The sequence below is a fragment of the Ambystoma mexicanum genome, chromosome 7q (genome assembly GCF_040938575.1).
Source record: "Ambystoma mexicanum isolate Mex_15411 chromosome 7q, UKY_AmexF1_1, whole genome shotgun sequence".
NCBI lineage: Eukaryota > Metazoa > Chordata > Amphibia > Caudata > Ambystomatidae > Ambystoma > Ambystoma mexicanum.
In genome coordinates this window covers 373,363,941-373,435,779 of record NC_090941.1, presented here as the reverse complement: position 1 = coordinate 373,435,779, position 71,839 = coordinate 373,363,941, and positions in this window count along the sequence as shown.

Sequence of the window (71,839 nt, the reverse complement as noted above, 5' to 3'; positions counted from 1 at the left end):
AACACAGCAGCTGTAGGCATCAAGTTTAAAACATGCAGGCTGAGTAGATATTCTTGCAGGTCGGCGGATCACTGGTGCAATTAGCAGCAAGAAAAAACGAATCTCGCACGGAATAATGATTCTTACCCGAATTCGAGGGCAATTCAGGATGGATCCAGGAAAGGGAGACCACTGCTCCTGCAGGGTCCGGGGGAGCTCCTGCTCCTCTGGTGAAGGAGGGGGTCTGCTCCACGGCTGGGACAGGTGAAGACAGGTATTGGCCTTGTTATCCTGGGCCTTGCTGGGAGTGGGCCGGCTTCGCCTACCGGCTGGCGACAGGCTGCTTAAGGTGGCTCAATGGCCAATCGGATGCGAGGACAGTCGGATGTGCTCAGTTAGGCACTGGGGTTCCTTGAGACATGGCGGGCGGCCATCTTGGAAGTGTAAAAACCTCGTGGTGGCTAATGGTGGCAGGGGCAAACACAGCAGCTGTAGGCATCAAGTTTAAAACATGCAGGCTGAGTAGATATTCTTGCAGGTCGGCGGATCACTGGTGCAATTAGCAGCAAGAAAAAACGAATCTCGCACGGAATAATGATTCTTACCCGAATTCGAGGGCAATTCAGGATGGATCCAGGAAAGGGAGACCACTGCTCCTGCAGGGTCCGGGGGAGCTTCTGCTCCTCTGGTGAAGGAGGGGGTCTGCTCCACGGCTGGGACAGGTGAAGACAGGTATTGGCCTTGTTATCCTGGGCCTTGCTGGGAGTGGGCCGGCTTCGCCTACCGGCTGGCGATAGGCTGCTTAAGGTGGCTCAATGGCCAATCGGATGCGAGGACAGTCGGATGTGCTCAGTTAGGCACTGGGGTTCCTTGAGACATGGCGGGCGGCCATCTTGGAAGTGTAAAAACCTCGTGGTGGCTAATGGTGGCAGGGGCAAACACAGCAGCTGTAGGCATCAAGTTTAAAACATGCAGGCTGAGTAGATATTCTTGCAGGTCGGCGGATCACTGGTGCAATTAGCAGCAAGAAAAAACGAATCTCGCACGGAATAATGATTCTTACCCGAATTCGAGGGCAATTCAGGATGGATCCAGGAAAGGGAGACCACTGCTCCTGCAGGGTCCGGGGGAGCTCCTGCTCCTCTGGTGAAGGAGGGGGTCTGCTCCACGGCTGGGACAGGTGAAGACAGGTATTGGCCTTGTTATCCTGGGCCTTGCTGGGAGTGGGCCGGCTTCGCCTACCGGCTGGCGATAGGCTGCTTAAGGTGGCTCAATGGCCAATCGGATGCGAGGACAGTCGGATGTGCTCAGTTAGGCACTGGGGTTCCTTGAGACATGGCGGGCGGCCATCTTGGAAGTGTAAAAACCTCGTGGTGGCTAATGGTGGCAGGGGCAAACACAGCAGCTGTAGGCATCAAGTTTAAAACATGCAGGCTGAGTAGATATTCTTGCAGGTCGGCGGATCACTGGTGCAATTAGCAGCAAGAAAAAACGAATCTCGCACGGAATAATGATTCTTACCCGAATTCGAGGGCAATTCAGGATGGATCCAGGAAAGGGAGACCACTGCTCCTGCAGGGTCCGGGGGAGCTCCTGCTCCTCTGGTGAAGGAGGGGGTCTGCTCCACGGCTGGGACAGGTGAAGACAGGTATTGGCCTTGTTATCCTGGGCCTTGCTGGGAGTGGGCCGGCTTCGCCTACCGGCTGGCGATAGGCTGCTTAGGGTGGCTCAATGGCCAATCGGATGCGAGGACAGTCGGATGTGCTCAGTTAGGCACTGGGGTTCCTTGAGACATGGCGGGCGGCCATCTTGGAAGTGTAAAAACCTCGTGGTGGCTAATGGTGGCAGGGGCAAACACAGCAGCTGTAGGCATCAAGTTTAAAACATGCAGGCTGAGTAGATATTCTTGCAGGTCGGCGGATCACTGGTGCAATTAGCAGCAAGAAAAAACGAATCTCGCACGGAATAATGATTCTTACCCGAATTCGAGGGCAATTCAGGATGGATCCAGGAAAGGGAGACCACTGCTCCTGCAGGGTCCGGGGGAGCTCCTGCTCCTCTGGTGAAGGAGGGGGTCTGCTCCACGGCTGGGACAGGTGAAGACAGGTATTGGCCTTGTTATCCTGGGCCTTGCTGGGAGTGGGCCGGCTTCGCCTACCGGCTGGCGATAGGCTGCTTAAGGTGGCTCAATGGCCAATCGGATGCGAGGACAGTCGGATGTGCTCAGTTAGGCACTGGGGTTCCTTGAGACATGGCGGGCGGCCATCTTGGAAGTGTAAAAACCTCGTGGTGGCTAATGGTGGCAGGGGCAAACACAGCAGCTGTAGGCATCAAGTTTAAAACATGCAGGCTGAGTAGATATTCTTGCAGGTCGGCGGATCACTGGTGCAATTAGCAGCAAGAAAAAACGAATCTCGCACGGAATAATGATTCTTACCCGAATTCGAGGGCAATTCAGGATGGATCCAGGAAAGGGAGACCACTGCTCCTGCAGGGTCCGGGGGAGCTCCTGCTCCTCTGGTGAAGGAGGGGGTCTGCTCCACGGCTGGGACAGGTGAAGACAGGTATTGGCCTTGTTATCCTGGGCCTTGCTGGGAGTGGGCCGGCTTCGCCTACCGGCTGGCGATAGGCTGCTTAAGGTGGCTCAATGGCCAATCGGATGCGAGGACAGTCGGATGTGCTCAGTTAGGCACTGGGGTTCCTTGAGACATGGCGGGCGGCCATCTTGGAAGTGTAAAAACCTCGTGGTGGCTAATGGTGGCAGGGGCAAACACAGCAGCTGTAGGCATCAAGTTTAAAACATGCAGGCTGAGTAGATATTCTTGCAGGTCGGCGGATCACTGGTGCAATTAGCAGCAAGAAAAAACGAATCTCGCACGGAATAATGATTCTTACCCGAATTCGAGGGCAATTCAGGATGGATCCAGGAAAGGGAGACCACTGCTCCTGCAGGGTCCGGGGGAGCTCCTGCTCCTCTGGTGAAGGAGGGGGTCTGCTCCACGGCTGGGACAGGTGAAGACAGGTATTGGCCTTGTTATCCTGGGCCTTGCTGGGAGTGGGCCGGCTTCGCCTACCGGCTGGCGATAGGCTGCTTAAGGTGGCTCAATGGCCAATCGGATGCGAGGACAGTCGGATGTGCTCAGTTAGGCACTGGGGTTCCTTGAGACATGGCGGGCGGCCATCTTGGAAGTGTAAAAACCTTGTGGTGGCTAATGGTGGCAGGGGCAAACACAGCAGCTGTAGGCATCAAGTTTAAAACATGCAGGCTGAGTAGATATTCTTGCAGGTCGGCGGATCACTGGTGCAATTAGCAGCAAGAAAAAACGAATCTCGCACGGAATAATGATTCTTACCCAAATTCGAGGGCAATTCAGGATGGATCCAGGAAAGGGAGACCACTGCTCCTGCAGGGTCCGGGGGAGCTCCTGCTCCTCTGGTGAAGGAGGGGGTCTGCTCCACGGCTGGGACAGGTGAAGACAGGTATTGGCCTTGTTATCCTGGGCCTTGCTGGGAGTGGGCCGGCTTCGCCTACCGGCTGGCGATAGGCTGCTTAAGGTGGCTCAATGGCCAATCGGATGCGAGGACAGTCGGATGTGCTCAGTTAGGCACTGGGGTTCCTTGAGACATGGCGGGCGGCCATCTTGGAAGTGTAAAAACCTCGTGGTGGCTAATGGTGGCAGGGGCAAACACAGCAGCTGTAGGCATCAAGTTTAAAACATGCAGGCTGAGTAGATATTCTTGCAGGTCGGCGGATCACTGGTGCAATTAGCAGCAAGAAAAAACGAATCTCGCACGGAATAATGATTCTTACCCGAATTCGAGGGCAATTCAGGATGGATCCAGGAAAGGGAGACCACTGCTCCTGCAGGGTCCGGGGGAGCTCCTGCTCCTCTGGTGAAGGAGGGGGTCTGCTCCACGGCTGGGACAGGTGAAGACAGGTATTGGCCTTGTTATCCTGGGCCTTGCTGGGAGTGGGCCGGCTTCGCCTACCGGCTGGCGATAGGCTGCTTAGGGTGGCTCAATGGCCAATCGGATGCGAGGACAGTCGGATGTGCTCAGTTAGGCACTGGGGTTCCTTGAGACATGGCGGGCGGCCATCTTGGAAGTGTAAAAACCTCGTGGTGGCTAATGGTGGCAGGGGCAAACACAGCAGCTGTAGGCATCAAGTTTAAAACATGCAGGCTGAGTAGATATTCTTGCAGGTCGGCGGATCACTGGTGCAATTAGCAGCAAGAAAAAACGAATCTCGCACGGAATAATGATTCTTACCCGAATTCGAGGGCAATTCAGGATGGATCCAGGAAAGGGAGACCACTGCTCCTGCAGGGTCCGGGGGAGCTCCTGCTCCTCTGGTGAAGGAGGGGGTCTGCTCCACGGCTGGGACAGGTGAAGACAGGTATTGGCCTTGTTATCCTGGGCCTTGCTGGGAGTGGGCCGGCTTCGCCTACCGGCTGGCGATAGGCTGCTTAAGGTGGCTCAATGGCCAATCGGATGCGAGGACAGTCGGATGTGCTCAGTTAGGCACTGGGGTTCCTTGAGACATGGCGGGCGGCCATCTTGGAAGTGTAAAAACCTCGTGGTGGCTAATGGTGGCAGGGGCAAACACAGCAGCTGTAGGCATCAAGTTTAAAACATGCAGGCTGAGTAGATATTCTTGCAGGTCGGCGGATCACTGGTGCAATTAGCAGCAAGAAAAAACGAATCTCGCACGGAATAATGATTCTTACCCGAATTCGAGGGCAATTCAGGATGGATCCAGGAAAGGGAGACCACTGCTCCTGCAGGGTCCGGGGGAGCTCCTGCTCCTCTGGTGAAGGAGGGGGTCTGCTCCACGGCTGGGACAGGTGAAGACAGGTATTGGCCTTGTTATCCTGGGCCTTGCTGGGAGTGGGCCGGCTTCGCCTACCGGCTGGCGATAGGCTGCTTAAGGTGGCTCAATGGCCAATCGGATGCGAGGACAGTCGGATGTGCTCAGTTAGGCACTGGGGTTCCTTGAGACATGGCGGGCGGCCATCTTGGAAGTGTAAAAACCTCGTGGTGGCTAATGGTGGCAGGGGCAAACACAGCAGCTGTAGGCATCAAGTTTAAAACATGCAGGCTGAGTAGATATTCTTGCAGGTCGGCGGATCACTGGTGCAATTAGCAGCAAGAAAAAACGAATCTCGCACGGAATAATGATTCTTACCCGAATTCGAGGGCAATTCAGGATGGATCCAGGAAAGGGAGACCACTGCTCCTGCAGGGTCCGGGGGAGCTCCTGCTCCTCTGGTGAAGGAGGGGGTCTGCTCCACGGCTGGGACAGGTGAAGACAGGTATTGGCCTTGTTATCCTGGGCCTTGCTGGGAGTGGGCCGGCTTCGCCTACCGGCTGGCGATAGGCTGCTTAAGGTGGCTCAATGGCCAATCGGATGCGAGGACAGTCGGATGTGCTCAGTTAGGCACTGGGGTTCCTTGAGACATGGCGGGCGGCCATCTTGGAAGTGTAAAAACCTTGTGGTGGCTAATGGTGGCAGGGGCAAACACAGCAGCTGTAGGCATCAAGTTTAAAACATGCAGGCTGAGTAGATATTCTTGCAGGTCGGCGGATCACTGGTGCAATTAGCAGCAAGAAAAAACGAATCTCGCACGGAATAATGATTCTTACCCAAATTCGAGGGCAATTCAGGATGGATCCAGGAAAGGGAGACCACTGCTCCTGCAGGGTCCGGGGGAGCTCCTGCTCCTCTGGTGAAGGAGGGGGTCTGCTCCACGGCTGGGACAGGTGAAGACAGGTATTGGCCTTGTTATCCTGGGCCTTGCTGGGAGTGGGCCGGCTTCGCCTACCGGCTGGCGATAGGCTGCTTAAGGTGGCTCAATGGCCAATCGGATGCGAGGACAGTCGGATGTGCTCAGTTAGGCACTGGGGTTCCTTGAGACATGGCGGGCGGCCATCTTGGAAGTGTAAAAACCTCGTGGTGGCTAATGGTGGCAGGGGCAAACAGCAGCTGTAGGCATCAAGTTTAAAACATGCAGGCTGAGTAGATATTCTTGCAGGTCGGCGGATCACTGGTGCAATTAGCAGCAAGAAAAAACGAATCTCGCACGGAATAATGATTCTTACCCGAATTCGAGGGCAATTCAGGATGGATCCAGGAAAGGGAGACCACTGCTCCTGCAGGGTCCGGGGGAGCTCCTGCTCCTCTGGTGAAGGAGGGGGTCTGCTCCACGGCTGGGACAGGTGAAGACAGGTATTGGCCTTGTTATCCTGGGCCTTGCTGGGAGTGGGCCGGCTTCGCCTACCGGCTGGCGATAGGCTGCTTAAGGTGGCTCAATGGCCAATCGGATGCGAGGACAGTCGGATGTGCTCAGTTAGGCACTGGGGTTCCTTGAGACATGGCGGGCGGCCATCTTGGAAGTGTAAAAACCTCGTGGTGGCTAATGGTGGCAGGGGCAAACACAGCAGCTGTAGGCATCAAGTTTAAAACATGCAGGCTGAGTAGATATTCTTGCAGGTCGGTGGATCACTGGTGCAATTAGCAGCAAGAAAAAACGAATCTCGCACGGAATAATGATTCTTACCCGAATTCGAGGGCAATTCAGGATGGATCCAGGAAAGGGAGACCACTGCTCCTGCAGGGTCCGGGGGAGCTCCTGCTCCTCTGGTGAAGGAGGGGGTCTGCTCCACGGCTGGGACAGGTGAAGACAGGTATTGGCCTTGTTATCCTGGGCCTTGCTGGGAGTGGGCCGGCTTCGCCTACCGGCTGGCGATAGGCTGCTTAAGGTGGCTCAATGGCCAATCGGATGCGAGGACAGTCGGATGTGCTCAGTTAGGCACTGGGGTTCCTTGAGACATGGCGGGCGGCCATCTTGGAAGTGTAAAAACCTCGTGGTGGCTAATGGTGGCAGGGGCAAACACAGCAGCTGTAGGCATCAAGTTTAAAACATGCAGGCTGAGTAGATATTCTTGCAGGTCGGCGGATCACTGGTGCAATTAGCAGCAAGAAAAAACGAATCTCGCACGGAATAATGATTCTTACCCAAATTCGAGGGCAATTCAGGATGGGTCCAGGAAAGGGAGACCACTGCTCCTGCAGGGTCCGGGGGAGCTCCTGCTCCTCTGGTGAAGGAGGGGGTCTGCTCCACGGCTGGGACAGGTGAAGACAGGTATTGGCCTTGTTATCCTGGGCCTTGCTGGGAGTGGGCCGGCTTCGCCTACCGGCTGGCGATAGGCTGCTTAAGATGGCTCAATGGCCAATCGGATGCGAGGACAGTCGGATGTGCTCAGTTAGGCACTGGGGTTCCTTGAGACATGGCGGGCGGCCATCTTGGAAGTGTAAAAACCTCGTGGTGGCTAATGGTGGCAGGGGCAAACACAGCAGCTGTAGGCATCAAGTTTAAAACATGCAGGCTGAGTAGATATTCTTGCAGGTCGGCGGATCACTGGTGCAATTAGCAGCAAGAAAAAACGAATCTCGCACGGAATAATGATTCTTACCCGAATTCGAGGGCAATTCAGGATGGATCCAGGAAAGGGAGACCACTGCTCCTGCAGGGTCCGGGGGAGCTCCTGCTCCTCTGGTGAAGGAGGGGGTCTGCTCCACGGCTGGGACAGGTGAAGACAGGTATTGGCCTTGTTATCCTGGGCCTTGCTGGGAGTGGGCCGGCTTCGCCTACCGGCTGGCGATAGGCTGCTTAAGGTGGCTCAATGGCCAATCGGATGCGAGGACAGTCGGATGTGCTCAGTTAGGCACTGGGGTTCCTTGAGACATGGCGGGCGGCCATCTTGGAAGTGTAAAAACCTCGTGGTGGCTAATGGTGGCAGGGGCAAACACAGCAGCTGTAGGCATCAAGTTTAAAACATGAAGGCTGAGTAGATATTCTTGCAGGTCGGCGGATCACTGGTGCAATTAGCAGCAAGAAAAAACGAATCTCGCACGGAATAATGATTCTTACCCGAATTCGAGGGCAATTCAGGATGGATCCAGGAAAGGGAGACCACTGCTCCTGCAGGGTCCGGGGGAGCTCCTGCTCCTCTGGTGAAGGAGGGGGTCTGCTCCATGGCTGGGACAGGTGAAGACAGGTATTGGCCTTGTTATCCTGGGCCTTGCTGGGAGTGGGCCGGCTTCGCCTACCGGCTGGCGATAGGCTGCTTAAGGTGGCTCAATGGCCAATCGGATGCGAGGACAGTCGGATGTGCTCAGTTAGGCACTGGGGTTCCTTGAGACATGGCGGGCGGCCATCTTGGAAGTGTAAAAACCTCGTGGTGGCTAATGGTGGCAGGGGCAAACACAGCAGCTGTAGGCATCAAGTTTAAAACATGCAGGCTGAGTAGATATTCTTGCAGGTCGGCGGATCACTGGTGCAATTAGCAGCAAGAAAAAACGAATCTCGCACGGAATAATGATTCTTACCCGAATTCGAGGGCAATTCAGGATGGATCCAGGAAAGGGAGACCACTGCTCCTGCAGGGTCCGGGGGAGCTCCTGCTCCTCTGGTGAAGGAGGGGGTCTGCTCCACGGCTGGGACAGGTGAAGACAGGTATTGGCCTTGTTATCCTGGGCCTTGCTGGGAGTAGGCCGGCTTCGCCTACCGGCTGGCGATAGGCTGCTTAAGGTGGCTCAATGGCCAATCGGATGCGAGGACAGTCGGATGTGCTCAGTTAGGCACTGGGGTTCCTTGAGACATGGCGGGCGGCCATCTTGGAAGTGTAAAAACCTCGTGGTGGCTAATGGTGGCAGGGGCAAACACAGCAGCTGTAGGCATCAAGTTTAAAACATGCAGGCTGAGTAGATATTCTTGCAGGTCGGCGGATCACTGGTGCAATTAGCAGCAAGAAAAAACGAATCTCGCACGGAATAATGATTCTTACCCGAATTCGAGGGCAATTCAGGATGGATCCAGGAAAGGGAGACCACTGCTCCTGCAGGGTCCGGGGGAGCTCCTGCTCCTCTGGTGAAGGAGGGGGTCTGCTCCACGGCTGGGACAGGTGAAGACAGGTATTGGCCTTGTTATCCTGGGCCTTGCTGGGAGTGGGCCGGCTTCGCCTACCGGCTGGCGATAGGCTGCTTAAGGTGGCTCAATGGCCAATCGGATGCGAGGACAGTCGGATGTGCTCAGTTAGGCACTGGGGTTCCTTGAGACATGGCGGGCGGCCATCTTGGAAGTGTAAAAACCTCGTGGTGGCTAATGGTGGCAGGGGCAAACACAGCAGCTGTAGGCATCAAGTTTAAAACATGCAGGCTGAGTAGATATTCTTGCAGGTCGGCGGATCACTGGTGCAATTAGCAGCAAGAAAAAACGAATCTCGCACGGAATAATGATTCTTACCCGAATTCGAGGGCAATTCAGGATGGATCCAGGAAAGGGAGACCACTGCTCCTGCAGGGTCCGGGGGAGCTCCTGCTCCTCTGGTGAAGGAGGGGGTCTGCTCCACGGCTGGGACAGGTGAAGACAGGTATTGGCCTTGTTATCCTGGGCCTTGCTGGGAGTGGGCCGGCTTCGCCTACCGGCTGGCGATAGGCTGCTTAAGGTGGCTCAATGGCCAATCGGATGCGAGGACAGTCGGATGTGCTCAGTTAGGCACTGGGGTTCCTTGAGACATGGCGGGCGGCCATCTTGGAAGTGTAAAAACCTCGTGGTGGCTAATGGTGGCAGGGGCAAACACAGCAGCTGTAGGCATCAAGTTTAAAACATGCAGGCTGAGTAGATATTCTTGCAGGTCGGCGGATCACTGGTGCAATTAGCAGCAAGAAAAAACGAATCTCGCACGGAATAATGATTCTTACCCGAATTCGAGGGCAATTCAGGATGGATCCAGGAAAGGGAGACCACTGCTCCTGCAGGGTCCGGGGGAGCTCCTGCTCCTCTGGTGAAGGAGGGGGTCTGCTCCACGGCTGGGACAGGTGAAGACAGGTATTGGCCTTGTTATCCTGGGCCTTGCTGGGAGTGGGCCGGCTTCGCCTACCGGCTGGCGATAGGCTGCTTAAGGTGGCTCAATGGCCAATCGGATGCGAGGACAGTCGGATGTGCTCAGTTAGGCACTGGGGTTCCTTGAGACATGGCGGGCGGCCATCTTGGAAGTGTAAAAACCTCGTGGTGGCTAATGGTGGCAGGGGCAAACACAGCAGCTGTAGGCATCAAGTTTAAAACATGCAGGCTGAGTAGATATTCTTGCAGGTCGGCGGATCACTGGTGCAATTAGCAGCAAGAAAAAACGAATCTCGCACGGAATAATGATTCTTACCCGAATTCGAGGGCAATTCAGGATGGATCCAGGAAAGGGAGACCACTGCTCCTGCAGGGTCCGGGGGAGCTCCTGCTCCTCTTGTGAAGGAGGGGGTCTGCTCCATGGCTGGGACAGGTGAAGACAGGTATTGGCCTTGTTATCCTGGGCCTTGCTGGGAGTGGGCCGGCTTCGCCTACCGGCTGGCGATAGGCTGCTTAAGGTGGCTCAATGGCCAATCGGATGCGAGGACAGTCGGATGTGCTCAGTTAGGCACTGGGGTTCCTTGAGACATGGCGGGCGGCCATCTTGGAAGTGTAAAAACCTCGTGGTGGCTAATGGTGGCAGGGGCAAACACAGCAGCTGTAGGCATCAAGTTTAAAACATGCAGGCTGAGTAGATATTCTTGCAGGTCGGCGGATCACTGGTGCAATTAGCAGCAAGAAAAAACGAATCTCGCACGGAATAATGATTCTTACCCGAATTCGAGGGCAATTCAGGATGGATCCAGGAAAGGGAGACCACTGCTCCTGCAGGGTCCGGGGGAGCTCCTGCTCCTCTGGTGAAGGAGGGGGTCTGCTCCACGGCTGGGACAGGTGAAGACAGGTATTGGCCTTGTTATCCTGGGCCTTGCTGGGAGTGGGCCGGCTTCGCCTACCGGCTGGCGATAGGCTGCTTAAGGTGGCTCAATGGCCAATCGGATGCGAGGACAGTCGGATGTGCTCAGTTAGGCACTGGGGTTCCTTGAGACATGGAGGGCGGCCATCTTGGAAGTGTAAAAACCTCGTGGTGGCTAATGGTGGCAGGGGCAAACACAGCAGCTGTAGGCATCAAGTTTAAAACATGCAGGCTGAGTAGATATTCTTGCAGGTCGGCGGATCACTGGTGCAATTAGCAGCAAGAAAAAACGAATCTCGCACGGAATAATGATTCTTACCCGAATTCGAGGGCAATTCAGGATGGATCCAGGAAAGGGAGACCACTGCTCCTGCAGGGTCCGGGGGAGCTCCTGCTCCTCTGGTGAAGGAGGGGGTCTGCTCCACGGCTGGGACAGGTGAAGACAGGTATTGGCCTTGTTATCCTGGGCCTTGCTGGGAGTGGGCCGGCTTCGCCTACCGGCTGGCGATAGGCTGCTTAAGGTGGCTCAATGGCCAATCGGATGCGAGGACAGTCGGATGTGCTCAGTTAGGCACTGGGGTTCCTTGAGACATGGCGGGCGGCCATCTTGGAAGTGTAAAAACCTCGTGGTGGCTAATGGTGGCAGGGGCAAACACAGCAGCTGTAGGCATCAAGTTTAAAACATGCAGGCTGAGTAGATATTCTTGCAGGTCGGCGGATCACTGGTGCAATTAGCAGCAAGAAAAAACGAATCTCGCACGGAATAATGATTCTTACCCGAATTCGAGGGCAATTCAGGATGGATCCAGGAAAGGGAGACCACTGCTCCTGCAGGGTCCGGGGGAGCTCCTGCTCCTCTGGTGAAGGAGGGGGTCTGCTCCACGGCTGGGACAGGTGAAGACAGGTATTGGCCTTGTTATCCTGGGCCTTGCTGGGAGTGGGCCGGCTTCGCCTACCGGCTGGCGATAGGCTGCTTAAGGTGGCTCAATGGCCAATCGGATGCGAGGACAGTCGGATGTGCTCAGTTAGGCACTGGGGTTCCTTGAGACATGGCGGGCGGCCATCTTGGAAGTGTAAAAACCTCGTGGTGGCTAATGGTGGCAGGGGCAAACACAGCAGCTGTAGGCATCAAGTTTAAAACATGCAGGCTGAGTAGATATTCTTGCAGGTCGGCGGATCACTGGTGCAATTAGCAGCAAGAAAAAACGAATCTCGCACGGAATAATGATTCTTACCCGAATTCGAGGGCAATTCAGGATGGATCCAGGAAAGGGAGACCACTGCTCCTGCAGGGTCCGGGGGAGCTCCTGCTCCTCTGGTGAAGGAGGGGGTCTGCTCCACGGCTGGGACAGGTGAAGACAGGTATTGGCCTTGTTATCCTGGGCCTTGCTGGGAGTGGGCCGGCTTCGCCTACCGGCTGGCGATAGGCTGCTTAAGGTGGCTCAATGGCCAATCGGATGCGAGGACAGTCGGATGTGCTCAGTTAGGCACTGGGGTTCCTTGAGACATGGTGGGCGGCCATCTTGGAAGTGTAAAAACCTCGTGGTGGCTAATGGTGGCAGGGGCAAACACAGCAGCTGTAGGCATCAAGTTTAAAACATGCAGGCTGAGTAGATATTCTTGCAGGTCGGCGGATCACTGGTGCAATTAGCAGCAAGAAAAAACGAATCTCGCACGGAATAATGATTCTTACCCGAATTCGAGGGCAATTCAGGATGGATCCAGGAAAGGGAGACCACTGCTCCTGCAGGGTCCGGGGGAGCTCCTGCTCCTCTGGTGAAGGAGGGGGTCTGCTCCACGGCTGGGACAGGTGAAGACAGGTATTGGCCTTGTTATCCTGGGCCTTGCTGGGAGTGGGCCGGCTCCGCCTACCGGCTGGCGATAGGCTGCTTAAGGTGGCTCAATGGCCAATCGGATGCGAGGACAGTCGGATGTGCTCAGTTAGGCACTGGGGTTCCTTGAGACATGGTGGGCGGCCATCTTGGAAGTGTAAAAACCTCGTGGTGGCTAATGGTGGCAGGGGCAAACACAGCAGCTGTAGGCATCAAGTTTAAAACATGCAGGCTGAGTAGATATTCTTGCAGGTCGGCGGATCACTGGTGCAATTAGCAGCAAGAAAAAACGAATCTCGCACGGAATAATGATTCTTACCCGAATTCGAGGGCAATTCAGGATGGATCCAGGAAAGGGAGACCACTGCTCCTGCAGGGTCCGGGGGAGCTCCTGCTCCTCTGGTGAAGGAGGGGGTCTGCTCCACGGCTGGGACAGGTGAAGACAGGTATTGGCCTTGTTATCCTGGGCCTTGCTGGGAGTGGGCCGGCTTCGCCTACCGGCTGGCGATAGGCTGCTTAAGGTGGCTCAATGGCCAATCGGATGCGAGGACAGTCGGATGTGCTCAGTTAGGCACTGGGGTTCCTTGAGACATGGCGGGCGGCCATCTTGGAAGTGTAAAAACCTCGTGGTGGCTAATGGTGGCAGGGGCAAACACAGCAGCTGTAGGCATCAAGTTTAAAACATGCAGGCTGAGTAGATATTCTTGCAGGTCGGCGGATCACTGGTGCAATTAGCAGCAAGAAAAAACGAATCTCGCACGGAATAATGATTCTTACCCGAATTCGAGGGCAATTCAGGATGGATCCAGGAAAGGGAGACCACTGCTCCTGCAGGGTCCGGGGGAGCTCCTGCTCCTCTGGTGAAGGAGGGGGTCTGCTCCACGGCTGGGACAGGTGAAGACAGGTATTGGCCTTGTTATCCTGGGCCTTGCTGGGAGTGGGCCGGCTTCGCCTACCGGCTGGCGATAGGCTGCTTAAGGTGGCTCAATGGCCAATCGGATGCGAGGACAGTCGGATGTGCTCAGTTAGGCACTGGGGTTCCTTGAGACATGGCGGGCGGCCATCTTGGAAGTGTAAAAACCTCGTGGTGGCTAATGGTGGCAGGGGCAAACACAGCAGCTGTAGGCATCAAGTTTAAAACATGCAGGCTGAGTAGATATTCTTGCAGGTCGGCGGATCACTGGTGCAATTAGCAGCAAGAAAAAACGAATCTCGCACGGAATAATGATTCTTACCCGAATTCGAGGGCAATTCAGGATGGATCCAGGAAAGGGAGACCACTGCTCCTGCAGGGTCCGGGGGAGCTCCTGCTCCTCTGGTGAAGGAGGGGGTCTGCTCCACGGCTGGGACAGGTGAAGACAGGTATTGGCCTTGTTATCCTGGGCCTTGCTGGGAGTGGGCCGGCTTCGCCTACCGGCTGGCGATAGGCTGCTTAAGGTGGCTCAATGGCCAATCGGATGCGAGGACAGTCGGATGTGCTCAGTTAGGCACTGGGGTTCCTTGAGACATGGCGGGCGGCCATCTTGGAAGTGTAAAAACCTCGTGGTGGCTAATGGTGGCAGGGGCAAACACAGCAGCTGTAGGCATCAAGTTTAAAACATGCAGGCTGAGTAGATATTCTTGCAGGTCGGCGGATCACTGGTGCAATTAGCAGCAAGAAAAAACGAATCTCGCACAGAATAATGATTCTTACCCGAATTCGAGGGCAATTCAGGATGGATCCAGGAAAGGGAGACCACTGCTCCTGCAGGGTCCGGGGGAGCTCCTGCTCCTCTGGTGAAGGAGGGGGTCTGCTCCACGGCTGGGACAGGTGAAGACAGGTATTGGCCTTGTTATCCTGGGCCTTGCTGGGAGTGGGCCGGCTTCGCCTACCGGCTGGCGATAGGCTGCTTAAGGTGGCTCAATGGCCAATCGGATGCGAGGACAGTCGGATGTGCTCAGTTAGGCACTGGGGTTCCTTGAGACATGGCGGGCGGCCATCTTGGAAGTGTAAAAACCTCGTGGTGGCTAATGGTGGCAGGGGCAAACACAGCAGCTGTAGGCATCAAGTTTAAAACATGCAGGCTGAGTAGATATTCTTGCAGGTCGGCGGATCCTTGGTGCAATTAGCAGCAAGAAAAAACGAATCTCGCACGGAATAATGATTCTTACCCGAATTCGAGGGCAATTCAGGATGGATCCAGGAAAGGGAGACCACTGCTCCTGCAGGGTCCGGGGGAGCTCCTGCTCCTCTGGTGAAGGAGGGGGTCTGCTCCACGGCTGGGACAGGTGAAGACAGGTATTGGCCTTGTTATCCTGGGCCTTGCTGGGAGTGGGCCGGCTTCGCCTACCGGCTGGCGATAGGCTGCTTAAGGTGGCTCAATGGCCAATCGGATGCGAGGACAGTCGGATGTGCTCAGTTAGGCACTGGGGTTCCTTGAGACATGGCGGGCGGCCATCTTGGAAGTGTAAAAACCTCGTGGTGGCTAATGGTGGCAGGGGCAAACACAGCAGCTGTAGGCATCAAGTTTAAAACATGCAGGCTGAGTAGATATTCTTGCAGGTCGGCGGATCACTGGTGCAATTAGCAGCAAGAAAAAACGAATCTCGCACGGAATAATGATTCTTACCCGAATTCGAGGGCAATTCAGGATGGATCCAGGAAAGGGAGACCACTGCTCCTGCAGGGTCCGGGGGAGCTCCTGCTCCTCTGGTGAAGGAGGGGGTCTGCTCCACGGCTGGGACAGGTGAAGACAGGTATTGGCCTTGTTATCCTGGGCCTTGCTGGGAGTGGGCCGGCTTCGCCTACCGGCTGGCGATAGGCTGCTTAAGGTGGCTCAATGGCCAATCGGATGCGAGGACAGTCGGATGTGCTCAGTTAGGCACTGGGGTTCCTTGAGACATGGCGGGCGGCCATCTTGGAAGTGTAAAAACCTTGTGGTGGCTAATGGTGGCAGGGGCAAACACAGCAGCTGTAGGCATCAAGTTTAAAACATGCAGGCTGAGTAGATATTCTTGCAGGTCGGCGGATCACTGGTGCAATTAGCAGCAAGAAAAAACGAATCTCGCACGGAATAATGATTCTTACCCGAATTCGAGGGCAATTCAGGATGGATCCAGGAAAGGGAGACCACTGCTCCTGCAGGGTCCGGGGGAGCTCCTGCTCCTCTGGTGAAGGAGGGGGTCTGCTCCACGGCTGGGACAGGTGAAGACAGGTATTGGCCTTGTTATCCTGGGCCTTGCTGGGAGTGGGCCGGCTTCGCCTACCGGCTGGCGATAGGCTGCTTAAGGTGGCTCAATGGCCAATCGGATGCGAGGACAGTCGGATGTGCTCAGTTAGGCACTGGGGTTCCTTGAGACATGGCGGGCGGCCATCTTGGAAGTGTAAAAACCTCGTGGTGGCTAATGGTGGCAGGGGCAAACACAGCAGCTGTAGGCATCAAGTTTAAAACATGCAGGCTGAGTAGATATTCTTGCAGGTCGGCGGATCACTGGTGCAATTAGCAGCAAGAAAAAACGAATCTCGCACGGAATAATGATTCTTACCCGAATTCGAGGGCAATTCAGGATGGATCCAGGAAAGGGAGACCACTGCTCCTGCAGGGTCCGGGGGAGCTCCTGCTCCTCTGGTGAAGGAGGGGGTCTGCTCCACGGCTGGGACAGGTGAAGACAGGTATTGGCCTTGTTATCCTGGGCCTTGCTGGGAGTGGGCCGGCTTCGCCTACCGGCTGGCGATAGGCTGCTTAAGGTGGCTCAATGGCCAATCGGATGCGAGGACAGTCGGATGTGCTCAGTTAGGCACTGGGGTTCCTTGAGACATGGCGGGCGGCCATCTTGGAAGTGTAAAAACCTCGTGGTGGCTAATGGTGGCAGGGGCAAACACAGCAGCTGTAGGCATCAAGTTTAAAACATGCAGGCTGAGTAGATATTCTTGCAGGTCGGCGGATCACTGGTGCAATTAGCAGCAAGAAAAAACGAATCTCGCACGGAATAATGATTCTTACCCGAATTCGAGGGCAATTCAGGATGGATCCAGGAAAGGGAGACCACTGCTCCTGCAGGGTCCGGGGAGCTCCTGCTCCTCTGGTGAAGGAGGGGGTCTGCTCCACGGCTGGGACAGGTGAAGACAGGTATTGGCCTTGTTATCCTGGGCCTTGCTGGGAGTGGGCCGGCTTCGCCTGCCGGCTGGCGATAGGCTGCTTAAGGTGGCTCAATGGCCAATCGGATGCGAGGACAGTCGGATGTGCTCAGTTAGGCACTGGGGTTCCTTGAGACATGGCGGGCGGCCATCTTGGAAGTGTAAAAACCTCGTGGTGGCTAATGGTGGCAGGGGCAAACACAGCAGCTGTAGGCATCAAGTTTAAAACATGCAGGCTGAGTAGATATTCTTGCAGGTCGGCGGATCACTGGTGCAATTAGCAGCAAGAAAAAACGAATCTCGCACGGAATAATGATTCTTACCCGAATTCGAGGGCAATTCAGGATGGATCCAGGAAAGGGAGACCACTGCTCCTGCAGGGTCCGGGGGAGCTCCTGCTCCTCTGGTGAAGGAGGGGTTCTGCTCCACGGCTGGGACAGGTGAAGACAGGTATTGGCCTTGTTATCCTGGGCCTTGCTGGGAGTGGGCCGGCTTCGCCTACCGGCTGGCGATAGGCTGCTTAAGGTGGCTCAATGGCCAATCGGATGCGAGGACAGTCGGATGTGCTCAGTTAGGCACTGGGGTTCCTTGAGACATGGCGGGCGGCCATCTTGGAAGTGTAAAAACCTCGTGGTGGCTAATGGTGGCAGGGGCAAACACAGCAGCTGTAGGCATCAAGTTTAAAACATGCAGGCTGAGTAGATATTCTTGCAGGTCGGCGGATCACTGGTGCAATTAGCAGCAAGAAAAAACGAATCTCGCACGGAATAATGATTCTTACCCGAATTCGAGGGCAATTCAGGATGGATCCAGGAAAGGGAGACCACTGCTCCTGCAGGGTCCGGGGGAGCTCCTGCTCCTCTGGTGAAGGAGGGGGTCTGCTCCACGGCTGGGACAGGTGAAGACAGGTATTGGCCTTGTTATCCTGGGCCTTGCTGGGAGTGGGCCGGCTTCGCCTACCGGCTGGCGATAGGCTGCTTAAGGTGGCTCAATGGCCAATCGGATGCGAGGACAGTCGGATGTGCTCAGTTAGGCACTGGGGTTCCTTGAGACATGGCGGGCGGCCATCTTGGAAGTGTAAAAACCTCGTGGTGGCTAATGGTGGCAGGGGCAAACACAGCAGCTGTAGGCATCAAGTTTAAAACATGCAGGCTGAGTAGATATTCTTGCAGGTCGGCGGATCACTGGTGCAATTAGCAGCAAGAAAAAACGAATCTCGCACGGAATAATGATTCTTACCCGAATTCGAGGGCAATTCAGGATGGATCCAGGAAAGGGAGACCACTGCTCCTGCAGGGTCCGGGGGAGCTCCTGCTCCTCTGGTGAAGGAGGGGGTCTGCTCCACGGCTGGGACAGGTGAAGACAGGTATTGGCCTTGTTATCCTGGGCCTTGCTGGGAGTGGGCCGGCTTCGCCTACCGGCTGGCGATAGGCTGCTTAAGGTGGCTCAATGGCCAATCGGATGCGAGGACAGTCGGATGTGCTCAGTTAGGCACTGGGGTTCCTTGAGACATGGCGGGCGGCCATCTTGGAAGTGTAAAAACCTCGTGGTGGCTAATGGTGGCAGGGGCAAACACAGCAGCTGTAGGCATCAAGTTTAAAACATGCAGGCTGAGTAGATATTCTTGCAGGTCGGCGGATCACTGGTGCAATTAGCAGCAAGAAAAAACGAATCTCGCACGGAATAATGATTCTTACCCGAATTCGAGGGCAATTCAGGATGGATCCAGGAAAGGGAGACCACTGCTCCTGCAGGGTCCGGGGGAGCTCCTGCTCCTCTGGTGAAGGAGGGGGTCTGCTCCACGGCTGGGACAGGTGAAGACAGGTATTGGCCTTGTTATCCTGGGCCTTGCTGGGAGTGGGCGGGCTTCGCCTACCGGCTGGCGATAGGCTGCTTAAGGTGGCTCAATGGCCAATCGGATGCGAGGACAGTCGGATGTGCTCAGTTAGGCACTGGGGTTCCTTGAGACATGGCGGGCGGCCATCTTGGAAGTGTAAAAACCTCGTGGTGGCTAAGGGTGGCAGGGGCAAACACAGCAGCTGTAGGCATCAAGTTTAAAACATGCAGGCTGAGTAGATATTCTTGCAGGTCGGCGGATCACTGGTGCAATTAGCAGCAAGAAAAAACGAATCTCGCACGGAATAATGATTCTTACCCGAATTCGAGGGCAATTCAGGATGGATCCAGGAAAGGGAGACCACTGCTCCTGCAGGGTCCGGGGGAGCTCCTGCTCCTCTGGTGAAGGAGGGGGTCTGCTCCACGGCTGGGACAGGTGAAGACAGGTATTGGCCTTGTTATCCTGGGCCTTGCTGGGAGTGGGCCGGCTTCGCCTACCGGCTGGCGATAGGCTGCTTAAGGTGGCTCAATGGCCAATCGGATGCGAGGACAGTCGGATGTGCTCAGTTAGGCACTGGGGTTCCTTGAGACATGGCGGGCGGCCATCTTGGAAGTGTAAAAACCTCGTGGTGGCTAATGGTGGCAGGGGCAAACACAGCAGCTGTAGGCATCAAGTTTAAAACATGCAGGCTGAGTAGATATTCTTGCAGGTCGGCGGATCACTGGTGCAATTAGCAGCAAGAAAAAACGAATCTCGCACGGAATAATGATTCTTACCCGATTTCGAGGGCAATTCAGGATGGATCCAGGAAAGGGAGACCACTGCTCCTGCAGGGTCCGGGGGAGCTCCTGCTCCTCTGGTGAAGGAGGGGGTCTGCTCCACGGCTGGGACAGGTGAAGACAGGTATTGGCCTTGTTATCCTGGGCCTTGCTGGGAGTGGGCCGGCTTCGCCTACCGGCTGGCGATAGGCTGCTTAAGGTGGCTCAATGGCCAATCGGATGCGAGGACAGTCGGATGTGCTCAGTTAGGCACTGGGGTTCCTTGAGACATGGCGGGCGGCCATCTTGGAAGTGTAAAAACCTCGTGGTGGCTAATGGTGGCAGGGGCAAACACAGCAGCTGTAGGCATCAAGTTTAAAACATGCAGGCTGAGTAGATATTCTTGCAGGTCGGCGGATCACTGGTGCAATTAGCAGCAAGAAAAAACGAATCTCGCACGGAATAATGATTCTTACCCGAATTCGAGGGCAATTCAGGATGGATCCAGGAAAGGGAGACCACTGCTCCTGCAGGGTCCGGGGGAGCTCCTGCTCCTCTGGTGAAGGAGGGGGTCTGCTCCACGGCTGGGACAGGTGAAGACAGGTATTGGCCTTGTTATCCTGGGCCTTGCTGGGAGTGGGCCGGCTTCGCCTACCGGCTGGCGATAGGCTGCTTAAGGTGGCTCAATGGCCAATCGGATGCGAGGACAGTCGGATGTGCTCAGTTAGGCACTGGGGTTCCTTGAGACATGGCGGGCGGCCATCTTGGAAGTGTAAAAACCTCGTGGTGGCTAATGGTGGCAGGGGCAAACACAGCAGCTGTAGGCATCAAGTTTAAAACATGCAGGCTGAGTAGATATTCTTGCAGGTCGGCGGATCACTGGTGCAATTAGCAGCAAGAAAAAACGAATCTCGCACGGAATAATGATTCTTACCCGAATTCGAGGGCAATTCAGGATGGATCCAGGAAAGGGAGACCACTGCTCCTGCAGGGTCCGGGGGAGCTCCTGCTCCTCTGGTGAAGGAGGGGGTCTGCTCCACGGCTGGGACAGGTGAAGACAGGTATTGGCCTTGTTATCCTGGGCCTTGCTGGGAGTGGGCCGGCTTCGCCTACCGGCTGGCGATAGGCTGCTTAAGGTGGCTCAATGGCCAATCGGATGCGAGGACAGTCGGATGTGCTCAGTTAGGCACTGGGGTTCCTTGAGACATGGCGGGCGGCCATCTTGGAAGTGTAAAAACCTCGTGGTGGCTAATGGTGGCAGGGGCAAACACAGCAGCTGTAGGCATCAAGTTTAAAACATGCAGGCTGAGTAGATATTCTTGCAGGTCGGCGGATCACTGGTGCAATTAGCAGCAAGAAAAAACGAATCTCGCACGGAATAATGATTCTTACCCGAATTCGAGGGCAATTCAGGATGGATCCAGGAAAGGGAGACCACTGCTCCTGCAGGGTCCGGGGGAGCTCCTGCTCCTCTGGTGAAGGAGGGGGTCTGCTCCACGGCTGGGACAGGTGAAGACAGGTATTGGCCTTGTTATCCTGGGCCTTGCTGGGAGTGGGCCGGCTTCGCCTACCGGCTGGCGATAGGCTGCTTAAGGTGGCTCAATGGCCAATCGGATGCGAGGACAGTCGGATGTGCTCAGTTAGGCACTGGGGTTCCTTGAGACATGGCGGGCGGCCATCTTGGAAGTGTAAAAACCTCGTGGTGGCTAATGGTGGCAGGGGCAAACACAGCAGCTGTAGGCATCAAGTTTAAAACATGCAGGCTGAGTAGATATTCTTGCAGGTCGGCGGATCACTGGTGCAATTAGCGCAAGAAAAAACGAATCTCGCACGGAATAATGATTCTTACCCGAATTCGAGGGCAATTCAGGATGGATCCAGGAAAGGGAGACCACTGCTCCTGCAGGGTCCGGGGGAGCTCCTGCTCCTCTGGTGAAGGAGGGGGTCTGCTCCACGGCTGGGACAGGTGAAGACAGGTATTGGCCTTGTTATCCTGGGCCTTGCTGGGAGTGGGCCGGCTTCGCCTACCGGCTGGCGATAGGCTGCTTAAGGTGGCTCAATGGCCAATCGGATGCGAGGACAGTCGGATGTGCTCAGTTAGGCACTGGGGTTCCTTGAGACATGGCGGGCGGCCATCTTGGAAGTGTAAAAACCTCGTGGTGGCTAATGGTGGCAGGGGCAAACACAGCAGCTGTAGGCATCAAGTTTAAAACATGCAGGCTGAGTAGATATTCTTGCAGGTCGGCGGATCACTGGTGCAATTAGCAGCAAGAAAAAACGAATCTCGCACGGAATAATGATTCTTACCCGAATTCGAGGGCAATTCAGGATGGATCCAGGAAAGGGAGACCACTGCTCCTGCAGGGTCCGGGGGAGCTCCTGCTCCTCTGGTGAAGGAGGGGGTCTGCTCCATGGCTGGGACAGGTGAAGACAGGTATTGGCCTTGTTATCCTGGGCCTTGCTGGGAGTGGGCCGGCTTCGCCTACCGGCTGGCGATAGGCTGCTTAAGGTGGCTCAATGGCCAATCGGATGCGAGGACAGTCGGATGTGCTCAGTTAGGCACTGGGGTTCCTTGAGACATGGCGGGCGGCCATCTTGGAAGTGTAAAAACCTCGTGGTGGCTAATGGTGGCAGGGGCAAACACAGCAGCTGTAGGCATCAAGTTTAAAACATGCAGGCTGAGTAGATATTCTTGCAGGTCGGCGGATCACTGGTGCAATTAGCAGCAAGAAAAAACGAATCTCGCACGGAATAATGATTCTTACCCGAATTCGAGGGCAATTCAGGATGGATCCAGGAAAGGGAGACCACTGCTCCTGCAGGGTCCGGGGGAGCTCCTGCTCCTCTGGTGAAGGAGGGGGTCTGCTCCACGGCTGGGACAGGTGAAGACAGGTATTGGCCTTGTTATCCTGGGCCTTGCTGGGAGTGGGCCCGGCTTCGCCTACCGGCTGGCGATAGGCTGCTTAAGGTGGCTCAATGGCCAATCGGATGCGAGGACAGTCGGATGTGCTCAGTTAGGCACTGGGGTTCCTTGAGACATGGCGGGCGGCCATCTTGGAAGTGTAAAAACCTCGTGGTGGCTAATGGTGGCAGGGGCAAACACAGCAGCTGTAGGCATCAAGTTTAAAACATGCAGGCTGAGTAGATATTCTTGCAGGTCGGCGGATCACTGGTGCAATTAGCAGCGAGAAAAAACGAATCTCGCACGGAATAATGATTCTTACCCGAATTCGAGGGCAATTCAGGATGGATCCAGGAAAGGGAGACCACTGCTCCTGCAGGGTCCGGGGGAGCTCCTGCTCCTCTGGTGAAGGAGGGGGTCTGCTCCACGGCTGGGACAGGTGAAGACAGGTATTGGCCTTGTTATCCTGGGCCTTGCTGGGAGTGGGCCGGCTTCGCCTACCGGCTGGCGATAGGCTGCTTAAGGTGGCTCAATGGCCAATCGGATGCGAGGACAGTCGGATGTGCTCAGTTAGGCACTGGGGTTCCTTGAGACATGGCGGGCGGCCATCTTGGAAGTGTAAAAACCTCGTGGTGGCTAATGGTGGCAGGGGCAAACACAGCAGCTGTAGGCATCAAGTTTAAAACATGCAGGCTGAGTAGATATTCTTGCAGGTCGGCGGATCACTGGTGCAATTAGCAGCAAGAAAAAACGAATCTCGCACGGAATAATGATTCTTACCCGAATTCGAGGGCAATTCAGGATGGATCCAGGAAAGGGAGACCACTGCTCCTGCAGGGTCCGGGGGAGCTCCTGCTCCTCTGGTGAAGGAGGGGGTCTGCTCCACGGCTGGGACAGGTGAAGACAGGTATTGGCCTTGTTATCCTGGGCCTTGCTGGGAGTGGGCCGGCTTCGCCTACCGGCTGGCGATAGGCTGCTTAAGGTGGCTCAATGGCCAATCGGATGCGAGGACAGTCGGATGTGCTCAGTTAGGCACTGGGGTTCCTTGAGACATGGCGGGCGGCCATCTTGGAAGTGTAAAAACCTCGTGGTGGCTAATGGTGGCAGGGGCAAACACAGCAGCTGTAGGCATCAAGTTTAAAACATGCAGGCTGAGTAGATATTCTTGCAGGTCGGCGGATCACTGGTGCAATTAGCAGCAAGAAAAAACGAATCTCGCACGGAATAATGATTCTTACCCGAATTCGAGGGCAATTCAGGATGGATCCAGGAAAGGGAGACCACTGCTCCTGCAGGGTCCGGGGGAGCTCCTGCTCCTCTGGTGAAGGAGGGGGTCTGCTCCACGGCTGGGACAGGTGAAGACAGGTATTGGCCTTGTTATCCTGGGCCTTGCTGGGAGTGGGCCGGCTTCGCCTACCGGCTGGCGATAGGCTGCTTAAGGTGGCTCAATGGCCAATCGGATGCGAGGACAGTCGGATGTGCTCAGTTAGGCACTGGGGTTCCTTGAGACATGGCGGGCGGCCATCTTGGAAGTGTAAAAACCTCGTGGTGGCTAATGGTGGCAAGGGCAAACACAGCAGCTGTAGGCATCAAGTTTAAAACATGCAGGCTGAGTAGATATTCTTGCAGGTCGGCGGATCACTGGTGCAATTAGCAGCAAGAAAAAACGAATCTCGCACGGAATAATGATTCTTACCCGAATTCGAGGGCAATTCAGGATGGATCCAGGAAAGGGAGACCACTGCTCCTGCAGGGTCCGGGGGAGCTCCTGCTCCTCTGGTGAAGGAGGGGGTCTGCTCCACGGCTGGGACAGGTGAAGACAGGTATTGGCCTTGTTATCCTGGGCCTTGCTGGGAGTGGGCCGGCTTCGCCTACCGGCTGGCGATAGGCTGCTTAAGGTGGCTCAATGGCCAATCGGATGCGAGGACAGTCGGATGTGCTCAGTTAGGCACTGGGGTTCCTTGAGACATGGCGGGCGGCCATCTTGGAAGTGTAAAAACCTCGTGGTGGCTAATGGTGGCAGGGGCAAACACAGCAGCTGTAGGCATCAAGTTTAAAACATGCAGGCTGAGTAGATATTCTTGCAGGTCGGCGGATCACTGGTGCAATTAGCAGCAAGAAAAAACGAATCTCGCACGGAATAATGATTCTTACCCGAATTCGAGGGCAATTCAGGATGGATCCAGGAAAGGGAGACCACTGCTCCTGCAGGGTCCGGGGGAGCTCCTGCTCCTCTGGTGAAGGAGGGGGTCTGCTCCACGGCTGGGACAGGTGAAGACAGGTATTGGCCTTGTTATCCTGGGCCTTGCTGGGAGTGGGCCGGCTTCGCCTACCGGCTGGCGATAGGCTGCTTAAGGTGGCTCAATGGCCAATCGGATGCGAGGACAGTCGGATGTGCTCAGTTAGGCACTGGGGTTCCTTGAGACATGGCGGGCGGCCATCTTGGAAGTGTAAAAACCTCGTGGTGGCTAATGGTGGCAGGGGCAAACACAGCAGCTGTAGGCATCAAGTTTAAAACATGCAGGCTGAGTAGATATTCTTGCAGGTCGGCGGATCACTGGTGCAATTAGCAGCAAGAAAAAACGAATCTCGCACGGAATAATGATTCTTACCCGAATTCGAGGGCAATTCAGGATGGATCCAGGAAAGGGAGACCACTGCTCCTGCAGGGTCCGGGGGAGCTCCTGCTCCTCTGGTGAAGGAGGGGGTCTGCTCCACGGCTGGGACAGGTGAAGACAGGTATTGGCCTTGTTATCCTGGGCCTTGCTGGGAGTGGGCCGGCTTCGCCTACCGGCTGGCGATAGGCTGCTTAAGGTGGCTCAATGGCCAATCGGATGCGAGGACAGTCGGATGTGCTCAGTTAGGCACTCGGGTTCCTTGAGACATGGCGGGCGGCCATCTTGGAAGTGTAAAAACCTTGTGGTGGCTAATGGTGGCAGGGGCAAACACAGCAGCTGTAGGCATCAAGTTTAAAACATGCAGGCTGAGTAGATATTCTTGCAGGTCGGTGGATCACTGGTGCAATTAGCAGCAAGAAAAAACGAATCTCGCGCGGAATAATGATTCTTACCCGAATTCGAGGGCAATTCAGGATGGATCCAGGAAAGGGAGACCACTGCTCCTGCAGGGTCCGGGGGAGCTCCTGCTCCTCTGGTGAAGGAGGGGGTCTGCTCCACGGCTGGGACAGGTGAAGACAGGTATTGGCCTTGTTATCCTGGGCCTTGCTGGGAGTGGGCCGGCTTCGCCTACTGGCTGGCGATAGGCTGCTTAAGGTGGCTCAATGGCCAATCGGATGCGAGGACAGTCGGATGTGCTCAGTTAGGCACTGGGGTTCCTTGAGACATGGCGGGCGGCCATCTTGGAAGTGTAAAAACCTCGTGGTGGCTAATGGTGGCAGGGGCAAACACAGCAGCTGTAGGCATCAAGTTTAAAACATGCAGGCTGAGTAGATATTCTTGCAGGTCGGCGGATCACTGGTGCAATTAGCAGCAAGAAAAAACGAATCTCGCACGGAATAATGATTCTTACCCGAATTCGAGGGCAATTCAGGATGGATCCAGGAAAGGGAGACCACTGCTCCTGCAGGGTCCGGGGGAGCTCCTGCTCCTCTGGTGAAGGAGGGGGTCTGCTCCACGGCTGGGACAGGTGAAGACAGGTATTGGCCTTGTTATCCTGGGCCTTGCTGGGAGTGGGCCGGCTTCGCCTACCGGCTGGCGATAGGCTGCTTAAGGTGGCTCAATGGCCAATCGGATGCGAGGACAGTCGGATGTGCTCAGTTAGGCACTGGGGTTCCTTGAGACATGGCGGGCGGCCATCTTGGAAGTGTAAAAACCTCGTGGTGGCTAATGGTGGCAGGGGCAAACACAGCAGCTGTAGGCATCAAGTTTAAAACATGCAGGCTGAGTAGATATTCTTGCAGGTCGGCGGATCACTGGTGCAATTAGCAGCAAGAAAAAACGAATCTCGCACGGAATAATGATTCTTACCCGAATTCGAGGGCAATTCAGGATGGATCCAGGAAAGGGAGACCACTGCTCCTGCAGGGTCCGGGGGAGCTCCTGCTCCTCTGGTGAAGGAGGGGTTCTGCTCCACGGCTGGGACAGGTGAAGACAGGTATTGGCCTTGTTATCCTGGGCCTTGCTGGGAGTGGGCCGGCTTCGCCTACCGGCTGGCGATAGGCTGCTTAAGGTGGCTCAATGGCCAATCGGATGCGAGGACAGTCGGATGTGCTCAGTTAGGCACTGGGGTTCCTTGAGACATGGCGGGCGGCCATCTTGGAAGTGTAAAAACCTCGTGGTGGCTAATGGTGGCAGGGGCAAACACAGCAGCTGTAGGCATCAAGTTTAAAACATGCAGGCTGAGTAGATATTCTTGCAGGTCGGCGGATCACTGGTGCAATTAGCAGCAAGAAAAAACGAATCTCGCACGGAATAATGATTCTTACCCGAATTCGAGGGCAATTCAGGATGGATCCAGGAAAGGGAGACCACTGCTCCTGCAGGGTCCGGGGGAGCTCCTGCTCCTCTGGTGAAGGAGGGGGTCTGCTCCACGGCTGGGACAGGTGAAGACAGGTATTGGCCTTGTTATCCTGGGCCTTGCTGGGAGTGGGCCGGCTTCGCCTACCGGCTGGCGATAGGCTGCTTAAGGTGGCTCAATGGCCAATCGGATGCGAGGACAGTCGGATGTGCTCAGTTAGGCACTGGGGTTCCTTGAGACATGGCGGGCGGCCATCTTGGAAGTGTAAAAACCTCGTGGTGGCTAATGGTGGCAGGGGCAAACACAGCAGCTGTAGGCATCAAGTTTAAAACATGCAGGCTGAGTAGATATTCTTGCAGGTCGGCGGATCACTGGTGCAATTAGCAGCAAGAAAAAACGAATCTCGCACGGAATAATGATTCTTACCCGAATTCGAGGGCAATTCAGGATGGATCCAGGAAAGGGAGACCACTGCTCCTGCAGGGTCCGGGGGAGCTCCTGCTCCTCTGGTGAAGGAGGGGGTCTGCTCCACGGCTGGGACAGGTGAAGACAGGTATTGGCCTTGTTATCCTGGGCCTTGCTGGGAGTGGGCCGGCTTCGCCTACCGGCTGGCGATAGGCTGCTTAAGGTGGCTCAATGGCCAATCGGATGCGAGGACAGTCGGATGTGCTCAGTTAGGCACTGGGGTTCCTTGAGACATGGCGGGCGGCCATCTTGGAAGTGTAAAAACCTCGTGGTGGCTAATGGTGGCAGGGGCAAACACAGCAGCTGTAGGCATCAAGTTTAAAACATGCAGGCTGAGTAGATATTCTTGCAGGTCGGCGGATCACTGGTGCAATTAGCAGCAAGAAAAAACGAATCTCGCACGGAATAATGATTCTTACCCGAATTCGAGGGCAATTCAGGATGGATCCAGGAAAGGGAGACCACTGCTCCTGCAGGGTCCGGGGGAGCTCCTGCTCCTCTGGTGAAGGAGGGGGTCTGCTCCACGGCTGGGACAGGTGAAGACAGGTATTGGCCTTGTTATCCTGGGCCTTGCTGGGAGTGGGCCGGCTTCGCCTACCGGCTGGCGATAGGCTGCTTAAGGTGGCTCAATGGCCAATCGGATGCGAGGACAGTCGGATGTGCTCAGTTAGGCACTGGGGTTCCTTGAGACATGGCGGGCGGCCATCTTGGAAGTGTAAACACCTCGTGGTGGCTAATGGTGGCAGGGGCAAACACAGCAGCTGTAGGCATCAAGTTTAAAACATGCAGGCTGAGTAGATATTCTTGCAGGTCGGCGGATCACTGGTGCAATTAGCAGCAAGAAAAAACGAATCTCGCACGGAATAATGATTCTTACCCGAATTCGAGGGCAATTCAGGATGGATCCAGGAAAGGGAGACCACTGCTCCTGCAGGGTCCGGGGGAGCTCCTGCTCCTCTGGTGAAGGAGGGGGTCTGCTCCACGGCTGGGACAGGTGAAGACAGGTATTGGCCTTGTTATCCTGGGCCTTGCTGGGAGTGGGCCGGCTTCGCCTACCGGCTGGCGATAGGCTGCTTAAGGTGGCTCAATGGCCAATCGGATGTGAGGACAGTCGGATGTGCTCAGTTAGGCACTGGGGTTCCTTGAGACATGGCGGGCGGCCATCTTGGAAGTGTAAAAACCTCGTGGTGGCTAATGGTGGCAGGGGCAAACACAGCAGCTGTAGGCATCAAGTTTAAAACATGCAGGCTGAGTAGATATTCTTGCAGGTCGGCGGATCACTGGTGCAATTAGCAGCAAGAAAAAACGAATCTCGCACGGAATAATGATTCTTACCCGAATTCGAGGGCAATTCAGGATGGATCCAGGAAAGGGAGACCACTGCTCCTGCAGGGTCCGGGGGAGCTCCTGCTCCTCTGGTGAAGGAGGGGGTCTGCTCCACGGCTGGGACAGGTGAAGACAGGTATTGGCCTTGTTATCCTGGGCCTTGCTGGGAGTGGGCCGGCTTCGCCTACCGGCTGGCGATAGGCTGCTAAAGGTGGCTCAATGGCCAATCGGATGCGAGGACAGTCGGATGTGCTCAGTTAGGCACTGGGGTTCCTTGAGACATGGCGGGCGGCCATCTTGGAAGTGTAAAAACCTCGTGGTGGCTAATGGTGGCAGGGGCAAACACAGCAGCTGTAGGCATCAAGTTTAAAACATGCAGGCTGAGTAGATATTCTTGCAGGTCGGCGGATCACTGGTGCAATTAGCAGCAAGAAAAAACGAATCTCGCACGGAATAATGATTCTTACCCGAATTCGAGGGCAATTCAGGATGGATCCAGGAAAGGGAGACCACTGCTCCTGCAGGGTCCGGGGGAGCTCCTGCTCCTCTGGTGAAGGAGGGGGTCTGCTCCACGGCTGGGACAGGTGAAGACAGGTATTGGCCTTGTTATCCTGGGCCTTGCTGGGAGTGGGCCGGCTTCGCCTACCGGCTGGCGATAGGCTGCTTAAGGTGGCTCAATGGCCAATCGGATGCGAGGACAGTCGGATGTGCTCAGTTAGGCACTGGGGTTCCTTGAGACATGGCGGGCGGCCATCTTGGAAGTGTAAAAACCTCGTGGTGGCTAATGGTGGCAGGGGCAAACACAGCAGCTGTAGGCATCAAGTTTAAAACATGCAGGCTGAGTAGATATTCTTGCAGGTCGGCGGATCACTGGTGCAATTAGCAGCAAGAAAAAACGAATCTCGCACGGAATAATGATTCTTACCCGAATTCGAGGGCAATTCAGGATGGATCCAGGAAAGGGAGACCACTGCTCCTGCAGGGTCCGGGGGAGCTCCTGCTCCTCTGGTGAAGGAGGGGGTCTGCTCCACGGCTGGGACAGGTGAAGACAGGTATTGGCCTTGTTATCCTGGGCCTTGCTGGGAGTGGGCCGGCTTCGCCTACTGGCTGGCGATAGGCTGCTTAAGGTGGCTCAATGGCCAATCGGATGCGAGGACAGTCGGATGTGCTCAGTTAGGCACTGGGTTCCTTGAGACATGGCGGGCGGCCATCTTGGAAGTGTAAAAACCTCGTGGTGGCTAATGGTGGCAGGGGCAAACACAGCAGCTGTAGGCATCAAGTTTAAAACATGCAGGCTGAGTAGATATTCTTGCAGGTCGGCGGATCACTGGTGCAATTAGCAGCAAGAAAAAACGAATCTCGCACGGAATAATGATTCTTACCCGAATTCGAGGGCAATTCAGGATGGATCCAGGAAAACGGAGACCACTGCTCCTGCAGGGTCCGGGGGAGCTCCTGCTCCTCTGGTGAAGGAGGGGGTCTGCTCCACGGCTGGGACAGGTGAAGACAGGTATTGGCCTTGTTATCCTGGGCCTTGCTGGGAGTGGGCCGGCTTCGCCTACCGGCTGGCGATAGGCTGCTTAAGGTGGCTCAATGGCCAATCGGATGCGAGGACAGTCGGATGTGCTCAGTTAGGCACTGGGGTTCCTTGAGACATGGCGGGCGGCCATCTTGGAAGTGTAAAAACCTTGTGGTGGCTAATGGTGGCAGGGGCAAACACAGCAGCTGTAGGCATCAAGTTTAAAACATGCAGGCTGAGTAGATATTCTTGCAGGTCGGCGGATCACTGGTGCAATTAGCAGCAAGAAAAAACGAATCTCGCACGGAATAATGATTCTTACCCGAATTCGAGGGCAATTCAGGATGGATCCAGGAAAGGGAGACCACTGCTCCTGCAGGGTCCGGGGGAGCTCCTGCTCCTCTGGTGAAGGAGGGGGTCTGCTCCACGGCTGGGACAGGTGAAGACAGGTATTGGCCTTGTTATCCTGGGCCTTGCTGGGAGTGGGCCGGCTTCGCCTACCGGCTGGCGATAGGCTGCTTAAGGTGGCTCAATGGCCAATCGGATGCGAGGACAGTCGGATGTGCTCAGTTAGGCACTGGGGTTCCTTGAGACATGGCGGGCGGCCATCTTGGAAGTGTAAAAACCTCGTGGTGGCTAATGGTGGCAGGGGCAAACACAGCAGCTGTAGGCATCAAGTTTAAAACATGCAGGCTGAGTAGATATTCTTGCAGGTCGGCGGATCACTGGTGCAATTAGCAGCAAGAAAAAACGAATCTCGCACGGAATAATGATTCTTACCCGAATTCGAGGGCAATTCAGGATGGATCCAGGAAAGGGAGACCACTGCTCCTGCAGGGTCCGGGGGAGCTCCTGCTCCTCTGGTGAAGGAGGGGGTCTGCTCCACGGCTGGGACAGGTGAAGACAGGTATTGGCCTTGTTATCCTGGGCCTTGCTGGGAGTGGGCCGGCTTCGCCTACCGGCTGGCGATAGGCTGCTTAAGGTGGCTCAATGGCCAATCGGATGCGAGGACAGTCGGATGTGCTCAGTTAGGCACTGGGGTTCCTTGAGACATGGCGGGCGGCCATCTTGGAAGTGTAAAAACCTCGTGGTGGCTAATGGTGGCAGGGGCAAACACAGCAGCTGTAGGCATCAAGTTTAAAACATGCAGGCTGAGTAGATATTCTTGCAGGTCGGCGGATCACTGGTGCAATTAGCAGCAAGAAAAAACGAATCTCGCACGGAATAATGATTCTTACCCGAATTCGAGGGCAATTCAGGATGGATCCAGGAAAGGGAGACCACTGCTCCTGCAGGGTCCGGGGGAGCTCCTGCTCCTCTGGTGAAGGAGGGGGTCTGCTCCACGGCTGGGACAGGTGAAGACAGGTATTGGCCTTGTTATCCTGGGCCTTGCTGGGAGTGGGCCGGCTTCGCCTACTGGCTGGCGATAGGCTGCTTAAGGTGGCTCAATGGCCAATCGGATGCGAGGACAGTCGGATGTGCTCAGTTAGGCAACTGGGGTTCCTTGAGACATGCCGGGCGGCCATCTTGGAAGTGTAAAAACCTCGTGGTGGCTAATGGTGGCAGGGGCAAACACAGCAGCTGTAGGCATCAAGTTTAAAACATGCAGGCTGAGTAGATATTCTTGCAGGTCGGCGGATCACTGGTGCAATTAGCAGCAAGAAAAAACGAATCTCGCACGGAATAATGATTCTTACCCGAATTCGAGGGCAATTCAGGATGGATCCAGGAAAGGGAGACCACTGCTCCTGCAGGGTCCGGGGGAGCTCCTGCTCCTCTGGTGAAGGAGGGGGTCTGCTCCACGGCTGGGACAGGTGAAGACAGGTATTGGCCTTGTTATCCTGGGCCTTGCTGGGAGTGGGCCGGCTTCGCCTACCGGCTGGCGATAGGCTGCTTAAGGTGGCTCAATGGCCAATCGGATGCGAGGACAGTCGGATGTGCTCAGTTAGGCACTGGGGTTCCTTGAGACATGGCGGGCGGCCATCTTGGAAGTGTAAAAACCTCGTGGTGGCTAATGGTGGCAGGGGCAAACACAGCAGCTGTAGGCATCAAGTTTAAAACATGCAGGCTGAGTAGATATTCTTGCAGGTCGGCGGATCACTGGTGCAATTAGCAGCAAGAAAAAACGAATCTCGCACGGAATAATGATTCTTACCCGAATTCGAGGGCAATTCAGGATGGATCCAGGAAAGGGAGACCACTGCTCCTGCAGGGTCCGGGGGAGCTCCTGCTCCTCTGGTGAAGGAGGGGGTCTGCTCCACGGCTGGGACAGGTGAAGACAGGTATTGGCCTTGTTATCCTGGGCCTTGCTGGGAGTGGGCCGGCTTCGCCTACCGGCTGGCGATAGGCTGCTTAAGGTGGCTCAATGGCCAATCGGATGCGAGGACAGTCGGATGTGCTCAGTTAGGCACTGGGGTTCCTTGAGACATGGCGGGCGGCCATCTTGGAAGTGTAAAAACCTCGTGGTGGCTAATGGTGGCAGGGGCAAACACAGCAGCTGTAGGCATCAAGTTTAAAACATGCAGGCTGAGTAGATATTCTTGCAGGTCGGCGGATCACTGGTGCAATTAGCAGCAAGAAAAAACGAATCTCGCACGGAATAATGATTCTTACCCGAATTCGAGGGCAATTCAGGATGGATCCAGGAAAGGGAGACCACTGCTCCTGCAGGGTCCGGGGGAGCTCCTGCTCCTCTGGTGAAGGAGGGGGTCTGCTCCACGGCTGGGACAGGTGAAGACAGGTATTGGCCTTGTTATCCTGGGCCTTGCTGGGAGTGGGCCGGCTTCGCCTACCGGCTGGCGATAGGCTGCTTAAGGTGGCTCAATGGCCAATCGGATGCGAGGACAGTCGGATGTGCTCAGTTAGGCACTGGGGTTCCTTGAGACATGGCGGGCGGCCATCTTGGAAGTGTAAAAACCTCGTGGTGGCTAATGGTGGCAGGGGCAAACACAGCAGCTGTAGGCATCAAGTTTAAAACATGCAGGCTGAGTAGATATTCTTGCAGGTCGGCGGATCACTGGTGCAATTAGCAGCAAGAAAAAACGAATCTCGCACGGAATAATGATTCTTACCCGAATTCGAGGGCAATTCAGGATGGATCCAGGAAAGGGAGACCACTGCTCCTGCAGGGTCCGGGGGAGCTCCTGCTCCTCTGGTGAAGGAGGGGGTCTGCTCCACGGCTGGGACAGGTGAAGACAGGTATTGGCCTTGTTATCCTGGGCCTTGCTGGGAGTGGGCCGGCTTCGCCTACCGGCTGGCGATAGGCTGCTTAAGGTGGCTCAATGGCCAATCGGATGCGAGGACAGTCGGATGTGCTCAGTTAGGCACTGGGGTTCCTTGAGACATGGCGGGCGGCCATCTTGGAAGTGTAAAAACCTCGTGGTGGCTAATGGTGGCAGGGGCAAACACAGCAGCTGTAGGCATCAAGTTTAAAACATGCAGGCTGAGTAGATATTCTTGCAGGTCGGCGGATCACTGGTGCAATTAGCAGCAAGAAAAAACGAATCTCGCACGGAATAATGATTCTTACCCGAATTCGAGGGCAATTCAGGATGGATCCAGGAAAGGGAGACCACTGCTCCTGCAGGGTCCGGGGGAGCTCCTGCTCCTCTGGTGAAGGAGGGGGTCTGCTCCACGGCTGGGACAGGTGAAGACAGGTATTGGCCTTGTTATCCTGGGCCTTGCTGGGAGTGGGCCGGCTTCGCCTACCGGCTGGCGATAGGCTGCTTAAGGTGGCTCAATGGCCAATCGGATGCGAGGACAGTCGGATGTGCACAGTTAGGCACTGGGGTTCCTTGAGACATGGCGGGCGGCCATCTTGGAAGTGTAAAAACCTCGTGGTGGCTAATGGTGGCAGGGGCAAACACAGCAGCTGTAGGCATCAAGTTTAAAACATGCAGGCTGAGTAGATATTCTTGCAGGTCGGCGGATCACTGGTGCAATTAGCAGCAAGAAAAAACGAATCTCGCACGGAATAATGATTCTTACCCGAATTCGAGGGCAATTCAGGATGGATCCAGGAAAGGGAGACCACTGCTCCTGCAGGGTCCGGGGGAGCTCCTGCTCCTCTGGTGAAGGAGGGGGTCTGCTCCACGGCTGGGACAGGTGAAGACAGGTATTGGCCTTGTTATCCTGGGCCTTGCTGGGAGTGGGCCGGCTTCGCCTACCGGCTGGCGATAGGCTGCTTAAGGTGGCTCAATGGCCAATCGGATGCGAGGACAGTCGGATGTGCTCAGTTAGGCACTGGGGTTCCTTGAGACATGGCGGGCGGCCATCTTGGAAGTGTAAAAACCTCGTGGTGGCTAATGGTGGCAGGGGCAAACACAGCAGCTGTAGGCATCAAGTTTAAAACATGCAGGCTGAGTAGATATTCTTGCAGGTCGGCGGATCACTGGTGCAATTAGCAGCAAGAAAAAACGAATCTCGCACGGAATAATGATTCTTACCCGAATTCGAGGGCAATTCAGGATGGATCCAGGAAAGGGAGACCACTGCTCCTGCAGGGTCCGGGGGAGCTCCTGCTCCTCTGGTGAAGGAGGGGGTCTGCTCCACGGCTGGGACAGGTGAAGACAGGTATTGGCCTTGTTATCCTGGGCCTTGCTGGGAGTGGGCCGGCTTCGCCTACCGGCTGGCGATAGGCTGCTTAAGGTGGCTCAATGGCCAATCGGATGCGAGGACAGTCGGATGTGCACAGTTAGGCACTGGGGTTCCTTGAGACATGGCGGGCGGCCATCTTGGAAGTGTAAAAACCTCGTGGTGGCTAATGGTGGCAGGGGCAAACACAGCAGCTGTAGGCATCAAGTTTAAAACATGCAGGCTGAGTAGATATTCTTGCAGGTCTGCGGATCACTGGTGCAATTAGCAGCAAGAAAAAACGAATCTCGCACGGAATAATGATTCTTACCCGAATTCGAGGGCAATTCAGGATGGATCCAGGAAAGGGAGACCACTGCTCCTGCAGGGTCCGGGGGAGCTCCTGCTCCTCTGGTGAAGGAGGGGGTCTGCTCCACGGCTGGGACAGGTGAAGACAGGTATTGGCCTTGTTATCCTGGGCCTTGCTGGGAGTGGGCCGGCTTCGCCTACCGGCTGGCGATAGGCTGCTTAAGGTGGCTCAATGGCCAATCGGATGCGAGGACAGTCGGATGTGCTCAGTTAGGCACTGGGGTTCCTTGAGACATGGCGGGCGGCCATCTTGGAAGTGTAAAAACCTCGTGGTGGCTAATGGTGGCAGGGGCAAACACAGCAGCTGTAGGCATCAAGTTTAAAACATGCAGGCTGAGTAGATATTCTTGCAGGTCGGCGGATCACTGGTGCAATTAGCAGCAAGAAAAAACGAATCTCGCACGGAATAATGATTCTTACCCGAATTCGAGGGCAATTCAGGATGGATCCAGGAAAGGGAGACCACTGCTCCTGCAGGGTCCGGGGGAGCTCCTGCTCCTCTGGTGAAGGAGGGGGTCTGCTCCACGGCTGGGACAGGTGAAGACAGGTATTGGCCTTGTTATCCTGGGCCTTGCTGGGAGTGGGCCGGCTTCGCCTACCGGCTGGCGATAGGCTGCTTAAGGTGGCTCAATGGCCAATCGGATGCGAGGACAGTCGGATGTGCTCAGTTAGGCACTGGGGTTCCTTGAGACATGGCGGGCGGCCATCTTGGAAGTGTAAAAACCTCGTGGTGGCTAATGGTGGCAGGGGCAAACACAGCAGCTGTAGGCATCAAGTTTAAAACATGCAGGCTGAGTAGATATTCTTGCAGGTCGGCGGATCACTGGTGCAATTAGCAGCAAGAAAAAACGAATCTCGCACGGAATAATGATTCTTACCCGAATTCGAGGGCAATTCAGGATGGATCCAGGAAAGGGAGACCACTGCTCCTGCAGGGTCCGGGGGAGCTCCTGCTCCTCTGGTGAAGGAGGGGGTCTGCTCCACGGCTGGGACAGGTGAAGACAGGTATTGGCCTTGTTATCCTGGGCCTTGCTGGGAGTGGGCCGGCTTCGCCTACCGGCTGGCGATAGGCTGCTTAAGGTGGCTCAATGGCCAATCGGATGCGAGGACAGTCGGATGTGCTCAGTTAGGCACTGGGGTTCCTTGAGACATGGCGGGCGGCCATCTTGGAAGTGTAAAAACCTCGTGGTGGCTAATGGTGGCAGGGGCAAACACAGCAGCTGTAGGCATCAAGTTTAAAACATGCAGGCTGAGTAGATATTCTTGCAGGTCGGCGGATCACTGGTGCAATTAGCAGCAAGAAAAAACGAATCTCGCACGGAATAATGATTCTTACCCGAATTCGAGGGCAATTCAGGATGGATCCAGGAAAGGGAGACCACTGCTCCTGCAGGGTCCGGGGGAGCTCCTGCTCCTCTGGTGAAGGAGGGGGTCTGCTCCACGGCTGGGACAGGTGAAGACAGGTATTGGCCTTGTTATCCTGGGCCTTGCTGGGAGTGGGCCGGCTTCGCCTACCGGCTGGCGATAGGCTGCTTAAGGTGGCTCAATGGCCAATCGGATGCGAGGACAGTCGGATGTGCTCAGTTAGGCACTGGGGTTCCTTGAGACATGGCGGGCGGCCATCTTGGAAGTGTAAAAACCTCGTGGTGGCTAATGGTGGCAGGGGCAAACACAGCAGCTGTAGGCATCAAGTTTAAAACATGCAGGCTGAGTAGATATTCTTGCAGGTCGGCGGATAACTGGTGAAATTAGCAGCAAGAAAAAACGAATCTCGCACGGAATAATGATTCTTACCCGAATTCGAGGGCAATTCAGGATGGATCCAGGAAAGGGAGACCACTGCTCCTGCAGGGTCCGGGGGAGCTCCTGCTCCTCTGGTGAAGGAGGGGGTCTGCTCCACGGCTGGGACAGGTGAAGACAGGTATTGGCCTTGTTATCCTGGGCCTTTCTGGGAGTGGGCCGGCTTCGCCTACCGGCTGGCGATAGGCTGCTTAAGGTGGCTCAATGGCCAATCGGATGCGAGGACAGTCGGATGTGCTCAGTTAGGCACTGGGGTTCCTTGAGACATGGCGGGCGGCCATCTTGGAAGTGTAAAAACCTCGTGGTGGCTAATGGTGGCAGGGGCAAACACAGCAGCTGTAGGCATCAAGTTTAAAACATGCAGGCTGAGTAGATATTCTTGCAGGTCGGCGGATCACTGGTGCAATTAGCAGCAAGAAAAAACGAATCTCGCACGGAATAATGATTCTTACCCGAATTCGAGGGCAATTCAGGATGGATCCAGGAAAGGGAGACCACTGCTCCTGCAGGGTCCGGGGGAGCTCCTGCTCCTCTGGTGAAGGAGGGGGTCTGCTCCACGGCTGGGACAGGTGAAGACAGGTATTGGCCTTGTTATCCTGGGCCTTGCTGGGAGTGGGCCGGCTTCGCCTACCGGCTGGCGATAGGCTGCTTAAGGTGGCTCAATGGCCAATCGGATGCGAGGACAGTCGGATGTGCTCAGTTAGGCACTGGGGTTCCTTGAGACATGGCGGGCGGCCATCTTGGAAGTGTAAAAACCTCGTGGTGGCTAATGGTGGCAGGGGCAAACACAGCAGCTGTAGGCATCAAGTTTAAAACATGCAGGCTGAGTAGATATTCTTGCAGGTCGGCGGATCACTGGTGCAATTAGCAGCAAGAAAAAACGAATCTCTCACGGAATAATGATTCTTACCCGAATTCGAGGGCAATTCAGGATGGATCCAGGAAAGGGAGACCACTGCTCCTGCAGGGTCCGGGGGAGCTCCTGCTCCTCTGGTGAAGGAGGGGGTCTGCTCCACGGCTGGGACAGGTGAAGACAGGTATTGGCCTTGTTATCCTGGGCCTTGCTGGGAGTGGGCCGGCTTCGCCTACCGGCTGGCGATAGGCTGCTTAAGGTGGCTCAATGGCCAATCGGATGCGAGGACAGTCGGATGTGCTCAGTTAGGCACTGGGGTTCCTTGAGACATGGCGGGCGGCCATCTTGGAAGTGTAAAAACCTCGTGGTGGCTAATGGTGGCAGGGGCAAACACAGCAGCTGTAGGCATCAAGTTTAAAACATGCAGGCTGAGTAGATATTCTTGCAGGTCGGCGGATCACTGGTGCAATTAGCAGCAAGAAAAAACGAATCTCGCACGGAATAATGATTCTTACCCGAATTCGAGGGCAATTCAGGATGGATCCAGGAAAGGGAGACCACTGCTCCTGCAGGGTCCGGGGGAGCTCCTGCTCCTCTGGTGAAGGAGGGGGTCTGCTCCACGGCTGGGACAGGTGAAGACAGGTATTGGCCTTGTTATCCTGGGCCTTGCTGGGAGTGGGCCGGCTTCGCCTACCGGCTGGCGATAGGCTGCTTAAGGTGGCTCAATGGCCAATCGGATGCGAGGACAGTCGGATGTGCTCAGTTAGGCACTGGGGTTCCTTGAGACATGGCGGGCGGCCATCTTGGAAGTGTAAAAACCTCGTGGTGGCTAATGGTGGCAGGGGCAAACACAGCAGCTGTAGGCATCAAGTTTAAAACATGCAGGCTGAGTAGATATTCTTGCAGGTCGGCGGATCACTGGTGCAATTAGCAGCAAGAAAAAACGAATCTCGCACGGAATAATGATTCTTACCCGAATTCGAGGGCAATTCAGGATGGATCCAGGAAAGGGAGACCACTGCTCCTGCAGGGTCCGGGGGAGCTCCTGCTCCTCTGGTGAAGGAGGGGGTCTGCTCCACGGCTGGGACAGGTGAAGACAGGTATTGGCCTTGTTATCCTGGGCCTTGCTGGGAGTGGGCCGGCTTCGCCTACCGGCTGGCGATAGGCTGCTTAAGGTGGCTCAATGGCCAATCGGATGCGAGGACAGTCGGATGTGCTCAGTTAGGCACTGGGGTTCCTTGAGACATGGCGGGCGGCCATCTTGGAAGTGTAAAAACCTCGTGGTGGCTAATGGTGGCAGGGGCAAACACAGCAGCTGTAGGCATCAAGTTTAAAACATGCAGGCTGAGTAGATATTCTTGCAGGTCGGCGGATCACTGGTGCAATTAGCAGCAAGAAAAAACTAATCTCGCACGGAATAATGATTCTTACCCGAATTCGAGGGCAATTCAGGATGGATCCAGGAAAGGGAGACCACTGCTCCTGCAGGGTCCGGGGGAGCTCCTGCTCCTCTGGTGAAGGAGGGGGTCTGCTCCACGGCTGGGACAGGTGAAGACAGGTATTGGCCTTGTTATCCTGGGCCTTGCTGGGAGTGGGCCGGCTTCGCCTACCGGCTGGCGATAGGCTGCTTAAGGTGGCTCAATGGCCAATCGGATGCGAGGACAGTCGGATGTGCTCAGTTAGGCACTGGGGTTCCTTGAGACATGGCGGGCGGCCATCTTGGAAGTGTAAAAACCTCGTGGTGGCTAATGGTGGCAGGGGCAAACACAGCAGCTGTAGGCATCAAGTTTAAAACATGCAGGCTGAGTAGATATTCTTGCAGGTCGGCGGATCACTGGTGCAATTAGCAGCAAGAAAAAACGAATCTCGCACGGAATAATGATTCTTACCCGAATTCGAGGGCAATTCAGGATGGATCCAGGAAAGGGAGACCACTGCTCCTGCAGGGTCCGGGGGAGCTCCTGCTCCTCTGGTGAAGGAGGGGGTCTGCTCCACGGCTGGGACAGGTGAAGACAGGTATTGGCCTTGTTATCCTGGGCCTTGCTGGGAGTGGGCCGGCTTCGCCTACCGGCTGGCGATAGGCTGCTTAAGGTGGCTCAATGGCCAATCGGATGCGAGGACAGTCGGATGTGCTCAGTTAGGCACTGGGGTTCCTTGAGACATGGCGGGCGGCCATCTTGGAAGTGTAAAAACCTCGTGGTGGCTAATGGTGGCAGGGGCAAACACAGCAGCTGTAGGCATCAAGTTTAAAACATGCAGGCTGAGTAGATATTCTTGCAGGTCGGCGGATAACTGGTGAAATTAGCAGCAAGAAAAAACGAATCTCGCACGGAATAATGATTCTTACCCGAATTCGAGGGCAATTCAGGATGGATCCAGGAAAGGGAGACCACTGCTCCTGCAGGGTCCGGGGGAGCTCCTGCTCCTCTGGTGAAGGAGGGGGTCTGCTCCACGGCTGGGACAGGTGAAGACAGGTATTGGCCTTGTTATCCTGGGCCTTTCTGGGAGTGGGCCGGCTTCGCCTACCGGCTGGCGATAGGCTGCTTAAGGTGGCTCAATGGCCAATCGGATGCGAGGACAGTCGGATGTGCTCAGTTAGGCACTGGGGTTCCTTGAGACATGGCGGGCGGCCATCTTGGAAGTGTAAAAACCTCGTGGTGGCTAATGGTGGCAGGGGCAAACACAGCAGCTGTAGGCATCAAGTTTAAAACATGCAGGCTGAGTAGATATTCTTGCAGGTCGGCGGATCACTGGTGCAATTAGCAGCAAGAAAAAACGAATCTCGCACGGAATAATGATTCTTACCCGAATTCGAGGGCAATTCAGGATGGATCCAGGAAAGGGAGACCACTGCTCCTGCAGGGTCCGGGGGAGCTCCTGCTCCTCTGGTGAAGGAGGGGGTCTGCTCCACGGCTGGGACAGGTGAAGACAGGTATTGGCCTTGTTATCCTGGGCCTTGCTGGGAGTGGGCCGGCTTCGCCTACCGGCTGGCGATAGGCTGCTTAAGGTGGCTCAATGGCCAATCGGATGCGAGGACAGTCGGATGTGCTCAGTTAGGCACTGGGGTTCCTTGAGACATGGCGGGCGGCCATCTTGGAAGTGTAAAAACCTCGTGGTGGCTAATGGTGGCAGGGGCAAACACAGCAGCTGTAGGCATCAAGTTTAAAACATGCAGGCTGAGTAGATATTCTTGCAGGTCGGCGGATCACTGGTGCAATTAGCAGCAAGAAAAAACGAATCTCGCACGGAATAATGATTCTTACCCGAATTCGAGGGCAATTCAGGATGGATCCAGGAAAGGGAGACCACTGCTCCTGCAGGGTCCGGGGGAGCTCCTGCTCCTCTGGTGAAGGAGGGGGTCTGCTCCACGGCTGGGACAGGTGAAGACAGGTATTGGCCTTGTTATCCTGGGCCTTGCTGGGAGTGGGCCGGCTTCGCCTACCGGCTGGCGATAGGCTGCTTAAGGTGGCTCAATGGCCAATCGGATGCGAGGACAGTCGGATGTGCTCAGTTAGGCACTGGGGTTCCTTGAGACATGGCGGGCGGCCATCTTGGAAGTGTAAAAACCTCGTGGTGGCTAATGGTGGCAGGGGCAAACACAGCAGCTGTAGGCATCAAGTTTAAAACATGCAGGCTGAGTAGATATTCTTGCAGGTCGGCGGATCACTGGTGCAATTAGCAGCAAGAAAAAACGAATCTCGCACGGAATAATGATTCTTACCCGAATTCGAGGGCAATTCAGGATGGATCCAGGAAAGGGAGACCACTGCTCCTGCAGGGTCCGGGGGAGCTCCTGCTCCTCTGGTGAAGGAGGGGGTCTGCTCCACGGCTGGGACAGGTGAAGACAGGTATTGGCCTTGTTATCCTGGGCCTTGCTGGGAGTGGGCCGGCTTCGCCTACCGGCTGGCGATAGGCTGCTTAAGGTGGCTCAATGGCCAATCGGATGCGAGGACAGTCGGATGTGCTCAGTTAGGCACTGGGGTTCCTTGAGACATGGCGGGCGGCCATCTTGGAAGTGTAAAAACCTCGTGGTGGCTAATGGTGGCAGGGGCAAACACAGCAGCTGTAGGCATCAAGTTTAAAACATGCAGGCTGAGTAGATATTCTTGCAGGTCGGCGGATCACTGGTGCAATTAGCAGCAAGAAAAAACGAATCTCGCACGGAATAATGATTCTTACCCGAATTCGAGGGCAATTCAGGATGGATCCAGGAAAGGGAGACCACTGCTCCTGCAGGGTCCGGGGGAGCTCCTGCTCCTCTGGTGAAGGAGGGGGTCTGCTCCACGGCTGGGACAGGTGAAGACAGGTATTGGCCTTGTTATCCTGGGCCTTGCTGGGAGTGGGCCGGCTTCGCCTACCGGCTGGCGATAGGCTGCTTAAGGTGGCTCAATGGCCAATCGGATGCGAGGACAGTCGGATGTGCTCAGTTAGGCACTGGGGTTCCTTGAGACATGGCGGGCGGCCATCTTGGAAGTGTAAAAACCTCGTGGTGGCTAATGGTGGCAGGGGCAAACACAGCAGCTGTAGGCATCAAGTTTAAAACATGCAGGCTGAGTAGATATTCTTGCAGGTCGGCGGATCACTGGTGCAATTAGCAGCAAGAAAAAACGAATCTCGCACGGAATAATGATTCTTACCCGAATTCGAGGGCAATTCAGGATGGATCCAGGAAAGGGAGACCACTGCTCCTGCAGGGTCCGGGGGAGCTCCTGCTCCTCTGGTGAAGGAGGGGGTCTGCTCCACGGCTGGGACAGGTGAAGACAGGTATTGGCCTTGTTATCCTGGGCCTTGCTGGGAGTGGGCCGGCTTCGCCTACCGGCTGGCGATAGGCTGCTTAAGGTGGCTCAATGGCCAATCGGATGCGAGGACAGTCGGATGTGCTCAGTTAGGCACTGGGGTTCCTTGAGACATGGCGGGCGGCCATCTTGGAAGTGTAAAAACCTCGTGGTGGCTAATGGTGGCAGGGGCAAACACAGCAGCTGTAGGCATCAAGTTTAAAACATGCAGGCTGAGTAGATATTCTTGCAGGTCGGCGGATCACTGGTGCAATTAGCAGCAAGAAAAAACGAATCTCGCACGGAATAATGATTCTTACCCGAATTCGAGGGCAATTCAGGATGGATCCAGGAAAGGGAGACCACTGCTCCTGCAGGGTCCGGGGGAGCTCCTGCTCCTCTGGTGAAGGAGGGGGTCTGCTCCACGGCTGGGACAGGTGAAGACAGGTATTGGCCTTGTTATCCTGGGCCTTGCTGGGAGTGGGCCGGCTTCGCCTACCGGCTGGCGATAGGCTGCTTAAGGTGGCTCAATGGCCAATCGGATGCGAGGACAGTCGGATGTGCTCAGTTAGGCACTGGGGTTCCTTGAGACATGGCGGGCGGCCATCTTGGAAGTGTAAAAACCTCGTGGTGGCTAATGGTGGCAGGGGCAAACACAGCAGCTGTAGGCATCAAGTTTAAAACATGCAGGCTGAGTAGATATTCTTGCAGGTCGGCGGATCACTGGTGCAATTAGCAGCAAGAAAAAACTAATCTCGCACGGAATAATGATTCTTACCCGAATTCGAGGGCAATTCAGGATGGATCCAGGAAAGGGAGACCACTGCTCCTGCAGGGTCCGGGGGAGCTCCTGCTCCTCTGGTGAAGGAGGGGGTCTGCTCCACGGCTGGGACAGGTGAAGACAGGTATTGGCCTTGTTATCCTGGGCCTTGCTGGGAGTGGGCCGGCTTCGCCTACCGGCTGGCGATAGGCTGCTTAAGGTGGCTCAATGGCCAATCGGATGCGAGGACAGTCGGATGTGCTCAGTTAGGCACTGGGGTTCCTTGAGACATGGCGGGCGGCCATCTTGGAAGTGTAAAAACCTCGTGGTGGCTAATGGTGGCAGGGGCAAACACAGCAGCTGTAGGCATCAAGTTTAAAACATGCAGGCTGAGTAGATATTCTTGCAGGTCGGCGGATCACTGGTGCAATTAGCAGCAAGAAAAAACGAATCTCGCACGGAATAATGATTCTTACCCGAATTCGAGGGCAATTCAGGATGGATCCAGGAAAGGGAGACCACTGCTCCTGCAGGGTCCGGGGGAGCTCCTGCTCCTCTGGTGAAGGAGGGGGTCTGCTCCACGGCTGGGACAGGTGAAGACAGGTATTGGCCTTGTTATCCTGGGCCTTGCTGGGAGTGGGCCGGCTTCGCCTACCGGCTGGCGATAGGCTGCTTAAGGTGGCTCAATGGCCAATCGGATGCGAGGACAGTCGGATGTGCTCAGTTAGGCACTGGGGTTCCTTGAGACATGGCGGGCGGCCATCTTGGAAGTGTAAAAACCTCGTGGTGGCTAATGGTGGCAGGGGCAAACACAGCAGCTGTAGGCATCAAGTTTAAAACATGCAGGCTGAGTAGATATTCTTGCAGGTCGGCGGATCACTGGTGCAATTAGCAGCAAGAAAAAACTAATCTCGCACGGAATAATGATTCTTACCCGAATTCGAGGGCAATTCAGGATGGATCCAGGAAAGGGAGACCACTGCTCCTGCAGGGTCCGGGGGAGCTCCTGCTCCTCTGGTGAAGGAGGGGGTCTGCTCCACGGCTGGGACAGGTGAAGACAGGTATTGGCCTTGTTATCCTGGGCCTTGCTGGGAGTGGGCCGGCTTCGCCTACCGGCTGGCGATAGGCTGCTTAAGGTGGCTCAATGGCCAATCGGATGCGAGGACAGTCGGATGTGCTCAGTTAGGCACTGGGGTTCCTTGAGACATGGCGGGCGGCCATCTTGGAAGTGTAAAAACCTCGTGGTGGCTAATGGTGGCAGGGGCAAACACAGCAGCTGTAGGCATCAAGTTTAAAACATGCAGGCTGAGTAGATATTCTTGCAGGTCGGCGGATCACTGGTGCAATTAGCAGCAAGAAAAAACGAATCTCGCACGGAATAATGATTCTTACCCGAATTCGAGGGCAATTCAGGATGGATCCAGGAAAGGGAGACCACTGCTCCTGCAGGGTCCGGGGGAGCTCCTGCTCCTCTGGTGAAGGAGGGGGTCTGCTCCACGGCTGGGACAGGTGAAGACAGGTATTGGCCTTGTTATCCTGGGCCTTGCTGGGAGTGGGCCGGCTTCGCCTACCGGCTGGCGATAGGCTGCTTAAGGTGGCTCAATGGCCAATCGGATGCGAGGACAGTCGGATGTGCTCAGTTAGGCACTGGGGTTCCTTGAGACATGGCGGGCGGCCATCTTGGAAGTGTAAAAACCTCGTGGTGGCTAATGGTGGCAGGGGCAAACACAGCAGCTGTAGGCATCAAGTTTAAAACATGCAGGCTGAGTAGATATTCTTGCAGGTCGGCGGATAACTGGTGAAATTAGCAGCAAGAAAAAACGAATCTCGCACGGAATAATGATTCTTACCCGAATTCGAGGGCAATTCAGGATGGATCCAGGAAAGGGAGACCACTGCTCCTGCAGGGTCCGGGGGAGCTCCTGCTCCTCTGGTGAAGGAGGGGGTCTGCTCCACGGCTGGGACAGGTGAAGACAGGTATTGGCCTTGTTATCCTGGGCCTTTCTGGGAGTGGGCCGGCTTCGCCTACCGGCTGGCGATAGGCTGCTTAAGGTGGCTCAATGGCCAATCGGATGCGAGGACAGTCGGATGTGCTCAGTTAGGCACTGGGGTTCCTTGAGACATGGCGGGCGGCCATCTTGGAAGTGTAAAAACCTCGTGGTGGCTAATGGTGGCAGGGGCAAACACAGCAGCTGTAGGCATCAAGTTTAAAACATGCAGGCTGAGTAGATATTCTTGCAGGTCGGCGGATCACTGGTGCAATTAGCAGCAAGAAAAAACGAATCTCGCACGGAATAATGATTCTTACCCGAATTCGAGGGCAATTCAGGATGGATCCAGGAAAGGGAGACCACTGCTCCTGCAGGGTCCGGGGGAGCTCCTGCTCCTCTGGTGAAGGAGGGGGTCTGCTCCACGGCTGGGACAGGTGAAGACAGGTATTGGCCTTGTTATCCTGGGCCTTGCTGGGAGTGGGCCGGCTTCGCCTACCGGCTGGCGATAGGCTGCTTAAGGTGGCTCAATGGCCAATCGGATGCGAGGACAGTCGGATGTGCTCAGTTAGGCACTGGGGTTCCTTGAGACATGGCGGGCGGCCATCTTGGAAGTGTAAAAACCTCGTGGTGGCTAATGGTGGCAGGGGCAAACACAGCAGCTGTAGGCATCAAGTTTAAAACATGCAGGCTGAGTAGATATTCTTGCAGGTCGGCGGATCACTGGTGCAATTAGCAGCAAGAAAAAACGAATCTCGCACGGAATAATGATTCTTACCCGAATTCGAGGGCAATTCAGGATGGATCCAGGAAAGGGAGACCACTGCTCCTGCAGGGTCCGGGGGAGCTCCTGCTCCTCTGGTGAAGGAGGGGGTCTGCTCCACGGCTGGGACAGGTGAAGACAGGTATTGGCCTTGTTATCCTGGGCCTTGCTGGGAGTGGGCCGGCTTCGCCTACCGGCTGGCGATAGGCTGCTTAAGGTGGCTCAATGGCCAATCGGATGCGAGGACAGTCGGATGTGCTCAGTTAGGCACTGGGGTTCCTTGAGACATGGCGGGCGGCCATCTTGGAAGTGTAAAAACCTCGTGGTGGCTAATGGTGGCAGGGGCAAACACAGCAGCTGTAGGCATCAAGTTTAAAACATGCAGGCTGAGTAGATATTCTTGCAGGTCGGCGGATCACTGGTGCAATTAGCAGCAAGAAAAAACGAATCTCGCACGGAATAATGATTCTTACCCGAATTCGAGGGCAATTCAGGATGGATCCAGGAAAGGGAGACCACTGCTCCTGCAGGGTCCGGGGGAGCTCCTGCTCCTCTGGTGAAGGAGGGGGTCTGCTCCACGGCTGGGACAGGTGAAGACAGGTATTGGCCTTGTTATCCTGGGCCTTGCTGGGAGTGGGCCGGCTTCGCCTACCGGCTGGCGATAGGCTGCTTAAGGTGGCTCAATGGCCAATCGGATGCGAGGACAGTCGGATGTGCTCAGTTAGGCACTGGGGTTCCTTGAGACATGGCGGGCGGCCATCTTGGAAGTGTAAAAACCTCGTGGTGGCTAATGGTGGCAGGGGCAAACACAGCAGCTGTAGGCATCAAGTTTAAAACATGCAGGCTGAGTAGATATTCTTGCAGGTCGGCGGATCACTGGTGCAATTAGCAGCAAGAAAAAACGAATCTCGCACGGAATAATGATTCTTACCCGAATTCGAGGGCAATTCAGGATGGATCCAGGAAAGGGAGACCACTGCTCCTGCAGGGTCCGGGGGAGCTCCTGCTCCTCTGGTGAAGGAGGGGGTCTGCTCCACGGCTGGGACAGGTGAAGACAGGTATTGGCCTTGTTATCCTGGGCCTTGCTGGGAGTGGGCCGGCTTTGCCTACCGGCTGGCGATAGGCTGCTTAAGGTGGCTCAATGGCCAATCGGATGCGAGGACAGTCGGATGTGCTCAGTTAGGCACTGGGGTTCCTTGAGACATGGCGGGCGGCCATCTTGGAAGTGTAAAAACCTTGTGGTGGCTAATGGTGGCAGGGGCAAACACAGCAGCTGTAGGCATCAAGTTTAAAACATGCAGGCTGAGTAGATATTCTTGCAGGTCGGCGGATCACTGGTGCAATTAGCAGCAAGAAAAAACGAATCTCGCACGGAATAATGATTCTTACCCGAATTCGAGGGCAATTCAGGATGGATCCAGGAAAGGGAGACCACTGCTCCTGCAGGGTCCGGGGGAGCTCCTGCTCCTCTGGTGAAGGAGGGGGTCTGCTCCACGGCTGGGACAGGTGAAGACAGGTATTGGCCTTGTTATCCTGGGCCTTGCTGGGAGTGGGCCGGCTTCGCCTACCGGCTGGCGATAGGCTGCTTAAGGTGGCTCAATGGCCAATCGGATGCGAGGACAGTCGGATGTGCTCAGTTAGGCACTGGGGTTCCTTGAGACATGGCGGGCGGCCATCTTGGAAGTGTAAAAACCTCGTGGTGGCTAATGGTGGCAGGGGCAAACACAGCAGCTGTAGGCATCAAGTTTAAAACATGCAGGCTGAGTAGATATTCTTGCAGGTCGGCGGATCACTGGTGCAATTAGCAGCAAGAAAAAACGAATCTCTCACGGAATAATGATTCTTACCCGAATTCGAGGGCAATTCAGGATGGATCCAGGAAAGGGAGACCACTGCTCCTGCAGGGTCCGGGGGAGCTCCTGCTCCTCTGGTGAAGGAGGGGGTCTGCTCCACGGCTGGGACAGGTGAAGACAGGTATTGGCCTTGTTATCCTGGGCCTTGCTGGGAGTGGGCCGGCTTCGCCTACCGGCTGGCGATAGGCTGCTTAAGGTGGCTCAATGGCCAATCGGATGCGAGGACAGTCGGATGTGCTCAGTTAGGCACTGGGGTTCCTTGAGACATGGCGGGCGGCCATCTTGGAAGTGTAAAAACCTCGTGGTGGCTAATGGTGGCAGGGGCAAACACAGCAGCTGTAGGCATCAAGTTTAAAACATGCAGGCTGAGTAGATATTCTTGCAGGTCGGCGGATCACTGGTGCAATTAGCAGCAAGAAAAAACTAATCTCGCACGGAATAATGATTCTTACCCGAATTCGAGGGCAATTCAGGATGGATCCAGGAAAGGGAGACCACTGCTCCTGCAGGGTCCGGGGGAGCTCCTGCTCCTCTGGTGAAGGAGGGGGTCTGCTCCACGGCTGGGACAGGTGAAGACAGGTATTGGCCTTGTTATCCTGGGCCTTGCTGGGAGTGGGCCGGCTTCGCCTACCGGCTGGCGATAGGCTGCTTAAGGTGGCTCAATGGCCAATCGGATGCGAGGACAGTCGGATGTGCTCAGTTAGGCACTGGGGTTCCTTGAGACATGGCGGGCGGCCATCTTGGAAGTGTAAAAACCTCGTGGTGGCTAATGGTGGCAGGGGCAAACACAGCAGCTGTAGGCATCAAGTTTAAAACATGCAGGCTGAGTAGATATTCTTGCAGGTCGGCGGATCACTGGTGCAATTAGCAGCAAGAAAAAACGAATCTCGCACGGAATAATGATTCTTACCCGAATTCGAGGGCAATTCAGGATGGATCCAGGAAAGGGAGACCACTGCTCCTGCAGGGTCCGGGGGAGCTCCTGCTCCTCTGGTGAAGGAGGGGGTCTGCTCCACGGCTGGGACAGGTGAAGACAGGTATTGGCCTTGTTATCCTGGGCCTTGCTGGGAGTGGGCCGGCTTCGCCTACCGGCTGGCGATAGGCTGCTTAAGGTGGCTCAATGGCCAATCGGATGCGAGGACAGTCGGATGTGCTCAGTTAGGCACTGGGGTTCCTTGAGACATGGCGGGCGGCCATCTTGGAAGTGTAAAAACCTCGTGGTGGCTAATGGTGGCAGGGGCAAACACAGCAGCTGTAGGCATCAAGTTTAAAACATGCAGGCTGAGTAGATATTCTTGCAGGTCGGCGGATAACTGGTGAAATTAGCAGCAAGAAAAAACGAATCTCGCACGGAATAATGATTCTTACCCGAATTCGAGGGCAATTCAGGATGGATCCAGGAAAGGGAGACCACTGCTCCTGCAGGGTCCGGGGGAGCTCCTGCTCCTCTGGTGAAGGAGGGGGTCTGCTCCACGGCTGGGACAGGTGAAGACAGGTATTGGCCTTGTTATCCTGGGCCTTTCTGGGAGTGGGCCGGCTTCGCCTACCGGCTGGCGATAGGCTGCTTAAGGTGGCTCAATGGCCAATCGGATGCGAGGACAGTCGGATGTGCTCAGTTAGGCACTGGGGTTCCTTGAGACATGGCGGGCGGCCATCTTGGAAGTGTAAAAACCTCGTGGTGGCTAATGGTGGCAGGGGCAAACACAGCAGCTGTAGGCATCAAGTTTAAAACATGCAGGCTGAGTAGATATTCTTGCAGGTCGGCGGATCACTGGTGCAATTAGCAGCAAGAAAAAACGAATCTCGCACGGAATAATGATTCTTACCCGAATTCGAGGGCAATTCAGGATGGATCCAGGAAAGGGAGACCACTGCTCCTGCAGGGTCCGGGGGAGCTCCTGCTCCTCTGGTGAAGGAGGGGGTCTGCTCCACGGCTGGGACAGGTGAAGACAGGTATTGGCCTTGTTATCCTGGGCCTTGCTGGGAGTGGGCCGGCTTCGCCTACCGGCTGGCGATAGGCTGCTTAAGGTGGCTCAATGGCCAATCGGATGCGAGGACAGTCGGATGTGCTCAGTTAGGCACTGGGGTTCCTTGAGACATGGCGGGCGGCCATCTTGGAAGTGTAAAAACCTCGTGGTGGCTAATGGTGGCAGGGGCAAACACAGCAGCTGTAGGCATCAAGTTTAAAACATGCAGGCTGAGTAGATATTCTTGCAGGTCGGCGGATCACTGGTGCAATTAGCAGCAAGAAAAAACGAATCTCGCACGGAATAATGATTCTTACCCGAATTCGAGGGCAATTCAGGATGGATCCAGGAAAGGGAGACCACTGCTCCTGCAGGGTCCGGGGGAGCTCCTGCTCCTCTGGTGAAGGAGGGGGTCTGCTCCACGGCTGGGACAGGTGAAGACAGGTATTGGCCTTGTTATCCTGGGCCTTGCTGGGAGTGGGCCGGCTTCGCCTACCGGCTGGCGATAGGCTGCTTAAGGTGGCTCAATGGCCAATCGGATGCGAGGACAGTCGGATGTGCTCAGTTAGGCACTGGGGTTCCTTGAGACATGGCGGGCGGCCATCTTGGAAGTGTAAAAACCTCGTGGTGGCTAATGGTGGCAGGGGCAAACACAGCAGCTGTAGGCATCAAGTTTAAAACATGCAGGCTGAGTAGATATTCTTGCAGGTCGGCGGATCACTGGTGCAATTAGCAGCAAGAAAAAACGAATCTCGCACGGAATAATGATTCTTACCCGAATTCGAGGGCAATTCAGGATGGATCCAGGAAAGGGAGACCACTGCTCCTGCAGGGTCCGGGGGAGCTCCTGCTCCTCTGGTGAAGGAGGGGGTCTGCTCCACGGCTGGGACAGGTGAAGACAGGTATTGGCCTTGTTATCCTGGGCCTTGCTGGGAGTGGGCCGGCTTCGCCTACCGGCTGGCGATAGGCTGCTTAAGGTGGCTCAATGGCCAATCGGATGCGAGGACAGTCGGATGTGCTCAGTTAGGCACTGGGGTTCCTTGAGACATGGCGGGCGGCCATCTTGGAAGTGTAAAAACCTCGTGGTGGCTAATGGTGGCAGGGGCAAACACAGCAGCTGTAGGCATCAAGTTTAAAACATGCAGGCTGAGTAGATATTCTTGCAGGTCGGCGGATCACTGGTGCAATTAGCAGCAAGAAAAAACGAATCTCGCACGGAATAATGATTCTTACCCGAATTCGAGGGCAATTCAGGATGGATCCAGGAAAGGGAGACCACTGCTCCTGCAGGGTCCGGGGGAGCTCCTGCTCCTCTGGTGAAGGAGGGGGTCTGCTCCACGGCTGGGACAGGTGAAGACAGGTATTGGCCTTGTTATCCTGGGCCTTGCTGGGAGTGGGCCGGCTTCGCCTACCGGCTGGCGATAGGCTGCTTAAGGTGGCTCAATGGCCAATCGGATGCGAGGACAGTCGGATGTGCTCAGTTAGGCACTGGGGTTCCTTGAGACATGGCGGGCGGCCATCTTGGAAGTGTAAAAACCTCGTGGTGGCTAATGGTGGCAGGGGCAAACACAGCAGCTGTAGGCATCAAGTTTAAAACATGCAGGCTGAGTAGATATTCTTGCAGGTCGGCGGATCACTGGTGCAATTAGCAGCAAGAAAAAACGAATCTCGCACGGAATAATGATTCTTACCCGAATTCGAGGGCAATTCAGGATGGATCCAGGAAAGGGAGACCACTGCTCCTGCAGGGTCCGGGGGAGCTCCTGCTCCTCTGGTGAAGGAGGGGGTCTGCTCCACGGCTGGGACAGGTGAAGACAGGTATTGGCCTTGTTATCCTGGGCCTTGCTGGGAGTGGGCCGGCTTCGCCTACCGGCTGGCGATAGGCTGCTTAAGGTGGCTCAATGGCCAATCGGATGCGAGGACAGTCGGATGTGCTCAGTTAGGCACTGGGGTTCCTTGAGACATGGCGGGCGGCCATCTTGGAAGTGTAAAAACCTCGTGGTGGCTAATGGTGGCAGGGGCAAACACAGCAGCTGTAGGCATCAAGTTTAAAACATGCAGGCTGAGTAGATATTCTTGCAGGTCGGCGGATCACTGGTGCAATTAGCAGCAAGAAAAAACGAATCTCGCACGGAATAATGATTCTTACCCGAATTCGAGGGCAATTCAGGATGGATCCAGGAAAGGGAGACCACTGCTCCTGCAGGGTCCGGGGGAGCTCCTGCTCCTCTGGTGAAGGAGGGGGTCTGCTCCACGGCTGGGACAGGTGAAGACAGGTATTGGCCTTGTTATCCTGGGCCTTGCTGGGAGTGGGCCGGCTTCGCCTACCGGCTGGCGATAGGCTGCTTAAGGTGGCTCAATGGCCAATCGGATGCGAGGACAGTCGGATGTGCTCAGTTAGGCACTGGGGTTCCTTGAGACATGGCGGGCGGCCATCTTGGAAGTGTAAAAACCTCGTGGTGGCTAATGGTGGCAGGGGCAAACACAGCAGCTGTAGGCATCAAGTTTAAAACATGCAGGCTGAGTAGATATTCTTGCAGGTCGGCGGATCACTGGTGCAATTAGCAGCAAGAAAAAACTAATCTCGCACGGAATAATGATTCTTACCCGAATTCGAGGGCAATTCAGGATGGATCCAGGAAAGGGAGACCACTGCTCCTGCAGGGTCCGGGGGAGCTCCTGCTCCTCTGGTGAAGGAGGGGGTCTGCTCCACGGCTGGGACAGGTGAAGACAGGTATTGGCCTTGTTATCCTGGGCCTTGCTGGGAGTGGGCCGGCTTCGCCTACCGGCTGGCGATAGGCTGCTTAAGGTGGCTCAATGGCCAATCGGATGCGAGGACAGTCGGATGTGCTCAGTTAGGCACTGGGGTTCCTTGAGACATGGCGGGCGGCCATCTTGGAAGTGTAAAAACCTCGTGGTGGCTAATGGTGGCAGGGGCAAACACAGCAGCTGTAGGCATCAAGTTTAAAACATGCAGGCTGAGTAGATATTCTTGCAGGTCGGCGGATCACTGGTGCAATTAGCAGCAAGAAAAAACGAATCTCGCACGGAATAATGATTCTTACCCGAATTCGAGGGCAATTCAGGATGGATCCAGGAAAGGGAGACCACTGCTCCTGCAGGGTCCGGGGGAGCTCCTGCTCCTCTGGTGAAGGAGGGGGTCTGCTCCACGGCTGGGACAGGTGAAGACAGGTATTGGCCTTGTTATCCTGGGCCTTGCTGGGAGTGGGCCGGCTTCGCCTACCGGCTGGCGATAGGCTGCTTAAGGTGGCTCAATGGCCAATCGGATGCGAGGACAGTCGGATGTGCTCAGTTAGGCACTGGGGTTCCTTGAGACATGGCGGGCGGCCATCTTGGAAGTGTAAAAACCTCGTGGTGGCTAATGGTGGCAGGGGCAAACACAGCAGCTGTAGGCATCAAGTTTAAAACATGCAGGCTGAGTAGATATTCTTGCAGGTCGGCGGATCACTGGTGCAATTAGCAGCAAGAAAAAACTAATCTCGCACGGAATAATGATTCTTACCCGAATTCGAGGGCAATTCAGGATGGATCCAGGAAAGGGAGACCACTGCTCCTGCAGGGTCCGGGGGAGCTCCTGCTCCTCTGGTGAAGGAGGGGGTCTGCTCCACGGCTGGGACAGGTGAAGACAGGTATTGGCCTTGTTATCCTGGGCCTTGCTGGGAGTGGGCCGGCTTCGCCTACCGGCTGGCGATAGGCTGCTTAAGGTGGCTCAATGGCCAATCGGATGCGAGGACAGTCGGATGTGCTCAGTTAGGCACTGGGGTTCCTTGAGACATGGCGGGCGGCCATCTTGGAAGTGTAAAAACCTCGTGGTGGCTAATGGTGGCAGGGGCAAACACAGCAGCTGTAGGCATCAAGTTTAAAACATGCAGGCTGAGTAGATATTCTTGCAGGTCGGCGGATCACTGGTGCAATTAGCAGCAAGAAAAAACGAATCTCGCACGGAATAATGATTCTTACCCGAATTCGAGGGCAATTCAGGATGGATCCAGGAAAGGGAGACCACTGCTCCTGCAGGGTCCGGGGGAGCTCCTGCTCCTCTGGTGAAGGAGGGGGTCTGCTCCACGGCTGGGACAGGTGAAGACAGGTATTGGCCTTGTTATCCTGGGCCTTGCTGGGAGTGGGCCGGCTTCGCCTACCGGCTGGCGATAGGCTGCTTAAGGTGGCTCAATGGCCAATCGGATGCGAGGACAGTCGGATGTGCTCAGTTAGGCACTGGGGTTCCTTGAGACATGGCGGGCGGCCATCTTGGAAGTGTAAAAACCTCGTGGTGGCTAATGGTGGCAGGGGCAAACACAGCAGCTGTAGGCATCAAGTTTAAAACATGCAGGCTGAGTAGATATTCTTGCAGGTCGGCGGATAACTGGTGAAATTAGCAGCAAGAAAAAACGAATCTCGCACGGAATAATGATTCTTACCCGAATTCGAGGGCAATTCAGGATGGATCCAGGAAAGGGAGACCACTGCTCCTGCAGGGTCCGGGGGAGCTCCTGCTCCTCTGGTGAAGGAGGGGGTCTGCTCCACGGCTGGGACAGGTGAAGACAGGTATTGGCCTTGTTATCCTGGGCCTTTCTGGGAGTGGGCCGGCTTCGCCTACCGGCTGGCGATAGGCTGCTTAAGGTGGCTCAATGGCCAATCGGATGCGAGGACAGTCGGATGTGCTCAGTTAGGCACTGGGGTTCCTTGAGACATGGCGGGCGGCCATCTTGGAAGTGTAAAAACCTCGTGGTGGCTAATGGTGGCAGGGGCAAACACAGCAGCTGTAGGCATCAAGTTTAAAACATGCAGGCTGAGTAGATATTCTTGCAGGTCGGCGGATCACTGGTGCAATTAGCAGCAAGAAAAAACGAATCTCGCACGGAATAATGATTCTTACCCGAATTCGAGGGCAATTCAGGATGGATCCAGGAAAGGGAGACCACTGCTCCTGCAGGGTCCGGGGGAGCTCCTGCTCCTCTGGTGAAGGAGGGGGTCTGCTCCACGGCTGGGACAGGTGAAGACAGGTATTGGCCTTGTTATCCTGGGCCTTGCTGGGAGTGGGCCGGCTTCGCCTACCGGCTGGCGATAGGCTGCTTAAGGTGGCTCAATGGCCAATCGGATGCGAGGACAGTCGGATGTGCTCAGTTAGGCACTGGGGTTCCTTGAGACATGGCGGGCGGCCATCTTGGAAGTGTAAAAACCTCGTGGTGGCTAATGGTGGCAGGGGCAAACACAGCAGCTGTAGGCATCAAGTTTAAAACATGCAGGCTGAGTAGATATTCTTGCAGGTCGGCGGATCACTGGTGCAATTAGCAGCAAGAAAAAACGAATCTCGCACGGAATAATGATTCTTACCCGAATTCGAGGGCAATTCAGGATGGATCCAGGAAAGGGAGACCACTGCTCCTGCAGGGTCCGGGGGAGCTCCTGCTCCTCTGGTGAAGGAGGGGGTCTGCTCCACGGCTGGGACAGGTGAAGACAGGTATTGGCCTTGTTATCCTGGGCCTTGCTGGGAGTGGGCCGGCTTCGCCTACCGGCTGGCGATAGGCTGCTTAAGGTGGCTCAATGGCCAATCGGATGCGAGGACAGTCGGATGTGCTCAGTTAGGCACTGGGGTTCCTTGAGACATGGCGGGCGGCCATCTTGGAAGTGTAAAAACCTCGTGGTGGCTAATGGTGGCAGGGGCAAACACAGCAGCTGTAGGCATCAAGTTTAAAACATGCAGGCTGAGTAGATATTCTTGCAGGTCGGCGGATCACTGGTGCAATTAGCAGCAAGAAAAAACGAATCTCGCACGGAATAATGATTCTTACCCGAATTCGAGGGCAATTCAGGATGGATCCAGGAAAGGGAGACCACTGCTCCTGCAGGGTCCGGGGGAGCTCCTGCTCCTCTGGTGAAGGAGGGGGTCTGCTCCACGGCTGGGACAGGTGAAGACAGGTATTGGCCTTGTTATCCTGGGCCTTGCTGGGAGTGGGCCGGCTTCGCCTACCGGCTGGCGATAGGCTGCTTAAGGTGGCTCAATGGCCAATCGGATGCGAGGACAGTCGGATGTGCTCAGTTAGGCACTGGGGTTCCTTGAGACATGGCGGGCGGCCATCTTGGAAGTGTAAAAACCTCGTGGTGGCTAATGGTGGCAGGGGCAAACACAGCAGCTGTAGGCATCAAGTTTAAAACATGCAGGCTGAGTAGATATTCTTGCAGGTCGGCGGATCACTGGTGCAATTAGCAGCAAGAAAAAACGAATCTCGCACGGAATAATGATTCTTACCCGAATTCGAGGGCAATTCAGGATGGATCCAGGAAAGGGAGACCACTGCTCCTGCAGGGTCCGGGGGAGCTCCTGCTCCTCTGGTGAAGGAGGGGGTCTGCTCCACGGCTGGGACAGGTGAAGACAGGTATTGGCCTTGTTATCCTGGGCCTTGCTGGGAGTGGGCCGGCTTTGCCTACCGGCTGGCGATAGGCTGCTTAAGGTGGCTCAATGGCCAATCGGATGCGAGGACAGTCGGATGTGCTCAGTTAGGCACTGGGGTTCCTTGAGACATGGCGGGCGGCCATCTTGGAAGTGTAAAAACCTTGTGGTGGCTAATGGTGGCAGGGGCAAACACAGCAGCTGTAGGCATCAAGTTTAAAACATGCAGGCTGAGTAGATATTCTTGCAGGTCGGCGGATCACTGGTGCAATTAGCAGCAAGAAAAAACGAATCTCGCACGGAATAATGATTCTTACCCGAATTCGAGGGCAATTCAGGATGGATCCAGGAAAGGGAGACCACTGCTCCTGCAGGGTCCGGGGGAGCTCCTGCTCCTCTGGTGAAGGAGGGGGTCTGCTCCACGGCTGGGACAGGTGAAGACAGGTATTGGCCTTGTTATCCTGGGCCTTGCTGGGAGTGGGCCGGCTTCGCCTACCGGCTGGCGATAGGCTGCTTAAGGTGGCTCAATGGCCAATCGGATGCGAGGACAGTCGGATGTGCTCAGTTAGGCACTGGGGTTCCTTGAGACATGGCGGGCGGCCATCTTGGAAGTGTAAAAACCTCGTGGTGGCTAATGGTGGCAGGGGCAAACACAGCAGCTGTAGGCATCAAGTTTAAAACATGCAGGCTGAGTAGATATTCTTGCAGGTCGGCGGATCACTGGTGCAATTAGCAGCAAGAAAAAACGAATCTCTCACGGAATAATGATTCTTACCCGAATTCGAGGGCAATTCAGGATGGATCCAGGAAAGGGAGACCACTGCTCCTGCAGGGTCCGGGGGAGCTCCTGCTCCTCTGGTGAAGGAGGGGGTCTGCTCCACGGCTGGGACAGGTGAAGACAGGTATTGGCCTTGTTATCCTGGGCCTTGCTGGGAGTGGGCCGGCTTCGCCTACCGGCTGGCGATAGGCTGCTTAAGGTGGCTCAATGGCCAATCGGATGCGAGGACAGTCGGATGTGCTCAGTTAGGCACTGGGGTTCCTTGAGACATGGCGGGCGGCCATCTTGGAAGTGTAAAAACCTCGTGGTGGCTAATGGTGGCAGGGGCAAACACAGCAGCTGTAGGCATCAAGTTTAAAACATGCAGGCTGAGTAGATATTCTTGCAGGTCGGCGGATCACTGGTGCAATTAGCAGCAAGAAAAAACGAATCTCGCACGGAATAATGATTCTTACCCGAATTCGAGGGCAATTCAGGATGGATCCAGGAAAGGGAGACCACTGCTCCTGCAGGGTCCGGGGGAGCTCCTGCTCCTCTGGTGAAGGAGGGGGTCTGCTCCACGGCTGGGACAGGTGAAGACAGGTATTGGCCTTGTTATCCTGGGCCTTGCTGGGAGTGGGCCGGCTTCGCCTACCGGCTGGCGATAGGCTGCTTAAGGTGGCTCAATGGCCAATCGGATGCGAGGACAGTCGGATGTGCTCAGTTAGGCACTGGGGTTCCTTGAGACATGGCGGGCGGCCATCTTGGAAGTGTAAAAACCTCGTGGTGGCTAATGGTGGCAGGGGCAAACACAGCAGCTGTAGGCATCAAGTTTAAAACATGCAGGCTGAGTAGATATTCTTGCAGGTCGGCGGATCACTGGTGCAATTAGCAGCAAGAAAAAACGAATCTCGCACGGAATAATGATTCTTACCCGAATTCGAGGGCAATTCAGGATGGATCCAGGAAAGGGAGACCACTGCTCCTGCAGGGTCTGGGGGAGCTCCTGCTCCTCTGGTGAAGGAGGGGGTCTGCTCCACGGCTGGGACAGGTGAAGACAGGTATTGGCCTTGTTATCCTGGGCCTTGCTGGGAGTGGGCCGGCTTCGCCTACCGGCTGGCGATAGGCTGCTTAAGGTGGCTCAATGGCCAATCGGATGCGAGGACAGTCGGATGTGCTCAGTTAGGCACTGGGGTTCCTTGAGACATGGCGGGCGGCCATCTTGGAAGTGTAAAAACCTCGTGGTGGCTAATGGTGGCAGGGGCAAACACAGCAGCTGTAGGCATCAAGTTTAAAACATGCAGGCTGAGTAGATATTCTTGCAGGTCGGCGGATCACTGGTGCAATTAGCAGCAAGAAAAAACGAATCTCGCACGGAATAATGATTCTTACCCGAATTCGAGGGCAATTCAGGATGGATCCAGGAAAGGGAGACCACTGCTCCTGCAGGGTCCGGGGGAGCTCCTGCTCCTCTGGTGAAGGAGGGGGTCTGCTCCACGGCTGGGACAGGTGAAGACAGGTATTGGCCTTGTTATCCTGGGCCTTGCTGGGAGTGGGCCGGCTTCGCCTACCGGCTGGCGATAGGCTGCTTAAGGTGGCTCAATGGCCAATCGGATGCGAGGACAGTCGGATGTGCTCAGTTAGGCACTGGGGTTCCTTGAGACATGGCGGGCGGCCATCTTGGAAGTGTAAAAACCTCGTGGTGGCTAATGGTGGCAGGGGCAAACACAGCAGCTGTAGGCATCAAGTTTAAAACATGCAGGCTGAGTAGATATTCTTGCAGGTCGGCGGATCACTGGTGCAATTAGCAGCAAGAAAAAACGAATCTCGCACGGAATAATGATTCTTACCCGAATTCGAGGGCAATTCAGGATGGATCCAGGAAAGGAAGACCACTGCTCCTGCAGGGTCCGGGGGAGCTCCTGCTCCTCTGGTGAAGGAGGGGGTCTGCTCCACGGCTGGGACAGGTGAAGACAGGTATTGGCCTTGTTATCCTGGGCCTTGCTGGGAGTGGGCCGGCTTCGCCTACCGGCTGGCGATAGACTGCTTAAGGTGGCTCAATGGCCAATCGGATGCGAGGACAGTCGGATGTGCTCAGTTAGGCACTGGGGTTCCTTGAGACATGGCGGGCGGCCATCTTGGAAGTGTAAAAACCTTGTGGTGGCTAATGGTGGCAGGGGCAAACACAGCAGCTGTAGGCATCAAGTTTAAAACATGCAGGCTGAGTAGATATTCTTGCAGGTCGGCGGATCACTGGTGCAATTAGCAGCAAGAAAAAACGAATCTCGCACGGAATAATGATTCTTACCCGAATTCGAGGGCAATTCAGGATGGATCCAGGAAAGGGAGACCACTGCTCCTGCAGGGTCCGGGGGAGCTCCTGCTCCTCTGGTGAAGGAGGGGGTCTGCTCCACGGCTGGGACAGGTGAAGACAGGTATTGGCCTTGTTATCCTGGGCCTTGCTGGGAGTGGGCCTGCTTCGCCTACCGGCTGGCGATAGGCTGCTTAAGGTGGCTCAATGGCCAATCGGATGCGAGGACAGTCGGATGTGCTCAGTTAGGCACTGGGGTTCCTTGAGACATGGCGGGCGGCCATCTTGGAAGTGTAAAAACCTCGTGGTGGCTAATGGTGGCAGGGGCAAACACAGCAGCTGTAGGCATCAAGTTTAAAACATGCAGGCTGAGTAGATATTCTTGCAGGTCGGCGGATCACTGGTGCAATTAGCAGCAAGAAAAAACGAATCTCGCACGGAATAATGATTCTTACCCGAATTTGAGGGCAATTCAGGATGGATCCAGGAAAGGGAGACCACTGCTCCTGCAGGGTCCGGGGGAGCTCCTGCTCCTCTGGTGAAGGAGGGGGTCTGCTACAAAACGTACAAAAGCATGTGCGAACAAGGTCACCTGCAACCAGTACAAAATGGTGCTGAGTTGTGGGAGGCATGGTTCGTACAGGTTTGGTATGACATCCATGAAGTGACACCTAAGGACGTTCCACGGTGGGGCCGTTCGCAAGGTTGTACCTTGTGATGAACGTAGTAGATTGAGTTCCTCTACCACATCCTCCGTTTCCGCTCCTGTCACCACAAGAGACACTCCTGTGGGACAGCTCATCCCTCCAGCTGCCTCACAGGCCATCCATAATGCTGATGACCCTTAACTTTCGAGAGTCACAATTTTGTGTATGTACTGAACGCAGTTCTCTTCAGGGGAGAGACTTCGAAGTGCTTTTGAGACTGCAGTCAAGGAGCATGAGAAGACCTGCGCACTACCTAGGTAAGGCCCACCCTATATCTTCCTCTCTCCACCTGCTCTTTCTTATCCCTGTGGTTGGTGTCCCTTCCTTACCCTCCTTTCCCCACCTCTCCTACTGTGTTGTGTAAAAAAACAAAAAAAAAAATTAAACAACAAAAATCCAAAAAAGGCTCTTTTCAGAGCCACTTTTCACAGTCTAAAAATAGAAGTGACAAATAAATGGATCAGGGCCCTGTGAATTTTATGGATGTCTGCGGACAGTCCGCGGACATCTAAACTTTTGGGGTGCTGCCCTATCAAAACCATTGCACTTTTTTGTGGGAGGAAGTGGTGGCTCTGAAAAGAGCCTTTTGGTGTTTTTTTTTTTGTTTGAAAAACTTAAATAGTCAACATCTACTGCAAAATGGATGGCTGTAATTCCACAAAAGGTCGCAATGCATTTTGTACATTTCTCAGAAAAATCTGATTACCAGCATAAGTAAGATGAACCGCATCTCTGCATAAAATGTACGTGCTATGAAACATAATATTTTCATTGTGGAAAGAGGACATGCCAACATCTCTTAGAAAGGCATAAACAGCCTTACTAACATTCCGCCTCGCTTTCTCCATTTGTGGACCAAATGAAGAAGAACGCATCCACATTTGTCTCTGCGCAATACGAGAAAAAATTACTTGGGAATTTGGAAACATGTCCATGACCTTCCCAAGTCCTTCTTTCATTGCAAATTGCAAAAAAAATCCTGACACATGTCCTAAACTGTTCCCTCTACAATGAATTATAATTATGTCTGGATGAAGCTCTGTCTCCAAACTAGCACAGAGAGGTACCAAGTCCAACCACTTCGTTCCACGCACTCCATGCCACTGCACTTCCAGATGAGGGTATCCAAGATCTGCAGCTACTCCACAGCGTTCTGCCTGCACCTCCAACCAATGTATCCATGAGTCTCCCAAAATCCAGATAATCTGTTTTCTGAAACACACAGCCATAGCTATCTGTTCTTTTCTCAGGAAAAAGACTTTCTGACAAACTCTCTCCTTACACAACACACCCAGTAAGCTTTACTGACCAATCCTTTGCTCTGCTCATTCTCATTTGCATGCCTCTCCACCCCAAAATCCCTGTATGTAATATGTGGTGTCCGCGGACTACCGCCATGTCCGCGGACATATCATAACATGGACAGCCCTTCTACCATTTCCACTTCACTCTCTGTGCCATTCCCTCATTGGATACAGCTAAACAGTCACACAACTATTCACCAATCACATCCAAGGCCTCTACATCTAACTCCATCATCAGAGTTCAGCACTTCAAATTTACTGTTGATCACTCTGAGTACAAGTCTCATATCATTGGAAAGCACCTACTACAAAAACTACTCTACAAGTCCCCAAGATTTCTACTTGCAGCTGCATGCATGTCCACATGCATGTATACAAACTACAGGTATGCATATTTTCTGCACAGTACATGTAGAACTCTTATAAATGCATATAAACTCAGTAATTGAATATTAGAAGATGGGTTAGTAGAGCATTATAAAATTACACACAGCCAGTAAAAGGTCATGCATCTTCATACACTCACACACATAGACAGTATCATTGAAAAGTTCCCTGCTGCAATAACACCACTACCTGTAAATCACATCCTTGTGCTTTATTACCCATACCTTCACAAATGCATACATTCCATGCTTTTCTATACAGTTTCTGCCATTTACCTTATAAAAATTGCAAAATAAATATATCATAATTTCTTTTTTCTCCTAACATCCCATAACACTGCTTTAAAAAACCAAGTGAGTTTCATACAGTTAATATTCTACTCATTTGCACAGCATGTTGAACTAAAATATTGTAAATATAAATCCTGGACATAGTCAAATGAAACTGCATGCATCCACTATGTTCAGATATCATACAAGAATAGTACTACAAAACATAAAAATCAACATCTCAATTAACATCAGTGCTATAAACACACACAATTACTAACTTCTTTCTTTTACAATTGCAGTGAAGACCACTCTCCTGGAAAACAGCAGCATCTGAACTACAAACAACAACTCAAAAGAATCCACCAGATACATTTTACCATCATACTCAGACACTCATGCATATAGCACACATACATTGTACAACAGGCCAACCCATACCTTCTTTTTCTTGTTTCAACAGACCCCACACAATGCCTACCAGAAAGCAAGTCCATAGAAAGCAATGCAGAAATAGAGTAAATGAAATAAAAGTGTCCAAAATAAGCATCCATCTCTAGCAGAGTTTGTACAAAAAGTTCACACAAACAACTAATTCAGTCATTTAGCAACACAACACAATCTTCCAGTACAGAAACGTTGCCTCCTCTATCAAAATGTAAAAGAAAACGGAAAATGAATAACAAGAATGCAGCTACCACTACTGCTAAAACTGCTCCTATAAATCTTGATATAGTGGCAAGTAACCATACAAAAAAAGTTCTGCCACAGAGTCCTTCAGAATGTTATAAAAACAGGAGACAAATCATGCATAACCCTTAAAACCTACCGAAGAAAATCAATCTTAGAAACTTTGATAGATAGTGCAATCCTTCTCAAAAGAACATTATTTATTTTAGTGTTAAACAGAATGAAACCACTAACAAAACTAACTACTAAATTACAAAAAAGACTTCTCAATAGACCAATGTCAATAAAAATAACTTCTTAAATATCTGTGGAGGTGAATGGAGTCACACCACGAGCACAGAACCATATTTTAATGAAGAAGCATACAAACAAAATCAAACAAATACAATTGCCATACATAGCAGTGGACCAGGTTATGAAAGACTTAATGATACCATAATTCAACAAGAAATATTGCTTACAAAAATATCACTCAGTATCAGCTCTCCATTCGACTGAACCAAAACGTCCAGTATACAAATGGCCATGCACGTCAATGTGCAACATTGCCAAAAAATCTTTTAAATCTTTACACCAGTTCCTCAATCAAAATGTGAAAGGCAAAGACAAACTCAAAATGAAACTGCTGCAAAATATGGATACCTGTCCAGTGCACAAATTCACAGGACTACAAGGACATTCATTGGCCTGAATTTCAGGACCTATTTGCAAAAGCACCTTCCATCATATAAAAATGATATCAACACATCATTCAACCATAAGAAATCTAGTCTATAAACTGTACTATGCTAAAGGTCCTGCTTTAGCACTGGTCAATTTAAATAATCTTCTACATGCTACATCTAAAGACCTACTGGAAGAAATAGAGCATATCCAGAATAAATATTTTAGAAGTGAAAGCCACTTACAAAATACAGTAGCTGTACAACAGACTAGCAACAATTGTACAGATGGCAATCTTCTACCACACACTTACAAAAAAGAAATACAAGAATGTAAAAGTACATTAGCTGAAGTACCAAACCATGTGTGTGTGTTGCCGCAGAACTTTTTATAAACGTAACACAAAAACTATAGACGTAACATACAAAATAGAAAACAATGAAGATTCCAAATGGTTTGAATTAGCTCTCTACCTTATAGCAGAAAACAAATACGAAATAAGTGACCCCTTAATACTTTGCAGTTATTGCACTACAAAACTTGACAACAATCAAACTCCTTCACGTGTTATCACAAATAATTTTGAATTATTCCCACTACCAAAACACCTGTAACAACTCAATTTATATGAGAGCATCATAATTCAAACAATGCACCCATTTCAAGCAATAATACGCCTTCAACTGAAAGCAGCAAAATTACCTCGCTTTGAATTGGTGAAAGGCATTTGTGGCAAAGTAGTTTATTTACCATTATATGTAAAAGAAAATGTGCACACTCTGGGAGTGCAACGTCCAATAGAGCAATCTTTAATTGTCTTAGTAAAGGGTGTACTTACAAAAGACAAAAAAAAATTGGCAACAACTTGTAGACTTACATAAAGTTAGACAAGCCTTGCAATATCGAAAAGACAATAATGAATACTACAAAGAAATAAATATTGAAGGAAACTTAAGGGAAACAACTGAAATAATTCAAGAGTCACCGGAAACTGGTCAATGTGAACTTCTAGATCCTGCTACAGTATCCTATATTTTAGACCATTATACAATTCATCCATTACACTCTAATGACACCGTAGATGATGCACTAGAAACGTACCAAGTGTGACAAACCAAAGGATCACCAATCAGCATATGGGAAAAAAGTATAAAAGCACGTGCTTTTCCTCTACTCTTTCCTACTGGCAAAGGAGGAAGGTACGATGATAGACCTATTCAGATAACAGCATTAGAATACCGCTCATTACAAATGTATTCTGAAGATCCCAGATTTAGACAAAACGTGGAATACATATTCCAACTACTCTTTGAAAGTGAACTAGCAACTCTATATTATGGAGTTGCACACACATTAAAATCAGGAACCCAATTTAAAAATATGTCAGCTGCGCAATTACTACAAAAAGTGCAAGAAAAATATGAGGTTTTACAATCAAGCATTAAAAATCTGTTAGCAAACATGCGTGGTACTGAAGAGTACTGGTTCCGACGTCACAGAGATGTACGTTGTATGATAAGAAACCTTGGCCTACCCACTTGGTTTGTTACATTAAGTTGTGCAGAATATGCATGGGAAGATTTACATGATTTCCCACGCATATCAAACAAAAACAAAACAAACATAGATATAGTAACACCTAGAGAACTTTTCTAGATCCTGTTAATGCTCCAAGATATTTCCATCATCGCTTCATTACTATGCTACACTTTATTTGTAATAAAACTGTTCCTCCCCTCGGAGAAGTGCAACACCTCTTTTGGAGAAAAGAATACCAAGCCAGAGGAGCACCACATATCTACATGCTTTTATGGATTAAAGATGCTCCTAAATTTGGTCAAGACAGTGATGCCACTGTTTTACAGTTTATCAAAAAATATGTCACTTGTGAAATTCCATCAGAAGCAACATATAGTGACACAATTTGTACAATTTCAAAGACACAAATGTGGCAAAAATTGTTTGTCATAAATACAAAACAAAGGGAAATACTACACCAAATGCCGCTTTGGTTTCCCTAGACCGGTTACAGAAACAGATGAAGTGAACAACTTCATGTCTTCAATTAGACATAGTGTTAAAGGTAAATCACCTAAAACACATTTTACATAAAAAGAACAGAAGAAGCAAAATATTATATCAATGATTACAATGCAATCATTGCCCTATTATGGAATTCAAACATAGATGGGCAGTACATTGCAGCCAATTCCACTGCAGTTGCACGATATGTTACAGCATACTTAACCAAAGCAGAACAAAACAGAGCTTCAAGACCTCTGGAATGTCCTTTCATCAGACAAAACACTGTCTCAGAAATTGTACAGCTTGGGCATAAAAACGCTCTCCCATAGAGAATGTGGCTTCTATGAAGCTGCAGATCATTTAACCGGTACTGCTTTGTATGGAAAATCTGAAAATATAGTATGGCTAAGTCTTGGTCCTGCTAAATCTAGAGAAAGACTTCTCAAATCATACAACGACATAGAAACAATAGCCAAAAATGATCCCAACAGCCAAGACATTTCGAAAAACAATTTACTAGACACATACTACCCAAACAGAAGTACCACTTTGGAAACCATTTTTATATACCACATAGCCCAAAACTTGACATACAAAAATAATATAAAACACAATGAAAAAAACGGTAGATACAGAGTGACAAATTGTGAAGGCAGTTTAGTAAAACTTACCAAACCAAGTTTTATTAATCATATCAAATTGTCATTAAAAACTCCTCAACATAAAGAACTATATTACATGTCCCTGCTACTCTTTAAACCATGGAGAAAAGAAGAAGAGATACTAGATAACTATGACTCCTATGAAGACGCTTTCAAAGCAAATTAAAGCACTATAACTGATGTAAACTTTGCACAGTACAAAGCAATGTTGCACAATGAACAGTAACACGAAGAAGAACTCCAGGCCCAACTAGATTAGGACACTCCCGACAGTAGTCAACCTTCTGTAACAGGAAGCCAAGAACCACTGGGACAGCCACTAATAGCAAATGAGGAAGAACTAGCTCTGACAGAAGAGGAAAACACCATGTGTCACTATGAAGATACAGAAGACTTAACTGTACTACAATCAAAACTGAACAATGAGCAGCGTAGTATTTTTCAAGAAGTAACAAAAGGGATTGCACATGGTGCACAACATGAAAATAAAAAATGTACCTGCCAAAATTACAAACCTATACTACTATACGTCAGTGGTGAAGCTGGTTCAGGCAAAACAGTCTTAATCAAAATCATCAGCAAGTTCCTTCAACAATTGACAAACAACAAACTGTCAGCTGTTGTAACTGCCCCCACAGGTTTGCACCAATTACTACTGCGTCCAGTAGAACATCAAAACAAATTAGAATATTACACATTTTCTACAGAAGCTGCAATGGAACTACGCAGAGTGTTAAAAAAACTGAAAATGCTACTAATAGATGAAGTGAGCATGGTCTCCAACCTAATGTTGGCTTTGAATCACCTCAGATTACAAGAAGTACTCAAAACAAACTACGAAGAACTCTTTGGAGGAAAACACATTATTGTTTTCGGAGATCTTCTTCAATTGACACCAGTGAAAGGTGAACCTATTTTTAAAACCTTAGGACACAAACTCTGCCGTAAAACTGTTGGCAGCATAGGAAATGTCAACCTTTGGCATCATTTCCAATACAGAGAATTGACAGAAAACATGCGCCAGTCTGCTGACCTCACCTACGCCAACATTCTAAAAAGTATTACAGTTAGTGTACTATCTCAAGAAGCACAAGCAATATTAAAAACCCAGCACATCCATGCACTTTATGGCCATAACTCATGTGCTACTGATGTCATGGAACAATTAGCACACACAATGTCAGTTGTATTTCCTTGATGCCAACTCTTGCAAGCTGTTCCAAATTCAATGAAAAAATGCAACCAATAAAATAAATTTCCTCCACAGACAAACTGGACGTACATGGTATGACACTACTCATGTGTCAACAAGCCACAACAAGACTAAATGCCTTGGAAAATTCTATCTCCAACACAGCTGGTTTGGAGAAAATATTAAAATTATCTTTAAACTGTAGAGTAATGCTTAAACGTAACCTTGACGTGGAGCAAGGACTAGTTAATGGAGCACTGGGTACAGTTGTTGGCTTTCAAACATACCCACGTAACAACAACATTCAGTTTGTCAATATTCTCTTTGACAAACTTTCAGAAGTAAAAATGATAGGGTGCTCAACAGCTCGATTCCTTCTCTTCAAAGACATGTATGTATGCAGAGAACAATTTTCTCTAACTCTAGAATACGCTGTCACCATTCACAAATCACAAGGTCTTACCCTAGATAAAGCATTAATAGATATTGGAAACGCAGTCTTTAAAGAAGGCATGAGCTATGTAGCACTATCATGCTTACGTACACTTGACAGTCTATTTCTGATCAACTTTGATGCAAGTAAAATAAACGCTGATATTCCTTGCATTTTAGAATACAATAGACTATGTTCACTATACACCCCCATCTAAAAACATATCCTGTTCCACAAAAAGGAAAACGTTGTAAAAGAAAACTAATTCAAACAGAAATGCAATAGGATCTCACTTTAAATCCTCCAAAGAGAGTAAAAGAAGCTAATACTCATCAATTATCACAACCAAAGAATAACCTATTACTCAAAGTAACTTAGGTACTTCTTCAAAGAAGCAACACACACTCCGAAAAAATGACTTGGACACAGAACTATCTGGTCCATTCAAATGTTCAAATATAACTGGTGTAAGTTGCTACACAAATGTAGCAATCAATATTCTATTTCAATTGCCACCAATTGTTGACAACATGTACTTACACAGTACAGACCAATTGTGTTTGCAAATGTTAGTCCTTCATAGAGCAACACACAATCCTGACAACACATAAAAGGGCCTCATTACGACCCAGGCGTTGGACCATGGTGCTATTAGCACCATGGTCCATGCCGGTCCCCGGCATGGTGGATGGCGGAATTACCACCCCCATCAGAAGGTTGGCGGGGGCGGTAATTCCCCATTCCCCATTTGCCCTTCCCCATTCCCATTTTGCCCCATAGGGCATAATGGGGATGGGGAAGGCGCTAATTACGGCACCGTAAATTACGGTTGCCGTAATTAGCTCCAAGGTCCCTTAGCAGGTTGGATTTTAACGCCTGCAAAAAGCAGGCGTTAAAGCCTCCAACCCGCTAAGAGACCTTGTAATCAGGCGCTAATGGTTCAACGGCGCTGACGCTCTTTACGGCGCCGTTAAACCATTAGCGCCAGGGTCGTAATGAGGCCCATAGTGTTCATGGAATAAGACAAGAATTGGAATACTGTGCTGGAATGGTGAAATTCACTATAAACTCACAAGAAGATCCACAAGAATTAATAATGTACTTGCTACAAGTACTGGAAAACAAAAACATACCTATAAATGCAATCTTCCAGATTTCATACATGTGGAAACATACATGCCCTCTGTCCACCAATATGCAATATGAACAAATCCCTGATGCAGTTTTGTGTATGTATCCATACCTAACTGTGAATCCGTTCCATTTCAGCAACTTGTACAAAATGCAAACCATGGCAGATTATGTACTACCTGCAATTCAGATAATCGCTCCACCTTAATAATATAAACACATAGTAAATACGTAATACTAATTCTTCTACGTTACAATGCAAATGGTACTAAAAACAACTGCAAGCTGACTGGTTTCACACATGGTCAAATATCACTTGGTAAGAAAACCTTCACAACCATAGGTATAATCTACCATGCAGGAACCACAATCAATGCAGGTTACTACATTACATATATAAACAAGAATTGTGGATGGTTTGAATGTAATGATAGTACCATTACTGTAAAGCAATGATTAACAGCAAATCTTATAAACGCTTATTTAATATTCTTAAAACCAAAATGTAATAACTAATCTGTGCATAAACATTAATAAAACGTCAATTAGAAAACTATAAACAGTTAGACTGTGCCAACAGGTATCTAACTACCCCAAGATTCTGCAACAACCAAACATATACATCAATACTACTAAATTATAACTAGAAACAAACAGTTAGAATACACCAACAGGTATCTAACTGCCCCAAGATTCTGCAACAACCAAACAGATAAATCAATACCACTTAATTATAAGAAGAAATGAACATTTAGAATACACCAACAGGTATCTAACTCCCCAAGACTCTGCAACAACCAAACAGATAAATCAATACCACTTAATTATAAGAAGAAATAAACAGTTACAATAGGCCAACAGTTATCTAACTGCCCCAAGATTTTGCAACAACCAAACAGATAGATGAACAACTTGAGAATATAAATAAAAAGTATAATCAGTTACAATTCAACAAGTATCTAACAATCTGCGACAAGCCAACATGAGCCAGAAACAACAAGTAAACACTGAAAACACAAAAATAAATGCACAGTGCACTGGTTTGTAAACTTCTAAATATAAGCGTCGAAAAAAAGCTGAAATGTCCATTTTGCAATGCAATAAGTCCTTATAAACCACCAACACTAACATGATCTTTTCTTTTATCATAGAAATTGACAAAGAATGTACGTGCTCCAGTTACCAAACCAAACAGTAAGTATATTATAATAAGTACAACTCATAAATACTGCTCCATAACACAACCATTGAAGCAAACATGTAACCGTACACCACAATGCAAAATGTTTTCTTCCATGGATATGTTATACTGCAGTGCTTGTTACCAAACTCTACAATCTTAATGACATGACGTAGCCAAAACTTCACATACAAACTATACAAATCAAACGGTATATAAACTGTAGATTTGCAAATATTTGATAGATATTCAATTCTATGGATGTGATCTATGGGTATGATATGTTGCGGTGGTTGTGGCCAGGGCCTAGAGTCTTGGGTGCATGGCCTACGGCCTACGGCCTACGGCCTTTGGCCATGCACCTAAGACTCTAGGCCCTGGCCACAACCACCGCAGCATATCATACCCATAGATCACACCCACTCCCGCCTCCCAGAATTTCACCAAAGACAAGGACTGGTGTGACGGAATACAGAAGGCCATGCAATCCAAAATTAGCCTCCACAAAAACAAAATACTAGCCACTAAACAAGCTCTACCGAGTAAGCACATCCCAGTCCCACCGCCCGCCCCTGACCCCCCCGTACCCTTCTCCTTCAAACCCATTCAGGAAAAAGACGTCATCAACATAATGAGGAACATTAAACCCTCTAACTGCAAATGTGATGCTTGCCCAGCTTCCATTATCAAAGACTGTGCAGAACCGCTAGCCCCCTTCCTAACAGCCTTTGTAAATGCCTCTTTTTATAGTCCCTGCCTCCCTCAAGGAAGCCTGGGTCCGCCCTCTTCTAAAGAAGCCAACGCTCGAACCCACCTCCCCCAATAACTACAGACCCATCACCACTGTCCCGTTCCTCCTCAAAATATTGGACAAAGCAGCCTACCTGCAGGTTCAACACTTCCTTGAAGAGAACAAACTCCTTGGTCTCCGCCAATCTGGTTTCCGCCCCAGACACGGAACAGAAACCGCCCTACTTGACTTGAAAAACCAGATGGATGATGCGAGAGACTTGGGCAAACCTGCACTCCTCCTACTCCTCGACCTCTCAGCGGCCTTCGACCTTGTGGATCATGGCGTCCTATGCCACCACCTCATCACCACGGCCAAATTCTCCCCAGAGGCTACAGCATGGATCACCTCCTTCCTACAAGACAGAACCATGCAAGTATTCTCCAACTTAGCCGCCGCATCACCAACCACTATACTCTGTGGGGTGCCCCAAGGCTCCTGCCTCTCCCCCACGCTATACAACATTTTTACACGCCCCCTCTTCCTCATCCTCGACGCCATGGGCATCTCTTACACCAACTACGCTGACGACACACAAATCCTCATCACTCTCACAGGCAACTACAACACTGACTCCCTGGCCCTCAACAACCTTTACAATACCATCCAAGCCTGGATGGCAGACAACGGTCTATGCCTCAACTCTGACAAGACGGAACTCCTACTGGTAGGCTCTCCCGACACCCTAAAGAATCTAGATGCCCAATTCAGTCACTTCACCATTGAATCCATTAAAATTCCAGTCTCCGAATCTGTCAAAACCCTGGGAGTTTATCTGGATTCTAGCCTATCCATGGACAGACAAATCAATGCAATTGCCTCCGCAGCGGCATATCATGCCAAACTTATCAATGCAGTCAGACCATTTCTCTCCAAAGAGAACTGCACTAACATAGCCAGAGCCATCACCGGCTCTAGGCTAGACTACTGTAACGTACTCTTTCTAGGAACCTCTAAAAAAAACCTAGAGAGACTACAAGTAATACAGAACAATGCGCTCCGGGCAGCCCAAGGTATTGCAAAAAGAGAACACATCTCTGAGGCCAGAAAACTAGCCCACTGGCTCCCAATAAAAGAAAGGATATTATTCAAAGCCCTGACATTGACCCACAAGTGCATCCACCTCACTGCACCTGCATACCTCTCACAAAGGATACACCCTGTCCCTCCACCAGGCCAACCAGATCACCCTACACC